At 40.2% G+C, this 72,089-nt stretch overlaps 2 protein-coding genes and 2 long non-coding RNA genes across 9 annotated transcripts; 2 read left to right on the forward strand and 2 right to left on the reverse strand.

The window, feature by feature from the left end:
- The first annotated feature begins 15,533 nt into the window (after positions 1-15,533).
- Positions 15,534-18,081, forward strand: LOC103450985 (protein SOSEKI 2). Its single transcript, XM_008390401.4, has 5 exons — positions 15,534-15,818; positions 15,932-16,001; positions 16,108-16,223; positions 16,331-17,165; positions 17,313-18,081. The coding sequence occupies exons 1-5, from the start codon at positions 15,620-15,622 to the stop codon at positions 17,437-17,439; spliced, it is 1,347 nt and encodes a 448-aa protein (XP_008388623.2). The 5' UTR covers positions 15,534-15,619; the 3' UTR covers positions 17,440-18,081.
- Positions 18,082-18,332: 251 nt separating this feature from the next.
- LOC139196575 (uncharacterized) lies at positions 18,333-24,764 on the reverse strand. Its single transcript, XR_011581639.1, has 2 exons — positions 18,712-24,764; positions 18,333-18,542 (listed from the first exon to the last, which is right to left on the reverse strand). It is a non-coding gene; the product is annotated as an uncharacterized lncRNA (long non-coding RNA).
- Positions 24,765-34,675: 9,911 nt separating this feature from the next.
- On the reverse strand, positions 34,676-43,892 carry LOC103411761 (uncharacterized). Of its 3 annotated transcripts, none has more exons than XR_011581646.1 (10): positions 43,639-43,892; positions 43,452-43,523; positions 43,296-43,362; positions 43,057-43,101; positions 37,047-37,112; positions 36,313-36,412; positions 36,134-36,206; positions 36,006-36,052; positions 35,658-35,685; positions 34,676-34,857 (listed from the first exon to the last, which is right to left on the reverse strand). It is a non-coding gene; the product is annotated as an uncharacterized lncRNA (long non-coding RNA). The 3 variants fall into 3 exon arrangements; XR_011581653.1 differs by having other exon boundaries at positions 35,627-35,685; XR_011581651.1 differs by having other exon boundaries at positions 43,057-43,133.
- A 9,471-nt stretch (positions 43,893-53,363) lies between these two features.
- LOC103408571 (2,3-bisphosphoglycerate-dependent phosphoglycerate mutase 1-like) lies at positions 53,364-59,128 on the forward strand. 4 transcript variants are annotated; one of them, XM_070822847.1, is made up of 10 exons: positions 53,364-53,606; positions 54,062-54,306; positions 54,427-54,650; positions 55,577-55,695; positions 55,788-55,944; positions 56,068-56,169; positions 56,255-56,374; positions 56,473-56,528; positions 58,338-58,397; positions 58,670-59,128. In XM_070822847.1, exons 2-9 carry the CDS (start codon positions 54,066-54,068, stop codon positions 58,342-58,344), a joined length of 1,026 nt encoding a protein of 341 aa, XP_070678948.1. In that variant the 5' UTR covers positions 53,364-53,606; positions 54,062-54,065; the 3' UTR covers positions 58,345-58,397; positions 58,670-59,128. The 4 variants fall into 4 exon arrangements, with proteins under 4 accessions (XP_070678948.1, XP_070678942.1, XP_070678936.1 ...); XM_070822833.1 differs by having other exon boundaries at positions 53,415-53,606; positions 54,065-54,306; XM_070822841.1 differs by lacking the exon at positions 56,473-56,528 and having other exon boundaries at positions 53,365-53,606.
- Positions 59,129-72,089: the final 12,961 nt, after the last annotated feature.

The following is a 72,089-nucleotide window of genomic DNA, read 5'->3' on the forward strand; positions in this document are numbered from 1 at the left end:
CATAAGATTTTGTGGTATCCACTAGTGTAAATATTTTAAATTGAAGATCGAGTTCATTCATTGTATTCATATAGGGTCAAGAAGTGTAGTTGTAAAAAATCATCAAAATCAGAGTTAAAATAACCTTTAAATCGTGATTTTTCGTTGATAACTGTCGAAAAGTTTTGTCCCATTACTTAATCTTTGAATGTTTGGTTTTTGCTATTTTTGGCATATGCGATCTTGAAGCATATACAAACAAGTTTGACAGTTGGATCGTTGAAATTAGTTTCGTAAAATGTGTATCCCATCAAAACGATAGATTCACTAACACTTGGAGTTTATTTATACTTTCATTAAGTATATCATAAGATTTTGTGGTATCCACTACTGTAAATATTTTAAATTGAAGATCGAATTCATTCATTGTATTCATATAGGGTCAAGGAGTGTAGTTGCAAAAAATCATAAAAATCGGAGTTAAAATAACCTTTAAATCATGATTTTTCGTTGATAACCGACAAAAAGTTTTGTTCCGTTACTTAATCTTTGACTGTTTGTTTTTTCAAAATTTTGGCGTATACCACGAGTGAAAATTCCAATATCCAAGGAATGGGACCACGGCGATCCATGAAGTTAAATGCGACAATAAGTGGAGCGACACCACCCCAATGAGTTTCCACCATAGGAACCACTATGGTAGTTACTGAGGTAGCCAACCGTGGTGAGGTCCATGGCACCTTCACCACGACCAGAACCGTGCCATCCAAGGCTAACGGCACCAAGGCCACGGCCCAAGCCATGTCACTCCAAGCCCAACGCGAACTCAACGCGTTGCCAAGCTGAGCCCAAGCCTCCTACCCATGTGTATCACACTCTGAGCCGCCTGCTCCCGACGAGCAGCTCACTCCCGTGGCCCAGCCTGCTCCCGAGCAACCCAATCTCGTGGCCCAGCCTGCTCCCGACGAGCAGCCCACTCCTATGGCTCAGCCTACTCTCACAGCCCAGTCTGCTCTCGTGGTCTAGCCTGCTCTTGTAGCCCAGTCTGCTCTCGTGGCCTTCCAAGCAGCCAAAATCGGTCCAAGATTAGTTCAACCATTTCGACTTCAAATTTCTAGGCCTACGATCAAACCGGGGACATTCCGACCACATTTCTCTACGAATTTGACCTTTCCAACTCAAATCTCGCGCCCGGAGTGTACCACCCTTCCACTGCTTAAAGAGGCACATTCCTTCCAAGCTATTCCAACCCAAATGGAGAACAACACTTGTCTCGACAAGTCATAGAGTGACAAGCACCCTCGCACAGCAGACGACCTTGGTGAACCAGCTCTTGCAGCGCATCGACATGCAACGTGCCCCAGACGAGGTGTCCCGAAGTAAGACAAGAGCAGACAAAGAATCTTTCCAGCAGTGTCCCGATAAGCAGCCATTCAACCAGCCACGAACTAACCGTTTAGGTAGTTTACACTTCCGATTGGACCTCCGAGATAGCGTATACTCCCGTTTTAGCACGTAGAGGAGCATGCACTCTAGACTAGGCCCACGGATAAGCATACATTCGTGGTTGGGGTCACACTCCGATAGTCAACATGAGCAACCTTCCAGGTGAAATGTTCATTCGTGGCTAAGCCCCGTAAGGAGCATCCTCCACCTCACATCAGAGTAAGCAGCACGATGGACAAAGAGAAGTAGGCACTCAATCCGGCTCAAGTTCAACAGGTAACCTACGAAGAATTCGCTCGTTTATTAGAAACACACCACACACATCACATCCACGGCATAGACGAGCCAAACACATGGAAGAGCAGCCTAGACCAGTAAGTCACGGCTAAGGGTAGCCAAGAGCTTCGCTACCCCAACAAAGGCAAATTCAAGAAGAAGTAGTGAGACTCTTAACCAAGCGATTGCGTAATTTCCAACGCAATGAGGCACTACGACGGAACATGACCAATATAAGCAGGTCACCCTTCATGGACGAGATCGAACAGGTAGAGCCTTCACGCGAGTTCAGCATGCCACATTTCACATCTTTCAGAGGGGATGAAGACCCGAAGTGACACTTAAAGAACTACCAAAGCGCAATGATCCTCTATCGAAACAATGATGATTTCATGTGTAAGATATTCGCCACCACTTTACAAGGCGAGGCATAAGATTGGTTCTACACCCTGCCGCCACAATCCATCCAGAGTTTCGACAAACTTTCTTTAGTTTTCACCAAAGAATATTCATCATATTGCTCGATAAAAAGGAAGTCTGACCATTTGTTCAACATCAAGAAGAACCCAAAGGAGTCGCTTCGCTACTATGTGAAGAGGTTCAAAGCAGAAAAGGCAAGGATAGTGGGATGCAACAACTCGATTGCTAGAGTAGCCTTCCAAAAAGGACTTCGAAAAATTGATCATGAAAGAAGATCTTACTCTGGCAGACTCTTTCGCTTTGGCAGAGAAGCATGCACTTTGGGACGAGGCTCACCAATGCACATTCAAAGACTTGAAAAAGTACCCGACATCACCTCCCAACTATCTAAACTGGAAGTAGCGGAAGACTTATTCGGATGTTTGACGGTATCTAAAGCAGCAATAATCTTAATCATCCTGCGATAAGAGCTGAAGGCCCGACTACCTGTATTCTACAGTTCAAAAGCTCTCCTCGATGCTATTAGAAATTCAAAAGCTAACTTTGGCGATAGTTGTTGTAACCTAGAAGCTCAAGTTTTACCTTCAAACACACGCAGTCATCATCATGACGCACTATTCCGTCAAATCTAGACGCACGACGATAAAGGCGTAGACCTTGGCGGATGCAAAGTTTTCTAACAAACGCAACAACTCGACCCAAAAGACACGCCAAGGGCAGACGAACACTGGAAGGAACATTCAGAAGCAAGTTTTGCCCTCGTTGCCCTAGAAGATTCTACATAAAAGCAACATGTACCGGCAGTTGAGCACTACCTTCTGCTGCGCGTCACACGGCCCTAGCCGACCCTTGCTCCATTATTCAGCTCTAGAGTGGCCTAATATCAGCAGTTAAGCATCTCCTGCTACATGTAACATGGCCCTAGCTCCACGGCTCCCTACCGAGCCTTCACACCTAGCCTTGACAACACAATAGAGCGGCCCAACGACGCCCCAAAGGTAGCCGAGCACACTTTAGCCGTACTTGCTCCCTCAATGGAGATTTCTGGTATTTGCATGTCGACGGCGCATCCAACTACAAAGGCTCGCGCAGCAGCCATGGTTCTTGTCACCCCAGACGGCTCAATGCTCGAGCAGGGGATCACTTTAAGCTTCAAAGCATTTAACAACAAAACAGAGTACGAGGCCCTACTAGCAGGCTTCCGAATGGCAAAAGACTTGGCAGTGAAGAAGCTCGCAATTCATTCTGATTCCTAACTAATTACCAGCCAGACTACTGAGGAGTACACGGCAAAACATCTGAGGATGGCGCAATACCTAGAGAAAGTACGCAAGCAGCTTGAGGCATTTTAGACTTACACTCTCACTCAAGTTCTCTGGGAAGACAACACCCATGTAGATGTGCTAGCCGACTTAAGACTCCGCTATCGACCACTAATTCAAATGCTCTATTCCGGTGGAATATCTAGACAAGCTAAGCATAGAGACGGAGCCGGCAGCCAAAGTGTCACAGGTTAGTGTGACTCCCAACTGGTAAAGTTCTATTATAGACTACCTAATCAATGGCACACTCCCCACCGAAAGATTAGAGTCTAGGAAACTCAAAATCAAGGCGACATGCTACTACGTGTGGAACAGCATTCTCATTCGAAGATCCTGCACTGGACCACATCTCCGCTGCTTAGTGCCTCCCAATGACTTAAAGGTTCTAAGCACAATCCATGAAAGCATTTGTGGAAATCACTTTGGAGGTTAATCCTTGACACAGAGGGCTCTTAACACAGGCTACTATTGCCCTACCATGCACCAAAATGCTAAGGAGTTAGTACAAAAGTGTGACCACTGCTAACGCTACAAGACGGTACCAACACTGCTTGCCAGTGAACTATACCCGTAAACGAGTCATTGGTCGTTTATGCAGTGGGCAATCGACCTGGTAGGACCTATGCCACTTGCTACTAGGGGCAAAGGCATGATGATCGTGGCAACTGACTACTTCACCAAATGGGTAGAAGCAGAGCCCACGACGACCACGATTCAGACGGACATAGCAAATGGAGGAACATCATTTACCGATTTGGCATCCCTCAGTCCATCATCGCCCACAACGGCCAACAATTCATGGGCAGATATTTGGCGAAGTTCTTCCAAAAGTATGGCATTAAGCAGCACATGTCCATGCCAATATATCCTCAAGGCAATGAGCAAGCCGAAGCATCCAAAAAAATGATCTTCAGTTGCCTTAAGAAATCCCTCACCAACAAAAAGGGAAAATGGCTAGATGAACTCCTCGGATGTCTATAAGTATATCGCACCACCAAAGACAAGTAACCAGTGAGACTCATTTCTCTTTGGCATTTGGCTTAGAAGCAATCATTCATCCCAATGTCATCAGGCTAAGTATCATCACACTACTACTAAGCATTGAGCAGAACAGTAAGGAGATGACCACAAGCTTAAATCTGGTAGAGGACAAACGCGAGCAGGCTATCACCTGCATCGCAGCCGACCAGCAACAACTCATTTCCAACTACAACAAAAGGGCCAAGATCCGGCAGTTCCAGCCTGAAGATCTAGTCCTAAGAAAAGCCTTCATCACTGCTCGCAGAAAAGGCTCCAAAAAGATGGATCCCATATAGGAAGATCCGTACAAGATCAACATAGTAGGTGGCAAGAGTAATTACACCCTCGCCACCATGAAACGATAAAAAGATCGAAAAGCAGTGGAGTGCCTACAATCTGAAGAAGTACCATGTGTGACCTCCCGCTACATCAAAGCCCGAAGACTCAAAAAGCTCGATGAGCACCACCTCACAAGTCGATAACTATCTAGTTGTTATGAAGTTCCTACCTTACAGCTAAGTTCTCGTTCGTTTCACTCGTTTTTCAATGAGGAATTCAGAAGTAATCACAACTTGGCTCAGCTGCATGCTTACAACAACTGATCACTTCTGCACTTCAAAAGAAGACTGTGCCATTCTTAGGGATTCATCGCAAGAATTGCGTCCCCTGAGGGACCAACCATGCTCTCCAGTGCAAGAGGGTAAACTAATTGCTCTCCAGTGCGAGAGGGTAAACTAATTCCCCGACGCCCACATGGGTCAGCTCTCCAAGACGGGAGGATAAACTTTACACTCTGAATATGCCTGGCTACCCTAGTATAACTAGATGCACGATGGCTTGCATTGGGATTCCTAGAAGTAGCCATAATGGTCTTATTCAAGGCTTAGCTAACTGAAGGATTTTGGGTCTCTTGGCCTAATCCGTGAGGAATCGGGCCTTAGAGACAGAGGGGGCACATTACACAGTACGCCCTACAGACGGCTGTTTCAGAACCCTAAAGCTGCTACCGAGTGCACTAAGGTAGCCTACGATTTTCGAAACATTGCCTATGGCTTGCCCTTCGAGCAGTAAAGCCGCGCTAGACTTATACAACCACATATTCTTGTGAAAGGTTAAACAAGCTAGCGCGCATATACGAAGTTTTATCCACTGCCGACATGCTACATAGTCGATAAGCTTCACCTCTACCAAGTGCGAAACAACCTACACCAAGTCCTAAAGTGTTGTGATACTTGCTACGCAACCTACAAAATTGGAGAAAGCCAAGGTTAACATCTTATTGGTTACCCGGACTTGTCTGCTTCTATAAGTAAGGCATCCGACTACCAACCCTATGGCTAACAACTTTGCAAAGTTTTACACCAACACCTATGGCTGCATAGGCTACGCAAGCTTGTCTGCTTATAAAAAAGTAGCATGTCTGCCACTGGTCTATCAAGTATAAAGGTTAGTGCATGAACAAAAGAAGTGTAAATGAAGAAAAGCGAATGAAGCATGTTTATAAACAATTAGCAAAGGTCGAAGGAGTTCAAGCAAAACAAGAGCTACAAGGAAAAATAAATAAAATCCTAAAGGCTACCTAGAAGACTACAACAGCTTAGACATCCCACGACTACTCAGTCGCCACACCTTCAGTAGCCGCGACGTTCTTAGCAGCGGCACTATTCGGCGTTTCTCCCCCGGTTGCCCCAACCTGGGCACTAACTTTTCCAACTACTTCACCAATGGAAGCCTCAAAAGTAAAAGCAAGTAAGTCTTCCGGAGAAATAGAGAAGGTCTCGAAATCTCAAGCCCATCATTCTCACTCTTTAGCTGCTCATTCTTCTCAAGCAGACCAACACGGACGCGCTGCAGCTCATCCACTTCCTCTTCAAACTTTCGTTGATCTTCAGTACACCTTGAAGTTCTAACATTTGGGGTTCAAGCCTATTGACGATTCTCTTGAAGTGGATCACTTAATTATAAGCAGTAATCAACTCTTCATCCTTTGCATAAGCAGCGAAACGAAGCTCATAAACTACAAACTTAAGATCTTGAATCTAAGGTATGTAACATCCAATCTCCTTCTCTGCACTTTCATACTTAACTTTGATCGCATCAAGCCTAGTCTTCAAGTCAACGATCTCGTGGCAATCGGTCTTAAGCTGCAGAGAAGTGAGGGCAGAAATATTAGACCCCTTCAAAGTAACAAGCTCAGAATCCAACCTCTTGATCTCCTCAGCTGGGGAATAAGCTTCAGCTGCCATAGTCTTCACCACCTCCTTGGCAGCCTTGCTATATATGCATCATAATAAACAGAGCAGTCATTCTATATTGGGTCGTATGCTTCACAAATGAACTTGGGCAAACAACCTTTCTACCACCATCAACAAACTTGGCACAAGCGTCCATGTTTTCAAGCAGATCTAGTTTCAAAAGCACACAGATCTCAGTAGTCTCCTCTGAAGCAGGCTTAGTGGATTTCTCACAGCTGCCCACGGGAGCAGTCTTTTCTTTCCTAGCAGGCGAATTAGTCTCAGCAACAAAGGGAGTGGGCCTTGGTGCCACTTTAGCAGCAGAGTCCACCTTATCGCTATTCATAGTAGCAAGCTTCTCCAAAGGTGAACCGAACTTAGCTCCCAACAGATATCTTGGTACACACTTCGGCACTGGGGGCATAACAGGACCTTTACACTGAGCAATCCTATCAACAATCGTACTAGCCATTCTTGACATGGCAAGCGCCAAAGGCTCAGATCTAGCAGACTCATTTTTTCTTCCCATTGGAATAAGTTATGTCAATCATAGGCATCTCGGCAGCAAGCAGGCCCTCATGAGCAACGGAAGAAGTCTTCAGTTTTTCTCAACTTACATCTCTTGAGTAGGCGAGGAAGATCTCTTCTTTCCACCTTCATTCATAGTAGGCTCCACGACAGCGATCAGACGAGCCAATGCATCCGCCTTGATCCTCTTTACCTTATCTTTCGAGAGCAACCCACATTTCTCCCGGCGAAAAGAACTAAGCAGCCAACGCTATTCACGATACTCAGCAATGGAGCTTAACCCAGCATTCTAATAGGCAGGAGGCCTGCATGCCCAGCATTCCAGCAATCCATGAGGCCCGCGACCTCTTCATTTCTCTTAATTGTCGGTCTGGCCTGCATCAGGTCCAAGAGCCCAAAGGACATGAGCCATGCAGCTTACCTAGCATTACATCTTAGTGCTTCAATATGTAGTCCCAATCGCACAAGTTGTCCATGGCTCTAGCCAAGTTGAGCAGCCTAAAGTAGTGGTCCCTGCCACAACACCTCTTCGGCCAATGCCGAGCAGACTCCTGGCCCCTGCCAGCTGACGTGCTGCACCACCCGACGACTGCCCCATGACAACACTATCCAAGAAGAAGACAAGAAAAATTAAAATTTTCTTACATCGGTGCGGCATGGAGAAGACGAAGAAATCAAAGAAAACGGTCCTTTGCACGGGCAAGATGTAAAAGATTGCTAGAGGAGGGGGAACAAATATCCTCTAAGCTCTCTCTCTCTCTCTCTTGTAGGGTAGAATAAATCACTCTTCAAAATTGATTTAATAACCCACTTAAGGTGGACTTAAATAGGCTTTGAGAGGAATTTATTTCCTTTTCCTAAAAGGATCTAATTTCCTATTAAAGAGGGAACCTACATCAAAAAAGGAAGTAGTCCTATGTTTCATAAAGCAAGAAGATCTCTACACTTGCTACCCTTTCCTGCGAGCAGCCCAACATGTGTGGGGGCATTTGTGGAGCCAAAAATAATCACAAGGCGACACGTGGATTTTTGGGTAAAAGAAGACAAAAATACCCTTGAGGCATACCGGGATTCGTACGCACAAGCAGCGGACAATCATTCGTCAATCAAGTCAAAAGTGTCCAAAATATGTAACAAATTCAAAGATATTATCATCCATCCTCATCTTAGGTAATTATTTTATAACCTATATAACATTCCATTTAAGTGGAGGTTAATTGGCTAATTAATGGATTAATTCCTAATTAATCCATTAATCACCAATTAAATCATCCATTACACCCCCCAAAAACACCCAAGGGCTGGCCACTCTTTCTTCCAAAGAGGGTCGGTCATGCTCTATAAATAGGACTCCATTTTCTCTAAAAAGCTAGGTCCACACTCTTGCAAAGCTCCAAAAAACTCTCAAAACATTTTTTCTCTCTAAATTCTAACTTTGGCATCGGAGGTTCTTCGGCCAAAGTCCCCCCATTCATCGTAGGCACGTGAGGCTTTTGGCCTTAACCAAAGGTGTTAATTGTTTTGTAGGTGCAATTTTGTCCAAGATCAAGGAGGAAGAAATTTACATCCACACTGCTTGATGCCATATTTCTGGAAGAACCTTTCTAAGTCTTTGCCCACGAATTACGGACCATTGTCGGTGATGATAGATTGAGGGTTACTGAACTAACAGATGATGTTCCTCTGAACCAACAGATGATGTTCCTCCATATGAAACGCTATATGTCTGATTAAGTAGTAATGGTCAAGGGCTCGGCTTCTAGCCACTTGGTGAAGTATTCGATAGCTACGATCATCCTGCCCCTACCCTTAGTAGCCGACGACATGGGCCCTACTAGGTCGATTGCCCACTACATGAATGGTCATGGGCTTGTCTGTGGGTGGAGCTCGCTAGTAGGTAATACGGGTACAGGCTTGAAGCGTCGGTAGCTGTCACATTTTTGAACAAATTCCTTAGTGTCTTGATGCACAGTGGGCCAATGGTAACTAGCATTGAAGATTTATATGCTAAGGATCGAGCTCATAACTTTTAAGTTGTTAGGAGGCGCTAGGCAGCAGAGATGTGGGCCTGAAAATGACTTTCGAAAGAGAATGTCGTTCCACATGTAGTAACGTGCCGCCTTTATTTGGACTTTCCCAAATTCCAATCTTTCTTCTTAGAGTGTCACATTGACTAGGTAGTCGATGATGGGATATTGCCAGCTTGGGATTGTATTGACTTGTAACATTTTGGCTGTTAGTTCTTCTTCTATACTTGATTTTCCCAGATACTCGATTGGGATGGAGTGTTTGAACTGGTAGTCCAAAACAGAGCCTAAGGTATCATGGCATATGTATAAGCGTTGTCTGCCTGTGGCACCTGTGTGAGGGTGTAAGTCTGATATGCCCCAAGTTGCTTTTGTACCTTCTCGAGGTGTAGTGCCATCTTTGGAGGCTTTGCTGCATACTCCTCAGTAGTTTGGCTAGTGATAAGTTAAGAATCAGAATGGATTGCGAAGTTCTTGATTGCCAGATCTTGTCTCATTTAAAGGCCTACCAATAATTCCTCGTACTCTACTTTGTTGTTTGATGCCTTGAAGCCTAGAGTGATTGCCTTTTCAAGCATCAAGTCGTCTGGGGTGATAAGAACCAAGCCTACTCTAGAACCCTTGTAGTTGGATGAATCATCGACGTGCAGGCGCCAAAAGTCTTTGTCTAAAAAGGTTGGTTAAGCCAAGGCGTGCTTGAGGGTGTCTTTGAGCTGTATCGTTACGTCTTCCAGGCCGAGATTGAACTCTGCTATGAAATTTATGAAGTCCTATGCTTTTATCGCCGTGTAGGGTCGATAAACCAAGCCATATTGACTAATTTTCAACGCATACTTCATTACTCGTTGAGAAGCGTCTAGACCATGTAGGATAGATCGTATGGGATATTGAGTCATGACGACGACCGTATATGCCTGAAAGTATGGTCTGAGCTTCCGAGCTGTAACAATTAGTGCTACAATTAGCTTTTCGATCCTTAGGTATCTTGTTTTCATATCGATAAGAGCTTTAGAAGTGTAGAATACTGGCAGTTGGGCCCCCAACTTTTCTCGTATGAGGGCAGAACTTTCTGCTACGTCTAAGACTGCTAAGTAAATGTATAATTCCTTGGCTAGTTCCGACTTGGATAGTAGCGGAGGGGATGTTGAATATCTCTTCAAGTCTTGAAATGCTTTCTTGCACTCGTCATCCCACTTGTCTCTTTGCACCTTCTTGATGGCCTTGAAAAATGGCTTGCATTAATCGGTTAAGTGCAAGAAAAAATGGTCGAGCACAGCTGCTCGTTTAGTTAGACTTTGGATCTCATTTAAAGTGGTTAGGGATTTCATCTCTAAGATTGCTTTGATCTACTTGGGATGCACCTCGATTCCTCGTTGGGTTACGAGGTTCCCTAAAAATCGCCCTCAGGAGACTACAAAGGTGCATTTGGCAGGGTTAAGCTTCATCTTGTACTCGCTAAGGATACTGAATGTCTCTACCAAGTTTCTGAGGTGGTATGACCACTACTTTTCTTTTACCATGATGTCGTCGAAGTAGACTTACATGGTAACCCCAATCCGCTTCTTGAACATTATGTTTACTAACCTTTAATAGGTAGCTCTTGCGTTCTTAAGGCAAAAAGGCATAACCTTGTAGCAGTAGATGCTTCGCTAGATAACGAACGTAGTTTTCTCTTTGTCGAGCTCAAACATGGTGATCTGATTGTAGCCGGAATATGAGTTCAAAAAGCTGAGCAGCTGGTTCTCTACGGTTGAGTCCATTGGTAAGTCAATTCGCGGGAAAGGGACAGGGAACAGATCTTTCGGGCAAACCTTGTTAAGGTCATTGTAGTCTACACATACTCTTCACTTGCCATTCTCTTTCTTCATTACCAGCACAATGCTGGCTAGCCATACTGAATATGCCACTTCCTCGATGAATCCGACTACTAATCTATTTCTGAATGATCGCTACTTGTTCTGGAGCTAAGTGTCTTCTTTTTTGGATCACCAGGTTGGTAGCAGGGTCGATATGTAGTTTGTGGTAAGTTACCTTGGGATCAATGTCGGGCATACCAGAGGGTGACTATGCAAAAACATCATGGTTTTCCCTAAGAAAAGTCGTGAGCTCTTCTTTTTCCTTTAAGCTCAGTCGTGAGCCGATTCTAGTGGTATTCTCTAGCCACTTGGGATCAAGAATGATGTATTTGACGTCTTCTTCTGGATTTCACCCTTTTTCCTATGTCGGCATGTCCTCCTGAATGCCATCATCTTGATCTGCTTGCTGTAGTTACTGTTTAGTAGTAGGCTCGTCATTCTCAACCTTGGTAGCTCTAACAGTGGTGAAAGACTTTTTCTTTGACTTATTCAGCATTTACACCATGTATTGTCGGGATAGGGCCTAGTCAGACTTGAGTTCTTCGACTCTTCCTCCTAGGATGCGGAATCGAATTTTCTAGTACTCAACGAAGGTTACGGTGCCCAAATTCACTAATCAAGGCCTTCCCAAAATCCCGTTAAAGGGAGACGGGTCGTTGACTATAATGAACATCTGCTTTGAGACTATTGGTGGCGTTCTCACATCGAGTATTATGTTGCCAATAACAGTTGAAGTGTATTTGTTGAATCTGGTGAGTACCTCTGCTCGGTGTATTATTGTGTTTTCTAGACCCATTTTCTGAATGACAGATAGCTGAAGTAGATTTACTATGCTATCATTGTCCACCATCACTTTGTCGACTATAACGTGTACCGGTTGAACGTACACTACCAGAGCATCATCGTGTGGGAAGTCAACTCCTTCAGCATCCTGCTCGGTGAAACCAACGATGGGTCTAGGTTTGGCATCAGCTGGCTGAACTTGGAAGATCGCTATAGCCTATTAGATCTTCCTCTTCTTAGAGTTATTTGTGGCCCCTAAGTATTCAGACTCGACGAAAATGCTGTTGATTCTGATGGTCTTGGCAAACAGCTCATTGTCTACGTCTACATTTTTATTAGGCTGCGCAACTGACTCGTCCAGGTATCTATCACATTATCCTATTTCACCAGCTTCTTTAGGTATTCCCTCTAGGTATAACAAGTGTCGGTCATGTGATCGAGACCCCGTTAGAACCCACAGTACTTGGAGTGATCCAGCTCAGAAGTATCTCCTCTAAATTATCTTGGCAGCTTGAACTAATGCCCACTCTTGCGGTCACAGAGGATCTGGTTGATCGGGATCGAGAACTTAGTATAGTTTTTGGTGGCTTGACCTCCTCTTGTCGGGGACCGGTCTCTGCACTTGGCCCCCTGCTTACTTCAATCTTGGGACTACTTCTTGTCTACTTTCTTCTAGGCTGCCTCGGACTCTTTCTAAGGTTGCTCAGGTGCCTTGATTACTCGTTAGGCGCCATCCCAAAGCACATGCTTCTCTGCCATAGCGAATAAGTTTGCTCAAGTCAAGCATTATTTCATGATCAATTCTCCAAAAAAGGAATGATCTGCTGGGAGTCCATTTTGGAAGGCTGCGCTGGCGATCGAGTCGTTGCAACCGATTATCTTTGCCTTCTCTGCCTTGAACTTCTTAACATAGTCACAGAGCGACTCCTTTAGATCTTTCTTGATGTTGAGGAGATGATCATACTTCTTCTTTATCTCGGGGGCCCATGCGGGAGTGTACACTGCCAGAACACTCGATTCTTGGTTGATCGAGGGGTTGCTTACCGGGATATCGTTGGAGAGAAACATCATTGCATGTCCTTGTCCTGCCTTGGGACACCTCATCTAGGGCATGCTACATCTCAGTCTTTGCCAAAGCTGATTCACCAAGGTAATTTGCTGCACAAGGGCGCTTGTCCGTTCGACGACCTGTTGGGATAGGTGTTGTTTGCTATTTGAAATGGAAGAGCGGGACGGTAAACGTCTGCTTGAGTTATGGAAATGTAATGGACTCCAGGTGCAAAGCTTGAGCCAGGATAGGTCAGATCTGTAGTAATGTGGGGTGAAAATATCCTTGGGCACATGGGTGTTGGGCCACCTTGGTTAGCGTTGCTTGGGCTGCCTCAGTCTAGGCTGCTCACGTCCAAGTGAAGGTGGTAGGCATCAAAGGCTACTGCCAAGGGCCAACAGCAGTCTGCACCTACTAGCTGCTTGCATTGTGGGCTTCATGCCCTAAGGTTTCCTCGCGTTGAGTGAAGGCTGCCCCGTAGGCCACTATAACGACATTTGCCGATGCTGGCATGGCCATGGTATGTCATGGTGGCAAAGGTACAGTCTTTACCGTGGTAAGCCTCGAGGAACGACAGCGTGGAGCCACGTCGCGATCTCCATTGGTTGGTCCATGTCCTTCAACATAAGAGGTCCCATTGGTTGTGGTTTCTAAATTTTCTGCCATCGTAGTCGTGGATCTACAAACAAAGGAAGTTGAAAGTGAGAGTTTTCTTCGAGGCTTCGGATCAGAGCTCTTAATGAAAGCACTAATTTATGGATGCAAATTTTCACCTTTCCTTGATTGACGAATCTGCACCTGCAAAATAATAACACCTAAGATTAAGGTTAAAAGCCTCACGCGCCCACGATGAATTTTGGGGGGGGGCTTTGGCAGAAGAATCTCAGATGCCAAAGTTAGAATTCTGAAAAGAATGTGTTTGAGTGTTTGTGGGAAGCAAAAAGCCTCTTTAAGGGTAGCTAAAACTTACTGAATTTTGGAGATAAATAGAGTATTTGTAGGAGAGGAGAAGAGCATGGGCAGGCCCTCTAGGGTTTAGGGGTGGCCGGCCCTAGGTGGTATTTTGGGTGGAATATTCTAAGATATTTGTAAATAAATATCTTAAAATAAATAGGTAAATATCCTAAATAAATGGAACTAGGATAACTTACTTGAAAGAGATCTTCTCCGATTAGGAATATACGTATGATAAGAATAAGAAATTATTTTATCATAAATACCTTTGACTTTTCCTATGGGCAGGGATGCCTTGAGCAGTCGTTAATCTCTGTTTGCTCTACCTTAGTTGCGCGTGGTGAATGAGGCTGCTCCTCACTATTTAATAGGGGCAGTCTTGTCCTTCTGGGAAAATAATCCATGTATGATTTTTGGCTCCACAATAAACACACAGTAGTAGGATTCTCTATCCTCTTATTTCCAATCTCTTCTCTCCCCTCCTCTCACATTTTGCTTTTTATTCTTTGTCTTAATAGAAAAATCAATATAAAATGTTGATGTGATTTGATCGTAATAGTTCAAGTAGGAGGAGAGAATAAGAAAGAGATTAGAAGGGGAAAGATATTAGAAGGGGAGATGATCCTTTTCCAAACACACAGCATGCACAGTTGAAATTGCAAGAGCCTATTGTTCGGCCCGTGATCTTACTCAATTACTGTTTGATTAATCATTATTAAAGGTATCAAGTAACTAATTAAAGGAATTGATGTCAATCTGACTAATTATCACCTAAATTAATTTACAAAAGGTTCATGTGTGCATGTTATGATCTAATAATGTTGTTCTTAATTTTTCACACTACTTATAACATATCATATTGTCCAATTTATGCGACATGGTCAAATAAAGAGTCACTTTTACTTGATTATCACCTAAATTAATTTACAAAAAGGTTCATGTGTGCATCTTTTTCTTCATAATACATACTATTTTGTAATCCAAAAAACTAATGGTTAGATCTTGCATATAAAAAATTAATAGATTTTAACAATAATACTTAATCCAAAGATAAACACACACACACATGTATATCTTGGTTAGAGGATCATGGAATGCAGTGGTAAAACAAAAAGCTCACCAAATTGTGGTTGCAAAAGCGATCTCATCTCATGATCCCTTTACTTTGTCTCTTTTTGGGATCAGAGCAAACCCAAAGTCAAAATTAAAGCATCCAAAGTAGGTCAGTGTCATTCTGCAATTGTACCTAACGAATTTTATATTGACGGAAGAGAGAATTTACATATATTTATAAATAAATTTTTCGTACGGTCAATTTAGGTTATTATGAAATTTTTTTATTTTTTATTATGATATCAGAGAATATTATCTCATAGGTAAAATCTAATGGCTACATATGCTTCACATCACCTATTGTACATGTTGTTTATGTATTAGATTTGAAAATTTGTCACACATCATGTTGAGAATGAATTTAACAATAATAGAAGGAAAGACATTTCATGAATTTATAATTAAATTAGATTATTTTTTGTAATATTAATTAATTTTATAGTAAAAATTCAACTTTGTTCACGACTTTTTAGGAGCTGCCCGATCTACTGCCCTGTTATAAAGGGTGGTGTTCGATTCGTAAACTTCTCAACCACCAAGGACGAGAAATTTAAATTACGGAGCCAGCCACCGCCCAGCAGAGTAGAAGAAGAAGAATATCTGAATATATAACATGGATGTTCGTTTCAGAAGACCTACCACCACCAGAGAATTGAGAGAAAGCAGCACAGACAGAGCCGAAGTTATGCAGCAGCCACCAAGAGCCATAAAAAAACTTCAAGTTGTCTACTATCTCTCAAGAAATGGCCATCTCGAGCATCCTCATTACATGGAAATCACCCACTTGGCCAATCACCCGCTTCGTTTGAGAGGTTAAATTAAATAATCAATTTCTTTACCAGCTACAAATCTCTCTTCTTCGTTTTTTGTCTCTTATTTTCCTTGGTTATTGCTAATATATTTCCATGCGACTATGCAAATGTAGATGTAATGGATCGGCTGACTGCTCTTAGAGGCAAAGGCATGCCCGCCTTGTACTCTTGGTCTTGCAAAAGGTGTGCACTGCTGATTAACTGCAGTAGTAGCTACTACCTGGAGTACGTAGATTTTTCGTTATATTTTTATCTTTTGAGGCTAATCTAACGTATTTTATCTTTTTAGGAGCTACAAAAGTGGTTATGTGTGGAACGATTTAGCCGAAAACGATATAATTTATCCAGCAGAAGGAGCTGAGTATGTACTCAAGGGATCAGAGCTAGTTGAAGGCTGCTCTGCAGGTCCCTCTCTGTCTGTTTCCGTTTAACTACCTACATTATTAACATTTAAAACAATTGTACTCTTTTAGATAATGTACTAAAAGTTCCCTAATAATTCTTGTATGTAGAAAGATTAGATCAACTGCAAATGAGTAGCAACCAACAGATGATGCAGCAGCAAGACTCAAACTTTGGGTCCAAAAGGAGATCTCCACTCGCTCCGACTCGAAGCAGAGGACATGATCATCATCATCGAGAAGCAGACAAGTATCGGGAGGAGGAGGGTCAAGACCAAGACTCTGAGGACGAACAAGAAGAACAAGAACTGGTGGACTATGAGGATGAGAAAACAAGCTACACCAGCTCCACCACCCCCCATTCTCGCTGCTCCAGAGGGGTCTCCACAGACGAACTCGAAGACCCTCCACAAACCCGCAAAAGCCCGACTGTGTCAACTCACCCCGAGTCATCACCGCCTCCTCCTCCAACTCCAACCCCATCAGTTAATAATATAGCATCAAATCAGCCCAGCCAGCGCACCAATCTGTCCACATGGTTCGAGGACGGCGACCCAGTTGTGGTTTCGGATTCCAAGTCCTCAGCACTGCAGAGCAAGAACTCTGTTTTGCTTCAGCTCATAGCTTGCGGGAGCTCAGCAGTATCCAAAGCAAAAAATGCACCATGTGTGAGTCTGAAGCAACACACAACAGCGACAGATCATGTGAAGAAGAGCAGCGAGAGCTTCCGGAAAGAGGTTGTGTATAAGGCTGCAGTGAAGGTGGCGGTGGCCGCGGAGGAGGACATGATTAAATGCATGTCTGAGAATCCAAGGTTTGGGAATTTACAGGCAGAGGAGAAAGAGTATTTTAGTGGGAGTATTGTGGACGCCATGAAAGACCAAGATCGAGTTTTGGCTGAACCTAGGCCTGGGCTTAAAAGATCAAATTCCTACAACGAAGAAAGGTAAGTGACAACGATTTTCATGCATATGGGTCAAGTGATTAATTAAATAATGTAGTCCCGAATTTGCATAATATATATATAATTAGCACGTTCTCGATACCTTTAATGTGTTAACTAACTTTGGTGTTCGATTAATATATTGACTAGGAGCACCAAGGCTGGGTTTGTTTCAGAAAGTGTAGAAGAAGAGAAGAAAGAGAAAGCAGCGGTGAAAGGGAAGTGCATTCCTCGTAAACTATATTCTTCTGCTGCATCAAAACAAAGCAAAAAATGATTGTTAAGCCTTATAATTTGTATGACCCAACAAATATGTAATTACCAGCACTGGTCAGGGGTTTTACTTTTACTTTGGCTTCCTATAGTTATGAAGAATTATGGCAACGGTTGGGTGGAAAGTAAAAGCTGTTGGGAAAGGTGAAATCTTTCCTTCGAATTAATTTGAAAACGACGGGTGGTGTGGTTCCCTCTGCGACTCTCCTTATATCCATGGGTTTGTTGCGGTACGTAATCAGAACAAGAAGTATGCATGCAACCGGGTATACCATCCTCTTCATATATAAAAATTAGTACAGAAAGAATATTTACTTGTTTCTCCTTTTCGGCCAAATGGTTGGCCGACGAGGATATTTTTGCCCTTCTTGTGAACGTTGCGTAGACGTGCCACCACCAAGCCACAGATTGGGTTGGATACTCATCCTCGGGTATAGTAAAGTTAAGATCGCGATTCTTCTGGGTTATGAATGTAAGATCAATATATATCTTTTGTGCGTAATTAGTGTGAGAGCAGGGACCCTATTGTATCCTAAATGGTGGTGTTTGATAAGAATACTTCCCATCATGTAATCCTTATCACCACGAAACCATATTATTCATATCTTTATAGATATATCTACTCAAATCAGAATTACTTTAGCTATATATCAGTCCACATACATTCCTTGATAGCTTACAACTACAGTCAATCCTAATCTCATATGATCTCGATCCCTTAAGCACGTGTTAAACAAATGAGAAGCTCTAACAAGGCTTACATTCTCCCACTAGAGCCAACACTTGTTTATCACAGTACCACCTAAAAAGAAATCATACATGAATGGCCATGAGAATATGATTAACAAAACCCCAATAACAACAAGTTTCTGTCATAAGTTAGTATTCATGAAGAACTAAAGGGAAGTCATGCTCCAATATATAAACATTATCCCCAAAATTACTATCATGAAACCATCAAACACATGAAACTCCATTAAGACATGAAAAATAATACAAGATGCAAATACGAATGCTTCTGTAATACACCTGCATTATGGTCCTCCTTCCAAGACCAGTAAACTAGTCCACATTATTCTCTCGCACTGAGACCCTTAAGTTGCTTTTCTGTTGCAACAATTCAAACAAATTGTCACCCAAAATACACTTTCATAATGTATCTGTATCATAACTATAACACTGCAATTTCTAGGAAACCTTTGCAACTAGCAACATAATACTTTATTAGTTAAGATGATCTAAACATAAATACTTTAATTCATATTCCAAAAAGTACCTGAATCAACCAATGTCCAAGAACAAATATCTTAAACATGATCAAAGCTCCCACTGTTCTGCAGTACCAAAAATTTCCAGCACTTCCATTTTCCTTGTATGTTTCTTCAATACTGCCACTGGAATGGCCTTGTTCAACGGATCTGCAATCATAGAACCTGTCTCCAAATAATCAATTTTAACCAAACCATCCATCACCTTTTCACGAGCAACAAGAAACTTAATCTCCAAGTTCCTTGTAGCATTGGATCTCTTATTGTTTATCACAGTAAAGCTGAATGAGTCTTGAGATTGAGTCAACAATACAAAGCCCAGTGATAAAATTCTTTAACCAAAGTGCCTAATTCACAGTTTCACAGTAAGACAAGTACTCAACCACCATTGTTAAAGAATGCAACGATGTCTTGCTTGGTACTCTTCCAAGAGAGCTCCATTAGCCATCATAAACACATGGCCTGAAGTTGATTTCAAATCATATAGGCAATCAACGAAGTCTGCGTCATTGTATCCTTCTAAGACCAAGTTTTCAGTCTTCTTATAAACCAACATATGGGACTTAGTTTTCTACATGTACCTTAGAACTCTCTTCCCAGCATTCCAGTGTGATTTTCCTGCATTAGACTGAAATCTCCCTAAAACACTGATGGTAAAAGCTAGGTTTGGCCTAGTGCAAACCTGAGCATTAATTAAGCTCCCTACTAATGATGTGTAAAGCTTATCCTTCATCGCCAAGACTGGTCAATTTAGTCGGTGGTTGCTACCATCGGCAGTTGCTTCCTCCACCTGTGCTTTCTGATTTCCTGCATGTTGTTCATCATTCAACAACACCCCAACTTCAGTGCCATGCTCCAGTCGGTGGTCATTGTCACTTGGAGCTGCCATCTCCACGTACCCTGCATGATCGTTAGTTTACTGCTCACAATGCAACAACACATCAATATTTCAATTGCCATGTTGAATGACATAATCATCATTACAATTACCCTCACTTTCTTCCACTTGATTTGGAAATTCAATCATTGGTGCTGCATTCGGTGATTATTCTACATTATTCCCCATTTCCCCATCTTCCTCAAATATGAATTTATTAGTTCTAGTGCTTTCATGATTGTCCATCACCAATTCGATAAAAGCACTTGGTAGATTAATACTACAAGTCATACTCCTTACCATGTCCATTAGGGTTCTATTTCTTCTCTCAAGCCATTTCGTTTTTTTCAGGTGTACCAGGTTGGTATATTGAGCTACAATTCCATATTCTTGAAAATAAAGCAAAGAGTCCAGGGTGTCAGCCAATTTGTATGTATCTTCCATAGTATAAATCTTGAAAACTTCTAAGGCTTTTGATTTTTCAGAAATCAAATAAATGTAACAATAGCGTGAAAAGTCATCTATGAAAGTTATGAAATATTTATTTTCTTCAATTATTTGTGTGGGAAAAGGACCACAAATATCTCTATGGATTTTTTCTAAAAGTTGTTTGCTCCTAGTTGAACCCTCTTTTTTTTTGTTTGTCATTTTTCCCTTGACACAATCAATACAAAATTCAAATGGTTGAAATTCAATGGAGGCAAGATTTGGTTTTTAATCAAAAGTTCCATTCTGGGTTTTGAAATATGACCAAGTCTCATGTCCCAAAAATTTGAAGATTTCTTTGGTCGTGTGGTTTTCTTTCTCAACATTGAAAATATTTTCAGTTTTATTTAATTGAAATTTGAATATACCATCACATAAAGAACTGGTGCATATATGACAAAAATTGTAAAATAAAAAATGTTGAAGCCTTTATTATTCAAAGTAAAATAAAAAACCTAGCAAATCCAACCTCGAAACTGAAACTAATTTCATTCTAATAGAAGATACATAAACCATGTTATCAAGTTCTAAGCAAAAACCAAATATAAATTTAGCCTAACAGTTACTATTGCCATGACTTTGATTGCTAACTAAGACTTTGATTTCGAATCAAGCCACCAAGGTCTGCTAGGCATTTCAGTTAAATTTGATTAAAACAAGAAAAAACATTTGAAAAAAAAAATAACATTTGAAAACTGTAGAATTGTTAAGTTTGAAAGTCCTTTTAGAGAGGGGAATATTTCTAGCATTTTCTTTCCTGGCACCCTCGGACCTGTTGTTTTTGGTATGACCTTCGACATAGTTCACATACTCACCCTTTTCAATTCTCTCCTTTTTAATTCTCACTTCCTCCCCAACGGAAATAGAGATTACATTGACCACTTTTCTTGCAAAGCATTGTAAGAAACTTTCAACTGAGTATAGGAATCTGGGAGTGAATTCATAATTACATTGACCAAAAAGGTTTGAGAAGTTTGTACACATTTTTGAGTTTTCCAGCAATGTCGATGACTCTGAGAATATATTCACGTACACTTCCTTCACCATCATACCTGATTGAAGTGAGTGAATTCATGAAGTTGCCAGTTTTAGTTTTCTCGTACTCTTTGTACTTCTCCTTAATGGATTTCATGAACTCTTTTGCATTTGTTGCCTCTGGGAATCCTCCACGAACAACATCAGTCACTGTTCTTTTGATTATCATCAGCAAGATTTGATTCGATTTTTGCCACTTTCCATTCTTTGATGTGTAGCTGGAAGTGCTTCCATTGACAGGTAGTGGGGGTTCCTCAATTCTCAATGCTAAATCCATATCCATGACACCCAGAATGATTTCCAATTCTTGTTTCCATTTCTTATAGTTGACACCAGTGAGTGGTTCAACAGTGTTGAGATTCATGGAACTAGGGTTCATGGCTGCAACTTGAAAAATATTAATCTTTAATCCCCATTCTTTATATCATAGACTCAAGAACCTTTGGATTAATGATAGGAGTATATTTATGCGACTTAGTTAGCTTGTTTTCTTGCACTTTTATAGTTAGTTTGTGGTTATTATAGTGTTTTAAGCTATTTTCGTGTGTTTGTAGGTCCAAATGACAAAGTATGCAAGAATGTGCAATTTGGAGCCTTTTGGAGCAGTTTTGAGCATAAAATGGATATCACATGCTTGGAGTCAAATGGATGGTCGAAATTGAAGATCAAAGGAGGCAAGAAATGAAGAAATGAACATGAAGAACAAAGAGTTCAGAATTGGAAGCCAAAGTTTCTAAAGTTGGAGGTTTCCATTCTTGAAAGTTTCTATTCTTGGATTGGAAGTTTTCTAATTTTTTTCACCTGGGTTCCAACCCTTGCCGCACCTCTCAAGCTTCTTCCCTCTTGGATTCTGAATTGTTAGGCCCTTTTCCTTGTGGATTTGGGTTCTACAAATCCTTTTCAGAAACTAAGTGGGCCAAAAATCCTTTTCTTTGTTGATTTAAACCCTAAACCGAATCCTTAGGCTCTAAGCCTTAAAATCTGCTAAGTTTAAACCCTAATCTATCTCCCCTAGGGTTGTGCCGCACCTAACACTTCTAGAAGCCTAAAAATCTGCACAAACCCTAGTTCTTTTCTCCCTTGGATGGGCCAAGCCTTTTATCTCCAAAACCCTAACCTTTTCCCATCAGATTTTGTGAAAACCCTAGCTTTGCCGTGCCTATATATATGTGTTTTTAAAGCCTAAATTCGTCACCACCCTTCACACCATTCAAAAACACCTTGCCGCAACCCTAATCACCATTCTACATCACAAAACACCATCCTACATCCATATACTTCTCTGCCGCACCTTTTGGAGAAGAAGGAGAGCTTTGTCGTGCATTCCATTGATGAAGGAGGGCCTTGTGCGCAAGCCATCTGCATCCTTGGGAGTTTTCATAGATCTTTCTTCCCTCGTTTCAATTTCGATGTTTATTTCAATTTGCTTTTCAATTGATATGAACATGTGGAACTAAACTCTTATTAGTTAGTGGTGAATTTGAAGCCATGGACATATGTTAATATGAATTGATTCCTTTCAGTTATTGTTTCGTAAAACATGAATGCGATTTACTTATCTATTTGATTGATAACTTATTCTTGTGTGTTGATTAAGGAGGCCTACTTAGTTTGCATGCTTGAATCTGATGCTAAATTATAAGGGACTTTCACCTAATCGTTAGAAACTTATAATTACAAGTAGTGGAGATTGCTAGTCACAATCGTGTTAAGTAGATTCTTGGCAAAAGTATCATGCAGTTCATAGTTATAATTGTCTTGTCAATGCTTATGATTTCCATGGAATTTAATGATCTTTGAATGTATCTCTATCATGCTGTTCATATAGGGAACTTGAGAAGAATAATTTGGGTTGTTGCATGCATTCATCCAATTAAATGAATTTAGGGAAATCTGATAGTTAATTTGTGCATTCACGATAAATTTGGGGCATTGTCGTTCATGGTTTAAAGAAACAATACTGGAAATTGATTTATGTTGCATATGTTCATGTGTGGAGAAGGATCCTCTAACTATCTTTTCACTCTTGAATTCATCTCAATTTCGTTTTAGTTTACTTTGATTTGCAATCTGTTTAGTTTTAATTCAATTTCGTCATAAATCAAACACTCTTTTTTGTTTTATGTTATTAGGTCAGAATCTGTCCTAATTAGGTTCTTTAGAGTGTTTTGAGTCAATATAGGTTAGGTTTAGTCCATAAACATTGTTTGGGTCTTAGTTTAGTCTTAAATTCGTCCAATTTCATCTCTAGAATCTGTTTTGAGTCTAATTGTTAGTATTGTGCTGTTTTGAGTCTTTTAAGTGTTTTCTGAGTTAGTTAAGTTACAATCTGTTTTCTTTTAATCTTTTGAGTCAAAGTAGGTTTTAATTTCGTCCAAATCACTTGTTAGGTTTAGAATTGAGTCAATTTCACTTAGTTTTGCAGATTTGAGTGTCTTAGGTCAGTTTAGAGTCTATAGAGTCTATTCTTGTGTTTTTAATTCTAGTTTAGTGTTTTAGAGTTTAATTTGAGTAGATTAGCAGCCCTAGTTAATCCCCAATTTAGAACAATCCCTACTTACATCTTTGCTACAATTGTCATCAATAGGGTTTAATTTGTGTGTCAAGTAATTTTCACATCAAATTTTGGCGCCGTTGCCGGGGATTAGCAAACTTGCTAATCCCTTGTTTGTGTCGTGTCTTTTGTATTTTCTTTTATGTTTATCCATGAGTTTGTGTGTGTGTTTTTTTGTGTTTCTACCATGCCTTAATACTTGGTTGCTGATTGTGTTTATTTCCTTGTTTCAGGTATTAGTTTATGACTCGTAGTTCTCAACACATTAGTGCAAATATCTTGGAGTTCGACGACGATTTTGAAAGAACTTTGAGAAGAAAGAGGAAGCAACCAGAACCTAATCCACCTAGTTCAAGTTCAGAGGCCGAATTTGAATTTGAAGAAGAAGAAGAAGTCATGGCAGCAGATAATCGTACAATAAAAGAACTCTTGGCCTCAGGGTTGGCCAATGCCGCACCCCTTTGCATTCAATACCCCTTGGCTGCTCAAGGCAAGACCAACGAGTTCGAATTGAAGTCAAGCTTGTTACATCACATTCCCAAATACCATGGGTTGTCCATGGAAGATCCAAACAAGCATCTCAAGGAGTTCGAAGTTGTTTGTTCGAGCATGACACCCATCAATGTCGATGGGAACATTTTGATGATGAAGGCCTTTCCATTCTCTCTTGTGGAAAAGGCTAAAGATTGGCTTTATGAATTAGCACTCGGGACGGTCACTTCTTGGGAAAGCATGAAGAGGGTGTTTTTAGAGAAGTTCTTCCCCACTTCGAGAGTCATTCTCTTGAGGAAGAAGATTAGTGGCATTCAACAAAGCCAAGGAAAGTCCTTTCCAGCATACTATGAGCGTTTTAAAGCTCTTGTCGCCTCATGTCCTCAGTACCAAATGAAAGAAGAACTTCTACTTCAATACTTTTATGAAGGACTTCTTCCAATTGAGCTACAAATGCTAGATGCTTCAGCAGGAGGTGCATTGGTTGACAAAACACCAATGGCTGCAAAAACCTTAATTGCCAACCAAGCGCTAAATGCACAACAATACGAAGGGCTTGGACAAAGAGACCCCCCACGGCATCAAGTTAATGAGGTAAGTTCTATGTCTGACATTCAATCACAATTAACTAACCTCACTTCTATTATATCTCAGATGGCCAAATGGATGAAGATACAAGGACCAAGTGTTTGTGGCGTGTGTTCTATGCAAGGACATCTTAATGACTAATGCCCTCAATTGATTGAGAATGGAGGGTGGGAATCTGCCAATGTCGTGGGTTTTGGGAGCCAAAGTCAGCCACGAAACGATCCATACTCCAACACTTACAATCCGGGGTGGAGATATCATCCCAATTTCAAGTGGAGAGAGCCACAACAACCTGCCCAACAATGGGGATTTCGGCAAACACCACCCGGGGTGTTTCAAAGGCCATATGCACCACCACAAGTCCCACCACAATCTGCCCAAATTAACTCAAGTTCGTCACTAGATAATGATACACTTCTTCAATTACTAAATTCTTTAACGCAGGGCCAACAAAATCAAGCCAAGAAGATAAGTGAAGTAAAGAGGCAAATAGGGTAGATTTCAGAGTTCATGGGGCAGTTTCGAGAAGAAGGAAAACTCCCTAGTTCAACCATTGTGAATCCGAATGGAGGGTTCAAAACTGCTAAAGCCATCACGTTGAGAAGTGGAAAAGAAGTTGGAACGGACTCCCAACTATCCAAACCTGCCCAAACAGAGGACGAAAAGCTGCAACAAGAGGAGGATGTCCAAAACACACCCACGGCAAGGAAGGAAACAACCTTGCCGTGCACTCCTACACTTCCCAAACCATCCAATTCGACCAAGGTAAGTCCTAATTCGAATTTTTCAAGTTCTATTCCACTAAATGCTCTTTTTCCTAGCAGATTCATGCAATCTAAGAACGAAGAGGATGAAAAAGACATTCTGGAGACGTTTAGGAAGGTGCACGTCAATATCCCACTCCTTGATGCAATTAAACAAGTTCCAAGGTATGCAAAGTTTTTTAAGGAACTTTGTACAACAAGAAAGAGGATTTCAAACAAAGAAGTGGTAAAGGTAAGTGAGAATGTTTCAGCCGTTTTACAAAGAAAACTACCACCAAAATGCAAAGATCCAGGTAGTTTTACAATTCCTTGTGTTATTGGAAATACCAAGTTTGAGCATGCTATGTTAGATCTAGGTGCATCCATTAACGCCATGTCATACTCTATTTATGCATCTATGAACCTAGGAGAACTTAAAAACAATGGCGTTATAATTCAATTAGCCGATCGTTCTAATGCATACCCAAAAGGGGTTTTGGAAGATGTTTTGGTGCAGGTTAATGACTTAGTAGTTCCAGCGGACTTCTATGTGCTTGAGATGGAAGATTCGAGCCATTCCACATCCTTGCCGATCCTCCTTGGAAGACCCTTCATGAAAACAGCCCGCACCAAGATAGATGTGTTTAAAGGAACACTCACAATGGAATTTGACGGGGATGTTATTGATTTCAATATTTCTGAATCTATTAAATACCCTAAGGATGATCATTCTTGTTTCGCTATTGATGTATTTGATGTTTTGGCGCAGGACTACCTTGACTCATTGGAGAGGGATCCTCTTGAAACCACCATAGTACATGGAGTGGGACTTAACAGACCAAAGGCAGCAATTGAGCATACTCACGGCAAGAATGATGATGCCTATGCCGTGCCTCCTAGTGCAGAAATAGAAGAGATGGTTGCTACCCTTGAGTCATTACCACAACATCTTGGTAAGCCTCCTAACCCAATTCCAATTCCCGTTTCTACTAACAAGTTGTTACCTTCTGTGATTCAGGCACCCGTTCATTGCCCATCATTGTTTCCTCATCACTCACGACATTGGAGGAGGAAAAGTTGATTCAGGCGTTGAAAGAGCATAAAACGGCAATTGGATGGACATTGGCCGACATTAAGGGAATTAGCCCTACAACTTGCATGCATCGCATACTTCTAGAGGAGGGGGCTAAACCAACTTGAGAGGCTCAACGTCGACTTAACCCTCCAATGATGGAAGTTGTGAAGAAGGAGATTATCAAGCTTATTGATTGTAGAGTCATTTACCCCATCTCAGATAGTCGTTGGGTTTCACCGGTTCAAGTTGTACCAAAGAAATCAGGAGTCACCGTGGTGAAGAATGCAAAGAATGAGCTTGTGCCTACATGTATCCAAACCGGTTGGTGAGTGTGCATTGACTATAGGAAGCTAAACACCACCACAAGGAACGACCACTTCCCCTTGCCGTTCATTGATCAAATGCTTGAAAGGTTAGCCGGTCATTCTTTTTATTGCTTTCTAGATGGTTATTTGGGATATAATCAAATTGTTATACCTCTAGATGATCAAGAAAAAACTACTTTTACTTGTCCATTTGGCACTTTTGCTTATCGTCGAATGCCATTCAGGTTGTGTAATGCACCAGCCACATTCCAACGATGCATGATAAGTATATTTTCAGATTTTGTGGAAAAGATTATTGAGGTTTTCATGGATGACTTTAGTGTCTTTGGTGATTCGTTTGATGGTTGTTTAGATAATCTCACTTTAATCTTAAACCGGTGCATTGAAACTAACCTTGTTTTGAATTGGAAAAAATGTCACTTTATGGTTAAACAAGACATAGTTTTAGGTCACATAGTTTCTGAAAAGGGAATAGAGGTTGATAAATCAAAAATAGATCTTGTGCGTTACTTACCCTCTCCCACTACGGTGAGAGAGGTTCGTTCTTTTCTTGGACATGCAGGATTCTATAGGCGATTCATCAAAGATTTTTCCAAGATTTCCCAACCCCTTTGCCGACTTCTTCAAAAGGATGTGACATTCAAGTTCGATGATGAGTGTGAGAAGGCATTCAATCACCTAAAGGAGAAGCTAACTTCGGCCCCTATCATAGTCCCACCAGATTGAAGCCTTCCCTTTGAGCTTATGTGTGATGCTTCAGATTATGCATTAGGGGCTGTTTTGGGACAAATGAGGGACAAGAAGCCACACGTCATCTACTATGCATCCCGGACTTTGAATGATGCACAATTGAATTATTCCACCACTGAAAAAAAACTTCTTGCTATTGTATTTGCTTTAGATAAGTTTCATTCATATCTACTTGGAACTAAAGTTATTGTTTACACTGATCATGCAGCTTTGAAGTATTTGCTCACAAATAAGGAGGCCAAGCCAATGCTTATTCGTTGGATGCTACTTCTCCAAGAGTTTGACGTGGAAATCTGGGACAAGAAAGGAAGTGAAAACGTGGTGGCTAACCATTTGAGCCGAATGGTGCATGAAGAAGATGCCAATGTTGTGCCCATCCCAGAGACATTCCCAAATGAGCAGTTGTTGTCCATTAAGGTAAGTGAGCCATGATATGCCGATTTAGTTAATTATTTGATCACTAAGCATGTCCCAAGCACCCTAAATAAGCACCAACGTGATAAACTCAAGAAGGATGCACGATTTTATGTTTAGGATGACCCTTTTTTGTGGAAACATTGCCCTGACCAGATTCTACGTAGGTGTGTGCATGATTCCGAGTTTCATTCGATTTAACTTTCTGTCACACTTATGCATGTGGGGGTCATTTTGCCACACAACGCACAGCACATAAGGTTTTAGAATGTGGATTTTATTGGCCTACGATCTTTAGAGATGCTAGAACCTTTTGAATAACCTGTGATCGTTGTCAAAGAATGGGTACTATAACATCAAAAGACCAAATGCCGCAACATCCTATATATTCTGTTGAGATTTTTGATGTTTAGGGTATAGATTTCATGGGTCCATTTCCTTCCTCCCATGGTTTTCTTTATATATTACTTGCTGTGGATTATGCTTCGAAATGGGTGGAAGCAAAAGCCACCCGTACTAATGATTCTAAAGTGGTTGCAGATTTTATTAGAACTAACATATTTGCAAGGTTTGGAATGCCAAGAGTGCTCATTAGTGATGGAGGATCCCATTTTTGTAATCGAACCATTGAGGCGTTGCTCAAGAAGTACAATGTCACGCATACGGTTTCCACACCTTATCATCCTCAAACAAGTGGGCAAGCCGAGGTTTCAAATAAGGAAATCAAGCAAATTTTGGAGAAGACAGTGGGACCAACTCGAAAATATTGGAGCTTGCGCTTAAATGATGCATTGTGGGCATATAGAACGGCCTACAAAACACCAATTGGGATGTCCCCATTTCGGCTGATCTATAGGAAACTATGTCATCTTCCGGTTGAATTGGAGTATCGTGCACATTGGGCCGTCAAAACATTCAATATGGACATTGATGCCGCTGGGGATCCATAGGAAATTGCAATTGAATGAGCTTGAGGAGATTAGGAATGAAGCTTATGAGAACGCTCTCATTTACAAGGAGAAAGCAAAGGCCACCCATAACAAGATGATTCGTGGCAAGACATTCTCTATAGGGCAGAAAGTGTTACTTTTCAATTCCCGTCTTCGGTTGTTTCTGGGTAAGATGCGTTCTAAATGGATTGGACCTTTTGTCATTACTAATGTTTTTCCTCATAGTGCAATCCAAATTCAAAGTTTGAAGACGGGACATGAATTCAAGGTCAATGGACACCGTTTGAAGCCCTACTATGCGACATTTGATGAGCATGTCGTGGAGGACATACCCCTCCATGCCGTGGGCCCTATTCAAGCTTAAATGGAGGTATCGTCCGGCTGGAAGACGTTAAAGCAAGCGCTTCTTGGGAGGCAACCCATGTGTTCAAACGAGGGATTGAAGGAATTCGAGCTCCATAACCAGATTTGCGTTCTTAAACTCTACCCTTTCTTGTTTTTACTTTGCCATGTTTGTCGTGTTTGTTAGTTGTGTTGTTTGCTTGCATATATGTGAGTCTATATTTGAAACATTGAGGACAATGTTTGGTTTAAGTGTGGGGGGTAACCAAGTGTTTTTATTTCAAATTCGTGGGATTTTATCACCCATAACTTCCAAAGTTGTTCCTTGCTGTTTTTAAGTCTTTTTAAGCTGTTTTGGTGCATTTTAGTGTGTTTTGACATAAAAATCCAAAAATCTCATAAAAATTTGAAAAATTGTTTTGAAAAACCCAAAAATAGTTGTTTTTGTATGTTTGTTTGTGTCTTAGGGTACCTTCCAACACAAGGATGAGGATTTGATTTTTAATTGCATGACTGTTAAAGAAAGTTATAAACATGGATGGAAGTTTGATATACTCTTTGTTTTATGCTTGGTTGTAGTTAACGTTTACGAATTCACATGTAATCACAAAAACAAAAAATAATAAGTTTTTGTAACATGCTTGAAGGAAGGAACTCAAACTAACGCTACAACCCTAAGAGACTTGAGCCTAAACTTTATTTGAAGAGTTATTAATCTGTGATTTGTTGTTTTCTAAAGTCGTTGCATGATCTCATTATTCTTTGCTTGGTTGCTACTAAGAATGCGTTTTATCACTTTAGTTCCAAATACTAGAACTCATACCCGTTTCATTCAAAACTTGAAATTGAGTGCATAACATATAACAGGATGAAGTTGTTAGTAGTTACCACCAGAGCCAAAAAGCCTTCATTCCATGCATTTGTTTTTGTAGGTTTAACCCTTTTGAGCCTTAATTAGCCTATTTTCTTTGTTAGCCACATTATCCCTACCTAGCCTAGAATAGGACTATCCACACCCTTGTTCTTAAAGTATAGTGGAGCAAGACTTAGAGGGAATTCCTTTTGATCAACATTGTTCTAGAAAACAAGTGAGGGGGAAGGTTTTCAAAAGTGCGTAGGTGCCAAAGTCTTATAAGAGGCACGGGTAGAAAAGAAAAAGAAAAAAAAATTTCGTGGAAAATAGAAAGGAAAAAGAAAAGTTGTGAAAAGAATAAAGAAGAGCTAAAAAATATGTGAAAAGGAGCTCTAAAGTGTTGGTTGTTGAAGAAAGGGTCCAAAAAGCTTGAATTTGACCCTAAGTGTTGCATGAATCTTCCCTTGTGTTTAAAAGTTGATTTCTGAATTCTAAAGGGAATTCTAAGTTAATTTCAGTACTTTGCTTACTCTTGCTTTAAGAACGTTTGTTTTCCTTACCTTTCTTTGTTAGCCAATACCCTTAGCCCCATTACAACCCTTAGACTTTAATCTTGGTTGTTGTGTATTTCAGTATGTGGAGTTTGGGATTGGTATGAGCATATGGTATCCCTAGTTCTCGTGTCTAAGTAGTAGCATTCCGTTCGTGAGATCATATATATATACATGCATTAATAATTCCAGAAAGTGCTTTCTTCGCTTATAACTTATGTGAGTGTTAGTCTATATATTTACATCAATCTTCTCACATATACCTAGTATAGGGAGTGTAGTCAGAAATTCTATGTGAAAATAGAGTGTATATTCGGTGAGGAATTGAGAGAATTCTCTAAGGCATGTTACTACATTCAAAATGTTGTTTTATGTGATTAAATGCGAAATAGTAAGTGGTGACTGTGATTCAGTATGCGCTTAAGGGTAAGGATAACTAAAATCTATGTGCGTAGTGATTTTTAATGTGTCATGTTTCATTGGAATTCCCTGAAGCAAATGTTGGAAGGTTTAGGTTATGTTTTGTTTGTTTTGTTTGCTTTGTTTTGCTTGAGGACTAGCAAAAGCTAAGTGTAGGAGAATTTGATAGGAGCATATTTATGCGACTTAGTTAGCTTGTTTTCTTGCACTTTTATAGTTAGTTTGTGGTTATTATAGTGTTTTAAGCTATTTTCGTGTGTTTGTAGGTCCAAATGACAAAGTATGCAAGAAGGTGCAATTTGGAGCCTTTTGGAGCAGTTTTGAGCATAAAATGGTTATCACATGCTTGGAGTCAAATGGATGGACGAAATTGAAGATCAAAGGAGGCAAGAAATGAAGAAATGAACATGAAGAACAAAGAGTTCAGAATTGGAAGCCAAAGTTTCTAAAGTTGGAGGTTTCCACTTGAAAGTTTCTATTCTTGGATTGGAAGTTTCCTAATTTTTTTCACCTTGGTTCCAACCCTTGCCGCACCTCTCAAGCTTCTTCCCTCTTGGATTCTGAATTGTTAGGCCCTTTTCCTTGTGGATTTGGGTTCTATAAATCCTTTCCAGAAACTAAGTGGGCCAAAAATCCTTTTCTTTGTTGATTTAAACCCTAAACCGAATCCTTAGGCTCTAAGCCTTAAAATCTGCTAAGTTTAAACCCTAATCTATCTCCCCTAGGGTTGTGCCGCACCTAACACTTCTAGAAGCCTAAAAATCTGCACAAACCCTAGTTCTTTTCTCCCTTGGATGGGCCAAGCCTTTTATCTCCAAAACCCTAACCTTTTCCCATCAGATTTTGTGAAAACCCTAGCTTTGTCGTGCCTATATATATGTGTTTTTAAAGCCTAAATTCGTCACCACCCTTCACACCATTCAGAAACACCTTGCCGCAACCCTAATCACCATTCTACATCACAAAACACCATCCTACATCCATATACATCTCTGCCGCACCTTTTTGGAGAAGAATGAGAGCTTTGTCGTGCATTCCATTGATGAAGGAGGGCCTTGTGCACAAGCCATCTGCATCCTTGGGAGTTTTCATAGATCTTTCTTCCCTCGTTTCAGTTTCGATGTTTATTTCAATTTGCTTTTCAATTGATATGAACATGTGAAACTAAACTCTTATTAGTTAGTGGTGAATTTGAAGCCATGGACATATGTTAATATGAATTGATTCCTTTCAGTTATTGTTTCGTAAAACATGAATGCGATTTACTTATCTATTTGATTGATAACTTATTCTTGTGTGTTGATTAAGGAGACCTACTTAGTTTGCATGCTTGAATCTGATGCTAAATTATAAGGGACTTTCACCTAATCGTTAGAAACTTATAATTACAAGTAGTGGAGATTGTTAGTCACAATCATGTTAAGTAGATTCTTGGCAAAAATATCATGCAGTTCATATTTATAATTGCCTTGTCAATGCTTATGATTTCCATGGAATTTAATGATCTTTGAATGTATCTCTATCATGCTGTTTATATAGGGAACTTGAGAAGAATAATTTGGGTTGTTGCATGCATTCATCCAATTCAATGAATTTAGGGAAATCTGATAGTTAATTTGTGCATTCACGATTAATTTGGGGCATTGTCGTTCATGGTTTAAAGAAACAATACTGGAAATTGATTTATGTTGCATATGTTCATGTGTGGAGAATGATCCTCTAACTATCTTTTCACCCTTGAATTCATCTCAATTTCGTTTTAGTTTACTTTGATTTGCAATCTGTTTAGTTTTAATTCAATTTCGTCAGAAATCAAACACCCTTTTCTGTTTTATGTTATTAGGTCAGAATCTGTCCTAATTAGGTTCTTTAGAGTGTTTTGAGTCAATATAGGTTAGGTTTAGTCCATAAACATTGTTTGGGTCTTAGTTTAGTCTTAAATTCGTCCAATTTCATCTCTAGAATCTGTTTTGAGTCTAATTGTTAGTATTGTGCTGTTTTAAGTCTTTTAAGTGTTTTCTGAGTTAGTTAAGTTACAAAATGTTTTCTTTTAATCTTTTAAGTCAAAGTAGGTTTTAATTTCGTCCAAATCACTTGTTAGGTTTAGAATTGAGTCAATTTTATTTAGTTTTGCATATTTGTGTGTCTTAGGTCAGTTTAGAGTCTATAGTCTATTCTTGTGTTTTTAAGTCTAGTTTAGTGTTTTAGAGTTTAATTTGAGTAGATTAGCAGCCCTAGTTAATCCCCGGTTTAGAACGATCCCTACTTACATCTTTGCTACAATTGTCATCAATAGGATTTAATTTGTGTGTCAAGTAATTTTCACATCAATTAACGAGTTATATGAAGGTTTTTCTTTAATCATAGCACCTTCACAGCCAACATACGTTTTTTCTGTAGTCATTGTTACAATCCTTTATGGATTGCAAGAAGTAACTGTGTTCATACCTTGGATTGTAGAGTGCCATGCCACTTGAGATCAAAACATAGGCTATTGAACATCTTTAGATGATCAGTGATGATGCTTCAATCCCAGTGCCAATACTAATTTCGTATTCTTAATGACAATCATATATATTGCACAGATAGCTTTAGCTATCATATGCATACACATGTTCTCCCCGTATAATACGTAATTAGATTTTAACCTAAAAGTTAAAAAAAAAAAAAAAAAAAACAATTCTTTATGCTTTCCTCTTTAGGGTTAATTGCTATGTGAAAGCTCTAATACCAAATGTAAGATCAATATATGCAGAACAAGTAAATCACGATACCAAATTAACCACTAACCTTGTGACGCCATTGCTGCAATGAACTATACTCTCAACACAGACCGAATGCACTGCTACAACCAATGGGGCTTGATATCTTTTGTGTGTAATTAGTGTGAGAGCAGGGGACCCTATTATATCCTAAATGGTGGTGTTTGATAAGGATACTTCCCATCATGTAATCCTTATCAAACTATCAAACTGATAACCCTTATCACCACGAAACCATATTATTTATCAATATAGATATATCTACTCATAGCAGAATTACTTTAGCTATATATCAGTCCACATACATTCCTTAATAGCTTACAAGTATAGTCAATCCAAATTTCTTATGATCTCAATCTCTTAAGCATGTATTAAACAAGTGAGCAGCTCTAACAAAGCTTACAATGGATACTTCAACAAGTTGAGGCTCATCTTCCTCGGCCACATACTTGGCCTTTCCCATGTTTTAGACCATCTTATGGTCCTCCTCGATATTCTTTACTTCTTCTAGCCGAGTTCAATAGACGGAGCCTTCATAGGCCTACAGAGGCGGATATGCCCGTGTGTGGCAAAAACTTACATGTGATGGAAATCAATTAGAAGAAAAGGCTCAATTGACAGGCTCACTTACAATAAATAAAATACGCTCATGCCCCTCAGTGACCTGACTTTCCCTACTCAAAATCTACTCTTAAAATTTGGCTTTTAGACCATACTAGAAATTTATCCCCGCGCGTTGCTGCGGGATTGAAAATTGTATGAAAGTTTATGAAACTTCATTGTTTTAATAACCAAAGTTTATGAAAATTGTTGAAATAACAAAGATACAGTAGCTCTAGGTAGCTATTGTTACCCCTTCGCAGCAGCCTCCTTGTGTAGTACTCTCATTTTTTTTTTCTCCAAGCATTTCGAGCGTATGGCAAGCATTTATCAAAACTGATTTAGAGAGCAATTTAATCGTATCAATACAAAGAATACATAAAGCATTATACAATGAAGAAACATTCCATGTTCCACCACCACCTCTCAAACTAAATTCTAAACTACGCACAAAACATTCCATGCTGTCAAATTTCCAACTATAGCAAAATCTATAGCCTTTGCATGTACACAAATCGGGTGAGCACATGCGGAAGACTATATTTCAATTAAGTTATCTATATGGTGCAAAACAAAACAACTGTACATGTAACTTATGAACAACCGTACATGTAGCTTATAAACAACCGTACATGTAGCTTATAAACAACCGTATATGCAGCTTATCAAAATCCTTTAAAATTGCTAACTGCATAAGTGCATGCATAATATTCAAGTGAGAAAGATATGCCCCACTTTTCAAATAAGAGCAATGAAGTAGGTTCAAATGAAGCACAGAGACTAAAAACATGAGATTCTATGACCCACAAAATCGTTTTTATATCAATTAACCAGTCCTTGTTGTACTATAGTTAATGAAGAACAACTGATACTTGAAGATAACTGTCTTAGAATTAATAAATAATACTACAAATAATAGATTTTTCTATATATTAAACAACCACACTGACATTAACTGGTTTTTGTTTATTGATCAATATAAACTGAATTTTCCAGTAAAAAAAATTGATTGAGAAAATGACCAAAATGGAATGATTAGGTAACGATACTTAAAACCTGATCAACATTCAAGAAAAAGGGGTGTGAGAGAGTGAGAAAGTCCAACCGTAATAGTGTGCATGAGATTCCCATAGTACCTTTGTAATCGTATCACCCATAGAGCTACTGCAATGAAACCAACAAATGTGAAATTAAAATATGAACTTGATAAATTTAATAGATATATATACAATCTGATATTTCTGGTCAAGAGTATAGAAGATAAAAGCCTACTGTAAAATGAAAACAATTGTAATCTACAAACTTAAGGGTGCAATTGTAAAACCAAAACAATTGTCAGCCATTAAAAGGTGCAACCAAAGCATATAATCTCATTAAGCTTGAATTTACGTAACAATACGTGGATTGGATCACAATCAAAATTCAAAACCCATTAATAAAAAGAAAGAAGAGAACACAAATAATAAATATAGCAATCTATTAACCTTTAGTGACTCTCAACATGTGCCTGGAAGAAGGCTCTTCCAACATCCTGAAATCATGTCAAGAGTTAAAAAGCAGCAAGAAAAAAATCAATGGAAAAGCTCTGTAAATTTGACGCAGAGCATATTGCCTGATGGAGCCCTTTTATAATCAAGTGGATTAAGTTTTGCTCTTATGGTTCCATCATCCAATCTGTCAACTGTCTGAAAGAATGAAGAGTCAGTATCTACATGAGTAAAATCTGAAAAATAATAGCAACAAAATGAGTCAGTTGTTTAAAACAGTGATATACTAAGACAACACCAATACCTGTATATAAACCACAGCTTCTGAGACAGAGAAGAGTGTATTAAGGAATTCCCACCACGTTTCCCTTCAGAGGTCCACCAGTTCCCTCCTGTATGTCTCACTTCAATGAAAACAAAGGCCACACTATAAAATATACTACTCCAGCATTTTCCAAAAATGATATTCCAAGAAGTTAAATGCTTGAAGAACCTAAGAAGAAGATAATACATAAATTTATACTAAATTGTAATATATAGATCTTTATATACTAAAGTAAACATATTGGACATGTCCAGAAATAAATCTAACCAAAAACTGAAAAATGAAAACCAAATGGTTATCAAACGCACCCCAAAGGAATTACACATTTTTGGATTCATTAAATGGAGTCTTTCAAGACCTCCAACCAAGTGAAACTGGTATCCAAATACAATGCATATAAAGGGATTGTCGATCACTGAAAACTATATGCTTAACAATCATTTTAAGGACCATAGTATCAGTCATTTTATCAAACAGTTAGTAGGCATATTTGTCAAACGGAGCCATCAAACATGCTTACTTCGACCTTAAGCTGGTTCCATTCACATATAAGATGGAAAATTATACCATTCCCTGGAACGATTACAACCAGAGCTGATTTATAGTTGCATATGCAATACTCGCTCACACTTCCTTGTAGTACACTGACGAAATCCCAGTAATAAAGTGAGTAAAAGAATTGTGTGTGTAAGAGAGAGAGAGAGTAGGAATACCTTTGAATGAAGCCTCTGCCTTTGGTACCTAGGATCACATCTGATGGATTGACTCGTTCTGCTTCACTGCAAATTATATACACAGAAATTAAAAAACTGAAATATATACAACAACAACAACAACAACAACAAAGCCTTTTCCCACTAAGTGGGGTCGGCTATATGAATCCTAGAACGCCATTGCGCTCGGTTTTGTGTCATGCCCTCCGTTAGATCCAAGTACTCTAAGTCTTTTCTTAGAGTCTCTTCCAAAGTTTTCCTAAGTCTTCCTCTACCCCTTCGGCCCTGAACCTCTGTCCCGTAGTCACATCTTCGAACCGGAGCGTCAGTCGGCCTTCTTTGCACATGTCCAAATCACCAGAGCCGATTTTCTCTCATCTTTCCTACAATTTCGGCTACTCCTACTTTACCTCGGATATCCTCATTCCCAATCTTATCCTTTCTCGTGTGCCCACACATCCCACGAAGCATCCTCATCTCCGCTACACCCATTTTGTGTACGTGTTGATGCTTCACCACCCAACATTCTCTGCCATACAACATCGCTGGCCTTATTGCCGTCCTATAAAATTTTCCCTTGAGCTTCAGTGGCCTACGACGGTCACACAACACGCCGGATGCACTCTTTCCATCCAGCTCGTATTCTATGGTTGAGATCTCCATCTAATTCTCCGTTCTCTTGCAAGATAGATCCTAGGTAACGAAAACGGTCGCTTTTTGTGATCTTCGCTAGATTGCTCCGGTCATTAGTGTGGATAAGTATATAAATGGATAGAGATAGGAAAGCAAACACAAGATGTACGTGGTTCACCCAGATTGGCTACGCCCACGGAATAGAAGAGTTCTCATTAATTGTGAAGGGTTTACACAAGTACATAGGTTCAAGCTCTCCTTTAGTGAGTACGAGTGAATGATTTAGTACAAATGACATTAGGAAATATTGTGGGATAATGATCTCGTAATCACGAAACTTCTAAGTATCGGAGTGTGGTGTCGTCTTGACTTGCCTTATCTGTCTCATAGGTAGATGTGGCATCTTCTCTGGAAGTACTCTTCCTCCATCCAGGGGTGGTATCTTTAACTGGTGGAGATGCACAAGGTAATGTATCAATTTCACTTGAAGCTTACTTGTAGTTTCAGGCTTGGTCAAGCGCGATACAAACCATGTAGTAGGAGTCCCCCAAGTCGCCGAGCTAGGGGGTCTGCTGAAAGAGGTGACAGACAAGGTAAGCAATCAGAGCTCCGACTGATTGTTCACCTTCTCCCCATCTTGCAGCAGCATGAAGGATAAAGAGAAGAAAAATGAGAAGAGATGATATGAGATACTTTTGCTTTTGAAGAAGTAACTTTCCACAGGCTTATTCTTGAACTGAGCTGGAGGGTTTTCTGGTTTCCTCCAGAGTATAAGGCCGACTGAAGAATTTGAGGGTCAAAACAAGTCCATCAAATCTAGAGTACGTTCCACCCTGCTGATATGGGATACTTTTGCTTTTGACAAAGTAATGGATGTATCGGCACGTGTGCTGTTACGCTTGTCTCCACATGCTTCCTTGTATCCTTCGCACTTGCCCTATCTGTTCCTCAAGCAGATGCGGAATCTTCCCTGGAAACATAAGATGATGAAGATGAGTACTCGAGAGCAATGCCAGGTAAGTAATCAGGTAAGGGGTTCCAGGCAGTCAATTCCTGGCTGGAAGCTTGATTCCAAGTACTGACTGATTGCTCTCTTTCTCCTTGTCTTGCAGGTAAAAACAAGGCCAAAAGAAAAAACAGGGAAAAAGCATGATATGAGATACTCTTGCTTTTAACCCTGATGATATGAGATATTCTTGCTCTAGTATAGCTTGTTTGCAGAGGTATTATCGGGGGGAAAGAAAGCTGAATATTTCGAAAGGCTTTGTTGGGAGTGCCCTCTCAGATATGATGAAGGGTTGAGCATTTTTGCAGGTCTGCCTGTCCGTTGGGGATGGAGGTCGACATATATAGGAGTCTCCCTAACAACAAGTAGTAATGCTATTCCTTTACCCTGCTTGGTCATAGCACGGTAGTGGGAGCTGCCAGTTTCACATGTTTTAACTCTGTCAGAGCACTTTGAAAAAGTGGTCTGTGGTATCTGGCTCTCGAGATTCGGAGAACGATGCCTCTTCGATTTTTGAGAAAGCAATCATGCTGGGGGTCTGACTCTCGAGATTCGGAGAGCAGTGTCTCTTCGATTTTTGAGGAAGTAATCATGTTGGGAGTCTGGCTCTCGAGATTCGGAAGGCGGTGCCTCTTCGATTTTGGAGCAAGCAATCTTGTTGGGAGTGTTGTCTCGAATGTGAGTAAAGGTTGGACATGTTTGCTAGTCTACCTTGCCACGAAGCACAAAGGTTGACACACAGGGACTTTCCAATTATCCAGCAATGGTACTGTTCCTTTACCCTCTCTTCGATTTTGAGAAAGTAGTCATGTTGGGAGTCTGGCTCTCGAGATTCGGAAGACGGTGCCTCTTCGATTTTGGAGCAAGCAATCTTGTTGGGACTGTTTTCTCGAATGTGAGTAAAGGTTGGGCATGTTTGCTAGTCTACCTTGCCACGAAGCACAAAGGTTGACACACAGGGACTTTCCAATTATCCAGCAGTGGTACTGTTCCTTTACCCTTGTGGGTAATAATATGGTAGCTAGACCTTCAAAATTTATGTGTCTAAACTTTGTTAGTGCTGTTTCTTTGCTATTCTTTTACCTTTCTTGGTCAGAGCGATGTAGTGGGAGCTGCAAGCTTCACGTGCTCAACTTTGGCAGAGAACTTTGGCAAAGTGATCTGTGGTACCCATGAGTTATTGTTGCGTGTGGGAAGTGGGTGATTGAACAGTAAGATTCATGTGCTTTCTACTTCACCAGAAGTCTTCGACAAAATGCCCATAATTTCTGCAAAGCTGAGTGTGCGTGTGACAGGTGCTGACAAGGCTAGAAAGTAGGTGCCTCTTCGATTTCTGAGATCGGCCCTCGTGGTCTCTGAGCAGCCCAGCTTTTGAGAAAGCGAGCGCCTCTTCGATTGATTCGGAGAACGGTGCCTCACCGATTTTTGAGAAAGCAATCATGCTGGGGGTCTGGCTCTCGAGATTCGGGGAGCAGTGTCTCTTCGATTTTTGAGAAAGTAATCATGTTGGGAGAGTGGCTCTTGAGATTCGGAGGGTGGTGCCTCTTCGATTTTGGAGCAAGCAATCTTGTTGGGAGTGTTTTCTCGAATGTGAGTAAAGGTTGGGCATGTTTGCTAGTCTACCTTGCCACGAAGCACAGAGGTTGACACACAGGGACTTTCCAATTATCCAGCAATGGTACTGTTCCTTTACCCGCTCTTCGATTTTTAAGAAAGTAGTCATGTTAGGAGTCTGGCTCTTTAGATTCGGAGGACGGTGCCTCTTCGATTTTGGAGCAAGCAATCTTATTGGGAGTGTTTTCTCGAATGTGAGTAAAGGTTGGGCATGTTTGCTAGTCTACCTTGCCACGAAGCACAGAGGTTGACATACATGGACTTTCCAATTATCCAGCAGTGGTACTGTTCCTTTACCCTTGTGGGTAATAATATGGTAGCTAGACCTTCAAAATTTATGGGTCTAAACTTTGTTAGTGCTGTTTCTTTGCTATTCTTTTACCCTTCTTGGTCAGAGCGATGTAGTGGGAGCTGCAAGCTTCACGTGCTCAACTTTGGCAGAGAACTTTGGCAAAGTTATCTGTGGTACCCATGAGCTATTGTTGCGTGTGGGAAGTGGGTGATTGAACAGTAAGATTCATGTGTTTTCTACTTCCCCAGAAGTCTTTGACAGAATGCCCATAATTTCCGCAAAGCTGAGTGTGCGTGTGACAGGTGCTGACAAGGCTGGAAAAGTAGGTGCCTCTTCGATTTCTGAGATCGGCCCTCGTGGTCTCTAGGGAGCCCAGCTTTTGAGAAAGCGAGCGCCTCTTCGATTTCTGAGATCGGCCTTCGTGGTCTTTGAGCAGCCCAACTTTTGAGAAAGCAAACGGCTCTTCGATTTCTGAGATCAACCCTCGTGATCTCTAAGCAGCCCAACTTTTGAGAAAGCAAACGCCTCTTCGATTTCTGAGCAGGCGCCTCTTTGATTTCTGAAGCTCCGTCGAGTGCAGATTTTTATAGAGGCTGGCATTAAGTTCCAAAGCACACTTGAATCTCCACCAGTAGAAGCTTCATTCTTGCACTTCTAATATCTTGATTTGTCCGACCTCTTCTCTCTTCAACACCTTTGAAAATGTCTGGCCCCTCCGACCGTCGTTTTGACTTGAACCTTGTTGAAGAGGCAGCCCCGCCTTCTCCAGACAACATATGGCGCCCATCCTTCGTCTCCCAAACTGGTCCTCTTACCGTTGGGGATTCCGTGATGAAGAATGATATGACCGCTGCGGTGGTGGCCAGGAACCTTCTCACTCCCAAAGATAACAGACTACTTTCCAAACGGTCTGATGAGTTAGCTGTTAAGGATTCGCTGGCTCTCAGTGTTCAGTGTGCAGGTTCTGTGTCTAATATGGCCCAACGCCTATTTGCTCGAACCCGCCAAGTTGAATCATTGGCGGCTGAAGTGATGAGTCTCAAACAGGAGATTAGAGGGCTCAAGCATGAGAATAAACAGTTGCACCGGCTCGCACATGACTATGCTACAAACATGAAGAGGAAGCTTGACCAGATGAAGGAAACTGATGGTCAGGTTTTACTTGATCATCAGAGATTTGTGGGTTTGTTCCAAAGGCATTTATTGCCTTCGTCTTCTGGAACTGTACCGCGTAATGAAGCTCCAAATGATCAACCTCTGATGCCTCCTCCTCCTAGGGTTCTGTCCAGTACTGAGGCTCCAAATGATCCCCCTCCGGTGCCTTCTCTTTCTGGGGCTCTACCGACTGCTGAGACTTCTCCTAAGCAACCTTTGTGAAGGCTCCCTCTTGTGTGTTTATTTTGACTCATGTATATGTACATATTTGTAGCTTATCGGGGATATCAATAAATAAGCTTTCCTTCATTTCAACGTATTGTGTTAAATACACCAAAGCCTTCTTCGCTAAGTTCTTTGAATTTTCTTTTGTTGAAGCTTGTATGTTGAAGCTTTCTGAGTGGAGCATGTAGGTTGGGGTAGTGTTCCCTTAATTTCCCGAGTGAGGAAAACTTCTTGGTTGGAGACTTGGAAAATCCAAGTCACTGAGTGGGATCGGCTATATGAATCTTAGAACGCCATTGTGCTCGATCCTGTGTCATGTCCTTCGTTAGATCCAAGTACTCTAAGTCTTTTCTTAGAGTCTCTTCCAAAGTTTTCCTAGGTCTTCCTCTACCCCTTCGGCCCTGAACCTCTGTCCCATAGTCGCATCTTCTAATCGGAGCGTCAGTAGGCCTTCTTTGCACATGTCCAAACCACCGTAACCGATTTTCTCTCATCTTTCCTTCAATTTCGGCTACTCCTACTTTACCCCGGATATCCTCATTCCTAATCTTATCCTTTCTCGTGTGCCCACACATCCAACGAAGCATCCTCATCTCCGCTACACCCATTTTGTGTACGTGTTGATGTTTCACCACCCAACATTCTGTGCCATACAGCATCGCCGGCCTTATTGCCGTCCTATATATCAAATTCCACATAATTTCAAATTGGTAAAATGGAACCAGCACGAACCACTTTGGGAAAAGTGATTCATGTTCATCATTTTCCAAATAAATAAGCAACCATTGTAAAATATTGACATGATACAGCAACAAACTTTCTAGGTGACGTTGTATGGAAAATGATGCACATGCAAAGCCATAAGACAAAATCATTCAATAAGATACATAATATTCGTCAATACATGAGGAGTGGATCTACCCACAGTCATTCTAGTTCGTACAGCCTCAAATCATCATCACCAGACGAATGTTAAACATTTAACATGAAAAGGAATCAATTTCCTAAAATTTCAAAAACCAAATACCCAAAAATTAAGAAACAAAAACAAAGAAAAAAAAAACAGAAGAATTAGGTGAAAATACCTTATGTAGGATCTTGAGCACCTCACACGCGTTCCACTTCATCTTCTGGATAGCAAAGAAATCTCCATTCATGAAACCTTTATAAACAGACCCTTCAATCAAGCTATTTTCTCTAAACCCATCTGTGGCCTCTCTCAACTTTTCAATCCCAAACTCTCTTGGTACTTGTCCAAGCAAACCATAATAAACTCATTCGAAAACAGAACATCAATTCCACGAAAAATTAAAAAACTTTCTACCTTCAAACATAAAATCTTTCTTTATCTTTCCCAATTGTATTTCTACCTCCATTCTCTCCAACCTAACCTGAGCAATCCATGTTACCAAACAAACAAAACCCAATTCGGTTAATGCTTTATGGGTCATGAAAATTGGCATAAACAGAGATAACCCACCTTTTAATACGCATTTTGGAACCGGAGTCGGAGAATGTGGAGGCTGACGGAGCGATACGGTGAAGGCCGTAGCTGAGATCACATATTCTCAGGTACGATACGAAACAAAAAATTACAAATCCAAAACTAAAAAAATAAATAAATAAATAAGAAACAAACTAAAACATGGGATTGGTGAAGGCCATACCTTCGGAAGGATGGACGCAGAAAGCTCTTAGAGACGGATCCCAACTCAGGGGATGGAGACGGAAACACAGGCCAATATTTTCAAGGTTTTGCGCCGAAGATTGTGAGTTGGGATAGAATGGTCGAAACCAAACTTGCAGGTTTTGAGAAAGCGTTGAGGAATCAGGTTTTCTATGAAGATGGAGAGCGAGAGAGAGCGAGTTGAATGTAGACTGAAGCCCAGAAGCCCAGATTTGCGAGGGAGAAATGGAAACCAAAGGAAAAGTCGAGAAGGTGCAAGCTGGTATGACGATGACCGACGCGTGGCCAAGATGGGTAAAAGCGTCATCTCGCTGTACCAAACGGGCAAGACAAAGGGCAGCAAAGAAGATATCAAAGGGCATTTTAGCCATTACACTGCTCGTGAACAGTGCCTTTCTACCGGGTTTTAGTATATAGATAATATGAAGAGTGTAGTTATTGGGTTCAGACTACACTCCTCATGCACAAGGGCACAAGGTATCGTATATTTTCTTCATTAATTCGTTTTAGGCACATGTATTTGCTAGTTAAATTAGAATTTAGCATTCTAATTTGATGCATTCTCATTCTTTTCTTTATTCGAGCAATAGCATTAGTAAGTTAAATGTTAGATTAGCCACCAACTGAGTTTGAACCACGTCATCATACAAGAGCATAACACCTTTCCACCACTGGTAAATAGCCACTTGTGACGCTTTCTCATTCTAAATATTGCTTTCCAGCCACTTGCAACGCTTTCTCATTCTAATTGATTGCTTTTCATTCTAATAACTTGATAGTATTGATGAAGCTATCATCCAATGGTTTATGATGCAGCACAACCGTGAAGGATTACAAACGTAAGACACTAAAACAAAGGTTTTCTAGAATCTATCAAGGATTGGGATAAAAACCGAAAGGTTGTTTGATAATTTCTGAATTAGTCCATTACATTGGGAGGCAAACCGCTGAAAAAGACATAAGCATAGCCCCTGAGGAAGCTCAGGGATCTTAGGAAATTAAACGACATAAATACGATCGGATATTGAAAAGTCGAAACTATTACAAATTTATAACAGCAATACCACTCCAAACACATTTGAAATGACAAGCTAAACATGTTCAAATCATCATATGGGTGAAGAAATTGATATTATTAAACTTGGAACATAAAAAACCTTAGCTTTTGACCTTAAAAAATAGCAATTCAAATAACTCAACCTAACAACTAACAAAAAAAAAACAACTATTAAAAATCTACTCTTCACCCAATGCTAAACTAAACATTGTCCTCAAAGTAAAACCATAACAAAAAGATGCAATGAGTAGTATGGGCAAGAAAGGAAGAAAATGCAAAAATAATAAACAAGAAAAATAATGAATGGACTTGGCATTGCAATCACTCGGGAGAAGCAAGGGTTACAATATTCTTTGGTCGCTCAAAATTGGCAGAAAGATATGGCTTCAATTGTTGTCCTTTAACTTTGAATGTAGTATCCGTTGCATAGTCACAAATTTCAACCATTTCGTAAGGGAAAACTTGAACAACTATAAAAGGACCAGACCATCATGTTCACAACTTCTCAGGGAAGAGTTTCAACCGAGAATTAAACAAGGGGTGTGATATCCACACACCCTTTTTACTTCTCACACACCCTTTTTGGCCGTCAGATCAGATGAATTGAAGAAGATCAACAGACAGAAATTAACAAAGGGTGTGTGAGAAGTAAAAAGGGGTGTGTGGATAGCACACCCCTTAAACAAAAGAACTTGTTCACCAATATAGAATTCATGATGAAGAATGTGTTGATCATGCCACTTTTTTGTACATTCCTTGTAGATCTTAGTATTTTCATATGCATCATTCCGAAATTCTTCCATCTCATTCAATTAAAAAGCTGTCTTTTCTCCCACTACTCTATCTCAAAATTAAGCTTCTTCATTACCCAATAAGATTTATGCTCCAATTCCATAGGTAGATGACACATTTTCCCAAATTCCAATCGGTACGGAGACATGCCAATTGGAGCCTTGTATGCAGTCCGATATGCCCACAACACATCATCTAACTTTGCAACCTAATCTTTGCGTGAAAGTCCCACAGTCTTCTCCAAAATCCACTTGATCTCTCAATTAGAAATCTCAACCTGCTCACTAGTTTGTGCATGATAAGGTGTAGCAACGTTATGCGTGATTCCAATTTCACCAAGGGAGCATTAAAGTGACGATTACAAAAGTGCTTGCCTCCATCACTAATAATGGCACGCAGGGTGGCAAAGCGAGTGAAAATATGCTTCCGAATAAACTGAACAACAACCTTGGTGCCATTAGTGGGTAAAGCGATTGTTTCTATCCATTTAGAAACATAATCCACAACTACCAAGATGTATTGGTCGCCATAAGATGATGGAAATAGTCCCATGAAGTCAATACCTTATACATCAAAAAGTTCAACTTCTAGAATATTATTCAATAGCATTGATGTCTACTTGAGACATTACCAGATTGTAGTACCTTGGCAGCAGTCTTTGTAGCACCAAAATGACCACCACATGCTAGAGAATGGCAATGTCGCAAGATTTCCTCCATCTCATCGTCAGGCACACATAGTCTTTTATATTGGTCTAGACAATGCTTCCACAAATATGGCTCATCCCAATAGTAATGTCTGACTAAAGAAATGAATCTTTTCTTCTATTGCCAAGTCAAACTAGGAGGCATGATATCACTAAACTAAATAATTGACATAATATGCATACCAATGAGTGACTGAAGATTTAACGGTAAAGAACTACTCATCAGGGAATGTTTTGGAAATAAGGACCTACTCATTGTCACCTTCATGATGTACAATTCGAGAAAGATGATCTGCCACCACATTTTTAGACCCCCTTTTTTTTATCCCGTATCTCTAAATCAAACTCTTGTAGCAACAACACCCATCGAATCAACCGAGGCTTTGCATCTTTTTTGGATAATAAATACTTCAAAGTTGAATGATCGATGTAGACAATTACCTTATAACCAGTGAGATAAGAACGGAATTTGTCTGAAGCAAAGACAACGGTTAGAAGCTCTTTCTTAGTAGTGGCATAATTCAATTGTGCATCATTGAGAGTTCGACTAGCATAATAAATCACATGCAGCTCCTTGTAGAGGTGGTTCAACAAACTGAAAACCAAAAAAAAAAAACCGGACCGAACATCGAACCAACACCGAAAAATAAAAAAACCAAAAAAAATTGAACCGAAAAAGGAAATACCAAACCGAACTGAATTGAACCTTATTGGTTTGGTTTCGATTTTGGAGGTTCAAAAACTGAACCGAACCAAACCAAACCGAATCCCGTTACACTTTATGAATGTATGCCCATGATGTTTCTTTTGTGAAAATTTGTTGCCATATTTGAAACTAAGCCTAGGGCTTTTTCAAAGAGCATACTTGATTCAATTAGTGAGGATATTACATTAGTTATAGAAAAAGTTTTGCTAGGCTTTGGAACTTGGAAGAGCTTCGCTATTTGTTTGCTTTTGAAATAGATACGGTGATCATATGTCTTTGCAATTGAGGTTAGTGATAGAATAAGATTGGTTTATACAATCTTGTATATGTACAACTACCTTCTCACTTTTCCCATTTTCTTATTATCAGTCTACCAATTCAAGCCTATTTTCTAAATTCCATATTAAAAAAAGATCAAGTTTATAACATAAAAAATAAAAATAAAAAATAAACCGAAATTGAACCGAACAGAAGCCAAAAAAAAAAAAAAAACGAACCGAAAAAAACTGAAAGAAAATCGAACCAAACCGAAGTTTCGGTTCAGTTTTGGTTTTGGCAAATTTGAGAAAGAACTAGTGTAGTTTATCCCTTTCCCTAGCAAGCCAACCCCTTTAGTATCAAATGTATGTTAAGCCGAGAAAGTCAGGCATTTAATGCTAACTTTCCCATCCCAGCATGCATAGACAACCAACACGCAAAAGCCATGAAGTGCACTATGACACCAGATAACGAAGATCAAAGAGAAACCACAAGTGAGTACTCAAAGATAAATAACTCGCCACTCTAAGGAATCCACCAAAGAGATAAGAGTTTACAGATAGGAAGAAAAACACTCTTCACTAAACCAAGTTTAAAAGTAATTCTTAATTTCTGAATGATTTTCATACATGAGTAGTGGTTTTAAATAGCTAGGCATGGAACAACTTTCTACCTTCCATGAAGAGGTTACTAAGCATAAACTTAATGACAACATGAACCTAACTTAATGAGAACATGAACCATCTTTGAATTGAATTACTAAGCAACAACCTTTAACCTTCCAAATTCTATTCAGTGTCATACGCTTTTGCTGCGCGATAACTCGTCCTTGAGTTTTGTTTGGTCTTCCTCAATCTTTCGGATATCCAACTAACATTTTCCATAATAGCCAATTTAGCACCAATAAATTTGAAGACCTTGAAAAATTCCTAGTAGCAAAACAGTCCAAATTAATTTTGATTTTCCATATTCTCATAAACCATGCATGAACCAATTGTTTCCTCTTAAAAACAATCACATTGGGATAGTGCTTCCGAATTACTTCATACTCATAACTTTTGAGAAGAAATAATTCAAATCATTTTGAAAACCTCTATCCAAGGGTTTCCTTCTCATATCTCGAACAATGAAATCTTCCCAAAAAGTGTCATGAATTCTATGGATGTCAACAACTTTTGCCTCATTATGTAGTTGTTCTTGGAACTCTTCAACCATTGTAATCACATCTTCATCACCATTGTAATAAAAATTTGACAAAGACTGAAAAACTTTTTGATCAACCACATCAATTGTACCCTCATCATCACCATCATTATACACAAAATTATAACGACATATAACACAACAAATTTCACAAGAACCACTTGGACAAAGATCAAACTTTGGAGGAAGATTAAGATTTAGAAATTGGTCACCTATAAAAGGATTCTCCTCCTCATCATTCTCTGTTTCATGACGGGGATCATCATGTTCTAGAGGTTCATAGCGCTCAAGACGCTGCTAAAGCTGCTGCACTTGTCTCCTTAGGTTGTCCATCTCAATTTCACGCATATGTGGTGAGTCCTGGCGAGCTTATCGGCCTCCACGACCCCTACGCTTCCCAACCATGATCGAATAGAGCTCTGATAACCAATTTGACACCGGATAACGGAGATCAAAGAGAAACCACAAGTGAGTACTCAAAGATAAACAACTCGCCACTCTAAGGAATCCACCAAAGAGATAAAAGTTTACGGATAGGAAGAAAAACACTTTTCACTAAACCAAGTTTAAAAGTAATTTTTAATTTCTGAATGATTTTCATACATGGGTAGTGGTTTTAAATAGTTAGGCATGGAACAACTTTCTACCTTCCATGAAGAGGTTACTAAGCATAAACTTAATGAGAACATGAACCATCTTTGAATTAAATTACTAAGCAACAACCTTCAACCTTCCAAATTCTATTTGGTGTCACGCTACTAGATTTAGAGCATGTAGAAGGTCGCCCTGGGAAAGCCGTGTCTCGGGAAGGGGAATCTGCAGGTCTCAACAGTGTAGCTAGTTTACACCAAAAGGGGAATAATAAGATAACTATGGAGAAAGGAAGGGAAGACTAATCCACAAAGAGAGATTCCTTTGAAACTTAGAGAAGAACCCTTCACTTATATAAGGAGGGAGACGCCATTACAGAGGGGGGATTGGAAGAACACTGAGGAGAAATAGAGAAAACGTAGTAAGAGAGAACCACCCGGGAAGAAGCCCAGAAGCATACTCCAAGCCCTAAGCATCACCATCCATGCAACCTTAGTAATTTCCATAGCTTTGCATCAAACATCCCAGCCATTAGAAATTTTACTATCACTTTAGGAAAGCCTAGAATATCCAGTAAAGAATGTCATGCAACCATGCAAATCCCTTCTCTCTCATGTAAATTGATAATCTTCTAGATTCCACACCACGTTTCGATCGGCCATGCCAGTAACTCCGAGAACCATCTCATGGCTGGTCTCTTCAAGGTGGAGGGGAACATCTTGTATATTGATAAGGATTTTTACTACTCATGTGAACGGGCTTAAATCTCCTATTTTACTTGCAAGAATCACAAGGTATTGTAGTATAAACGGATTTCGTAAGGTCATCTCCACAGGGATTATTAAATAATTCGAACTAATCAGATTCCATTTAATTATTGTAAAATAGAAATTGAAGTGATTGATTTTATAACCTAATTAAAATAAAAACGAATTTAATGAATTAAAATAAACAATCTGCAATATTAGGACTAGAGAGAAGAAAACAGTTATGAGAAAATCAAATTAAGAAAGCACTAGGGTTCCACCATCACCTAGCAATCCTATGAATTTTTACCCATTACTTATGATCCATACATGCTACTTTGAAGGTTAGATTTTCCTAATTCATATTCTACTTGGAACCTCCAACATAGAACGTATATCTAACATGCAACCCGTCCGGACGTTCGGATCAAATCTGAACATGAAAGACTCATTATGCTTTATGAAAATCCTTTGAAAAACCATGCAATCCTTAAGACGTGATATTCATCCTAAGAGAAATTACAATTATTAATCATAAGAAGCCAGCGTCAATTTCAGGGAACCTTCCGACCAAAATTGCATCAAATTACTTTTCTAAAGATCCTAATGGTGATCAGACATTAAGACAATTAGATAGTTTTTATCCCGGTGATTAACAATTCAAAATATGCATGCAATCATCATAAGCAATTAAATAAAAATCACATATTCATGCTAAGGCTCAAGGCTTCGCCCTAGCAAAAGAAATTAGTTCCGCATATTTATAATTGAAATCATAGAAATATCTCTTAAGAAAAGGATTGAAAACACCTTCAAGTAGAAAATCTTCAAAACCCTAGCACTTCTCTCTGTCTCAAATATTGCATAAAATAAAGCGTCCTCAAACTGTAGACGGCCAAGCAATATATTTGCTAAGCCACCACACAAACCCTAGTCAACTAAAATTAATAAAAACCCTAAATGAAAATAGTAAAATTCGTCTAAAATCTGAACAGCCATGTTTTGGCCCATAAGCTGCTCCAAAACTGGCCCAATATAGCTGGATTTGATGTTTGGAATATTCTGAACACTTTTCCAGAAGGCCACGAACCCATCCGAGGTCATCTTGGGCTCCAAAAACGTCATTTAAGCCCAAAAACGTCATTTTCCAGCACTGCGCACTGCTTCTTTATTTCATCGCCAGAAAATAACCGCTTGGTGGAAAAATCCCAAATTTTGATACGATTAAGCTAAGTGACTCACGAACGTCCTCCAACTGGAATTACTCCAAAATTCGTCCATTTGGTCCTGTTTTGCTCCAGAGGAAGTCGAAAGTCCTATATTGAAAATATAATTCAAAGTATCAAAATTCTTCCAATATATTAACTAAAATATACTAAGATTAGGGTAAAATATATAATATAAAATCTACTCATCATATATCTACCCATCGTTGTTACTATACATCGTCATGGCATTCTTGTAATGCATGATATGGTAGTCCAAAGTCATTTATGAAATATTTGAATATGGGCTAAGAGAACTGGTATGGTGGAGGAGCATACTCGATTGTTGAAGTGAGTGGGCTTCTGATTTTCATGACAACCTTTTCAGGTATATGCGGCTAAGTATCCCTTAGATCATCTACGACTATTCCATGATTAGTGATTCGGCGTCTCTTGAGCTCTTCGAAAGTCAATTGTCAAGGCTGCATTAGGTGAGCCCTGGTATCACTTGAGGGTCTTTGATTCTGTAAAGCTTGCATCTTGGCCGTGCCAACACGGCGGACGATTTGACCATCATGAGGCAAGCTCGTACTTGTATCAAAGACATCTGTTAGGGTTCGAGTAGAAGTTAGCTCGATGGGTTGTCCACTTGGGGTTATGGTGCTTATATTGCCATAGCCAAAGATAGGGATCTGAGATTTTAGGGTAGTCACGCTGGAGTTTTGCAAAGCCTTCATCATTTTCTCCACATCCACAAAGTTCGCCTGGTTCTCCATGCAGGAGGCAGCATATGTTTGCTCCATAATAGAGTTGATCTTTAGTTAAGTATGTCATACATGTTCCATGGCAGGAGAGGGCCTTTCACAACAATCCTTACCACTCTTTTAGGGTGGTTGTTGCCTTAGGAGTTTGATTGCTTGCTCCTTGAGTAGTGGTGGCATCGGGGTAGCGTTACCATCGACTTGTGCAACAGAGACATTTAAGGTCGGACCATCGTTAGATGCCTAGTTGACGCTAGTGTTGACAAAGCTTTCTTCAACATTTGTGGTTGTGGTAGAGTGATCTGGTTAGGAGAATCTTGAGTTTAACTTTCAACGAGAGCACCAATTGTTGGAACCAAATTTGCCATCGTTGTGAGAGCCAAAGACCGGATGGGTGTGTATTGGTTAAAGGCTCTCCAACGATCAAGTTAGTAAGCAATATTAAGACCCAAGCAGTGGGCAAAAGAATAAGTATGCAGAGACTGCGTTACCAAACACGAACCTTAGAACGATGTATTTATACCAGTTGAGGATAATAGAATCCTTATTAAACTAGGATAATCCTAGAGGAAAACTAGGAAGTAGATATTGCATCCTCTCAGGAATGTGATTACTTTCGGCACACACCATTCCTTTGATTGTAAGGACTCTAAGATTATAGGAAACCTTTTGATTTATTGTGCAATTAGGTTCCCGAATCTTACCAAACAAGCATGGTCTATCTCAGCGAAGTCAAAGGACTTCGCCCATTGATTCCAGAATAGGATGCTGGTGGCATCACTGATTTATTCAATCAGCTCCGCAATGGAGTTAGTTGAGTCCATGACCGGACTTCTAAAGTAGGCATATTTCTATCCATCTTACTCTTACTCTGGAAAAATCACAATCCCATATCTTAGATCTTTTGCGAGATGTTCTGGGAGTGGGGCGACCACGCTTCCCACATGGGTTGAAATCAACAATCCTCGCTGAAGTCTGAATGGGCATTCCCCCAACTAGTGCCTCCTCAAAACCGTAGAGAATATCTTCAAAGGCTCTCACACACCTTTCAATGTCAATAAGTTTTGATTGTTCCTTCATTTGTGAAGCCATTTGAAGCTTGTTAAATAAATAAAATATTAATTTATATTATTCGATTCAGTTTGGTTTTTGAAACACCAAAACCGAAATCAAACCAATTCGGTTTTCAGTTACTTTTTTTTATTTTTTTTGTTTCGATCCGGTATTTGGTCCGACTTTTTTGGTTTTCAATTTTTCTAGCCTACCCCTACTTATAATTGATCACGAATACCACTATAGACCTAATACTATGTGACAAAAAACACATTAAATGCACAAAAAGACACAATTGTATCACTTGTGTCTTTTTTATCCTTCCACACATTTTTTATTTATTTTTATCAGGTGATTTTTTTTTTTATTTATACAAATCGGCTTTCCAAAGAAAACATAAGTTTTTGTGTGTAAAAATCATTTCCCTTTGATTAGATTCAAGAGAACTTTAACAAAAAATCATATTTTTATACTAAAAAGTCAATTATGATACTATTCACTTTATCTTTTATTTTGTCCTCGTTAAAACTCAAAATTTTCAAACCCTTTCATTAGTTTTCTTAGATTTTTTCAAAGGATTCTACGGCGTCGTTAAGGTGGGGTTGGTGAAATGTTAGTTTTTGCCGTGGGAAAAGTGAACAAGAAATTCGCCACCTCTTTCTTATTCTGTGTTTCCCCTTCCCCACTTCCCCCGCTAATTTGTAAAAACCTCCATATCTCTCTCCATCTCTCTCCATCTCTCTCTCTCTCTCTCTCTCTCTCTCTCTCTCTCTCTCTCTCTCTTTCTCTCTCTCTTAAGGCATCGTTCCCTCCAAATCTTTGCAGATCGAGTCCACTCGCAGATTCCCCACAGACCCATCTTCTATTCATGTGAGTAACTTTTCCTGTTTCTTTCTTCTTTAACTTCTTGACTGTTCCAAAGCATGATCCTTCATTTTTTTTTTTCTGTATTTCCTTCTTTTCTTGTGGCCTTTTTTTTTTTATTGAGAAGGTATATTAACTCGTATTCGGAATGAAACTTCGATCTGGGTTTTTTCTTCATTCGAGCTGACTTGTGTCCTGTGTCGTTAAATCTAAACTCTGCAGCTTTTATTTTCATGAATTCGATGCTTTTTTTTTTCAGTGATTTCAACTTTGGGAAATTTTATATAAAGACCCGATTGAATGATGATTATTGGGTATCAGCTTGATGGTGGAATTAGATTCCATTCTCTTACTTTTAGTAACTCTGCATTGTCAAAAGGGAATGAAATTGTTGTTTCAATGTGGTTTTCGACGTCCTTTTTAACTTTGGTTTTGATTTTGGGTTTTTCTTTGGATGTTAGCAGAATGGTTGCGACAGCTTTTCGCCATCCTGTTGGAATTTTTCACCTCCATTGTTCAGTTGGTGAGACTGGCTCTGCCAGAAATTGTAGGCAGTCATCTTTCAGATTTATCTCTAAAAATTTTGAGGTCGATGTTCGCCTGCTTAGAAAAGAACATTGTAGCTCTAGACAGTGTAAGCTGCACGTAGTTTGTTCATCGTCTTCCCAAGCTTCGACAACTGATCCAATTTTGTCTACCTCGCAAGGTATTGCCAACAATGCTCAAAAGATATCAAGTGTGTTCATTTCTTTGTCAATACACTAATTATTCGTTTGTGAATCAGCGAGTCCTCTGCTAATTGTTTTGTCTATACTCTTCTTTGTAGGTGAAAGTTCTTTGGTCTTAATTCGTCATGGCGAATCTTTGTGGAATGAGAAGAACTTGTTCACCGGTTGTGTTGATGTGCCTTTAACCAAGAGAGGTGTTGATGAAGCAATAGAAGCTGGTAAGAGAATTAGCAACATCCCTGTAGATATGATTTACACATCTTCGCTAATTCGTGCACAGATGACGGCTATGCTTGCCATGACTCAACACCGCCGGAAGAAGGTATCTTGCTCAAGTTTTGAGATTTTTTTTTGCACAAATTTTACTTTTGAAATACTGAATCGTTACTATAAATGTAGTAATTTGTTAAGTACATTATTGGTTCATTTATCAGCAACACATGTGGAGGGTGTGAAGCATCAATATGTGAGCGGTCTAGGAATTTCATATTTATGGCAAGGATTTTGACTTAGAACCTACCCATAACTTTCCACCTAAGCCAAAGCAATGCATCATTGCTCCTCCAATTTAATTTCAGAGATAATGTGAATTCTCCATCCACTGATTTATCACGTTTATGTATAGAACAAAGTCAACTGTTGATTTTGAGAATGGAAAATGTAGTTGAACCTTTTCAACAAGATCTTTAAGATTTTGACGTTCATATGAAGAAATGTCCAATTATATTTTGTATCCGGACTTTTGGTTGAAGTTGTTAGAGATATCCACCCAAATGTTCTTGTTTCATACTTTTATCAACCACTCAGGGACTTTTAGAACCCTCTGTTGCCTGTTTGGTGTAGATCATAAAAAAACCAATATAATGCACATTCTGGAAAATGGTGGTTCTTTTTGTTCTGGTTCCTTCACTCATTAATTTATACTTTTCACAATATTAATCGTTAAGGTTTTAACAACAAAACAAACCATCGGGGGAAGTTCAAAAGTCTTTGCAGCACTCACAGGCCTTGTTACCATGATTAGCATCTAGCAGGTTGACTGTACTTGTGATTGCAACACAATATTGTTAAACAGCGTTACAAGACAGGTCCGAAGGAGAGAGAAAGCAAGCTGATTTTGACCTTACCATTTAATATCTAGATATTCTAACTTTATGGTTGACTTATTAATTAGACTTTTTTTAGAGAAATACATTAATCATTACTTGAATATCGATTTCACATAAACATTTTTGTTATGCTTTTCAGGTGCCAATCATTGTGCATAACGAGAGTAGACAGGCGGAAACATGGAGTCAAATTTACAGTGGAGATACTAAAAAGCAATCAATTCCAGTTATAACTGCTTGGCAATTAAACGAAAGAATGTACGTTCTTATTTGCTTTTTCTTTAACTTGTAATCATCTTAGATTTAACAGAAATTGAGTAGCTAGCATTACCAGCTGTTGTATTCTACAGGTATGGTGAATTACAAGGTCTTAATAAGCTGGAGACATCTGAGAGATATGGAAAAGAGAAAGTGCATGAGTGGCGTCGGAGTTATGATATTCCTCCTCCCAGTGGTGAGAGTTTGGAAATGTGTTCTCAAAGAGCTGTAGCCTATTTTAGAGAACAGGTTAGCAGATAAGTTCTAGTATTTGATATTAACATACATTTCCCATTAAAAGCTGGGTGTATGTTCTAGAGGTTCAACTCATGTTGATGTGTAAGTACCTGAAGAGAAAAGATTACATTGCAGATTGAACCACAACTACAATCTGGAAAGAACGTTCTGGTTGCTGCCCACGGAAATTCATTGAGGTCTATTATTATGTATCTCGAGAGACTAACTTCTCAAGAGGTAACAACCGTACCTTCAAAATTTCGTACCACCTATGAGTATTTTCTATTAGTAAAAATAATCTTCAGTATTTCATGTCAATCAGGTTATTAGGTTAGAGTTATCAACCGGAGTACCACTGCTCTATATCTATAAGGAGGGAGAGTTTATGAGGAGGGGAAGTCCAGTTGGACCTACAGAACCTGGTGTGTATGCACATACTAAGGTATGGACTCTCTGCTCTTCTAGGTTGTTGCAATCTTGAAACATTGCATCTTGCTGTGTGTGGTTTTCAATTACCCTCAAATTCATTTCAATTATTAGGGGCCTTCGAGGAATTGGAGTAGTGTGTTCATTCAAACAATCCCGAACAATCAGAGGTTTGGAGACTGTTCAGACTATATATTTTGAAACATTTAGGGTTTAGGCTATTTTATCAAAAGAACCAGGGTTAAGCTTTACTTGAAAGGGCTAAAGTATCAACGCTGGTTTCAATTCAAAATTTGAAACTTTTATAGGCAACATATTCTTAAAACTAATTGAAAATTCACACTAGTTTTTCCTCTGGTTATAAGAGTCATTGGCTTAAGCTGCGACCAATTGAATTTGATTATGATATTTTTCTTTATCTTTAATAGTATTAAATGAGTTGTGCCTAGTTGGGTTCTCTTTGTGTTCATGAATTCCCCCTAGAGCTGCACAAATGCTCATGTCCCCAACCTGTTTCCTTCCTCTACTATACTGTGCCTATTTCAATTGTGCTCATTCCTGAAAAAAAGAGGCATATAGTTTTCATGTTTACAATTTCACGAAGTTGCTTTAAATTAATATGTTACTTTAGTCTTGTCATGATATTTGAACAACATGGCTCAATGCTGTTTAGCCAAGGCAGTAAAGGGTCTCACATGTCCTTCAGAATTTGTTGTCATTGAGAGTATGGGAAGTGATCTGTGCACTCTCTTTTTACTTTATGCACATCCCTCTTAATTTTGGCCCTTGCTCCTCCTTTGATTTATTCAACCGAATGGCTAGAAAAATGGACGGGTGTGCAGGAGGGGAAAAATGGATTGCAGAGGTCATTTCCCTAAGACTATAAGGCGAATAATCAATGATATTGGTTTTTTATGAGTTTGGGATGGATCCAGGGAGTCTGAGGTGGCTATAGCCCATCCTAGTTCTAAGAATTAGAAATAAAGCTAGGTTAGTTCCAGCCAACCCAACTCATATCTATCCAACCATCCCACTTGCACATACTTCTTCAAACCCAAAAGAAAAGAACTTAGCCTATTCATTGGGATTAGTCTCGATAGTTCACTGTCCATTCTCTATGATTAACTTGTTTCTTTTTCAGCATTGATCGTATCCTTCTTCTTAATACTCCAATTTGTCTTCTACGATTATTCTTCTTCTAATTTGGTTTATAATTTTGTTTCTAAACTCTAATTTCGATAGTTTATCCTGGTACTATTCATCTTACCCTTTATTTTGTCTTTATCGTTAAAACTCAAGTTTTCAAGACCTTTTCATTAGTTTTCCTATAAAAAGGAAAAAAAACTCTAATTTAGATATTTTTCAGTCAATACCTAATTTTAGGCTTTTATTAGGTTAAGTTTTGTTTTGGCTAATGAATTTAGTCTATATAAAAAAATTTAGTTCAGCTGAGGAAAATTGGGCCCACCTTATTTTTAAATCTTGGACCCATTCCTTGGTTTTTTTTTTTTTTGAACAAACGATATTATCTACACAAAAGGGGAGGGAAATGGGCTTAGCCTTACAATGTGCTAGCAATAACGTGGTTCAAATTCACAGTTGGTGAGAATCGAACCTAAGACCTCTCACTTACGAGTGAGGAGGAATACCAATGGACCCGTCCCTTGTTGGGAGAGCAAGATAATAATTCATTTGAAATAAAATTGCCTCAAATACTCTGATCTATATTTAGTTGGCACATGAAACCATATTCCCTTAACTCTGGTAGTTAGATATAAAAAATAGGTCTTTTATGGGTCAATCTACGAGGGTGATGAACGTGGAAAAATACTCTTTTATATTTTTTTGTTCCTTTCTGTTTTTCTCTATGCACTTATCTGTTATTTTGTTGCTTAATCCTAGTAGTCCAATTTTTCTCTTTCTCTAGTCATCGTTCCTAGATGTTTTATTTTGCTGCTTGCTATACTTTTTGCATGCAGAGTTTAGCACTTTACAGGCAAGAATTGGATAAAAGGTTGCCTTGAACTCTATAAAAGCAGGTAACTTCTATACCTAACATCTGCACTTCATATTTTTACCTGTTGAAAGAGTGGAGTTATCAAACTGAATTTTTACTATTTTGGATTAGCTATACCTATCTCATATGGACCTATGTACAGTATAACTGTGTTTTCCGTTGAATGTCAACCTTCAGTTACGCAAGAATTGGTTCCGTGGTCCAATATTCATGAGATGCTGATCTATGTTGTATTTATTCACTTACGTTTTTATTAGCCAACGTATATAACTCATATATTCTTCGTTTTTGCAGGGGACGACCATTTTTTACCTGTTCGGGCTTTTCCGGAGTTTATTTCTAAGCTGCAGATCTGCGGCCGCTAACTAAAATGCAACACAGAGTTGTAGAACACAGGCCTAACATTGAAAATTTTTAGACAAACCAGATAAACAGATCATATGTATACCATTGAAGCTTGAAACTTATATACTCGAATGTCGCGTGTTGAAAAGGGTCACAAGGGACATGTAATTGCTAGTATTTCTGAAGTTTTAGGCAGTGGTTGACAACTTGGGCATACATGAATTTGAATCGCCTCTGAACCTTGGTTGAATAGCATGATTATCCACCTTGGCCTCACTGGGCTGACGGTTGGACGGGGTAACCTATATTTTTGAGTTCTTACGTTTAATTTCCAGAAGTGGAAGAGGAGCAATTTTCGTTTTATGTATATTTTATTTTTGAGTAAATTACAAAAAACTATCTCAACTATAGATGGCAGCACAATCTTATACGTTATGTTTTAAACATTGTAATGTCATACCTCAACTTATGAAATCGTTGCAATGCTAGACCTCCATTAATTAATCCGTTAAATTGGACATTAAGTGATGATGTGGCAAATATAAGGTTTATATTTTTTTTGACATGGAAGGCCATGTAGATGAAAAAAATAAAATTATAAAAATAAATTAATTTTTAAAAAGTAATTTTTGTCAAAAAATTAAATAAGAGGAGTGGGGCCCACCCTAACCAAGCCCTCCATTCTTTCTTCCCCATCCATCCACCTAGGGGTGGGCAAACGGGTTTGAGATTATAGTAATATGTGCTATTGTGCACAATCTCTACTTCAAGCCTTCAATGCTCCTATAAGTGTAAGTGTAATCTGTGCTGTTATTGTGCACTGCAGTGCAGCAACTGCAGCTCCATTTGATAAAAATGTATTTTTGAAAAAAAATAAAGTTAGACCTGTGGAACCTCCCAAAACCAGCCCGTTTGAAATGGGTCAAGTAGGGTCCGGTTCCTTTAAAATTGGGCCCAGCCCGACCTGTGTCGTTATAGTTTAAAGCGGGTAGGGTCCGGTTCCTTTAAAATTGGGCCCAGCCCGACCCGTGCCTACCCTTACATCCACCCGTTTTCCTTTCATCACAACCAAAACCACAGCCGCGCCTGCACCTCTTTCGACACCCCTCCTCTTCCTGACGCCCCACGAAGCCTCGGAATCAACGACTTAGCTGCAGCCTCACATTTTTCTTCAAAAATCAGCAGCCACGTTGTCGTTCACAATTTCTCCCACAAGCCCCTGTCAAGACATCGTCCATAATTGCTTTTGCTACGACCCAGATGAACATGACCTTCGTGGTCTTTGGACCTAAAGTTGCCGGCAAGAAAACTTCCGTTGTTCACCAGCCGACGATGAACATGAACCAGATAAAACAATTGTTCTTATGTTCAGAACAACCCAAAAAAAAGTGAGGTATGACATTACAATGTTTAAAACATAAGGTAAGAGATTGTGGTGTGACCTATAGTTGAGGTGGTTTTGTGTAATTTACCCTTTATTTTTTGTAACATCAAAATGGTAGCAGTAATTTATAATTCAGTGTTAGGGCCCAAAAAAGTCACACACCAATCCAACCAAGTCCTAAGGCCCAATTGTCATGCAAAGTCTACATTCCAGCCCAAGTACATGCCAAGGCACGAGATCAACGAGGAATATATTTACAAGCATGCCATGGCACGGTGATTAAGCCGGATATTCACGCCATGTTCAAGCCTATTCATCACGCCATGCTTCCTTAGCCACAATTCATGCTAAGCCCAAGTCACATATTCGGGACTTGCCAAGTGGATTGTGGTGTGGATGGTTACGGAAAGTTATCGGGCCTACGTGAAATTGGGGTCATGGAAGACTAGGGTTGGAAAAAATTCCCAAAAATTCCAAACCAAACCAAAAAAAATCCCAAAACCGAAACTATCTCAAAGTTTGGTAATCTTGTACCGAAAAATACCGAGATATTCTGTATGGGATTGGTTTCTAGATTTCATTTGTTCGGTAATCTTGAAATCCTGAAATCTTCTTTTCCTTTTGCTTTTGGTTCCTACTTCCTAGCGCTACCAAAGAACAAAGAATAAAAAGCAGGAGCCTTTTGAGGTACAAAAATAAAATAAAAAGGAAAAAGGCATGTGATGGGGATGCCTTGTCGGTTTGGGAGAAAAACACAAAACTTTTGTTTTGGTTTTGATTCTTGAGGCAAAGAGAAGCAGTCTTCGTGTTGGGAAGCAGAGATACGAAGGAGCTATAGCCGAGAGCCTCATTTTGTAAGAAGCTCTCTCTCTCAAACTTTCGAAGCTCTCTCGTCTCTGGCCTTGATCCATTTCCTTCTCTATCCTTTATGAAGCTCTCTCTGAATGAGGTTTCGAATGAGGATTTACAAATTGGGGATTAATTTTATATTTAGGATGCATGCTGAATTAGGGATTTACCATTTTAGGGCTTTTGATTATTTCTAGATTTGGATTTCTAGATTAATTTTCTCTTGGTTTTTTGATTAATTTTATGTGGATTGTTGGTTGGATTTATGGATTTGCTTGGTCAATTTCTCCTATTTTAATTCTAGATTTGTATGTTCAATATCTATAGGTTTGAATTGAATTAATCAGGGCCTTCCATTAACAAGAAGGGAAATTCCTATTGAATTGAAATCCCGAAACCGTACCAAAATCACCAAAATATTTCGGGAATCCCGAAATTTGAGAATATTGAAATTTCAGTTTGGGATCGGTCTTCGGATTCTCATCCTAAAAATGTTCGGTTTGGGATTCAAGATCTCATTTTTTGGTTTGGAATCCCATACTGAACCAGTCCTATGGAAGACTTTGGGATGCTTGGGAGCTCAAAGATCCAAGCTCATACCTTTTGCATTTCACGTGGGCAACATTGAGAGAGAACTAGCCTAGTTTATCCCTTTCCTTAGTAGGCGAACTCCCTTAGTTAGAATTAAACCAGATTCTTGCATTAAATGCATGTTAAGCCTAACAAGTCAAGCATTTAATGCTAACTTTCCCTTCCCAGCTTGCACATACAGCCAACACGCAAAAGCCACGAGGCACGCTACCATAATTAGCGTCTATGGAAGGCCGCCTTGGGGAAGCTGCGTCTCAGGAAGAAGCGATCTGCATGTCTCAACAGTGTAGCTAGTTTACACCAAAATGGGAATAATAAGAGAGTTAGGGAGAAAGGAAGGTAAGACCAAGCTACAAAGGGATATTCCTTGAACCCTCTAGAAAGGAACCCTTCATTTACATAAGGACTAGGAGAAGCCCTTAGAGGGATTTAGAAAAACATAAAATGAGAGATAGAGAAAACATGGTGAGAGGGGACCACCCAGGAAGAAGCCCATAGAGTTCCATTTAGTCCAGAAGTATACTCCAAGCCTCAAGCATCACCTTCTATGCAACCTTAGTAATTCCTACAGCCTTCCATCAAACATCTCAATCGTTAGAAGCCTTACTATCACCTTAAAAAAGCCCAAATCATATAGCTAAGAATGCCATACAACCATGCGAACCTTCTTTCTCATGTAAATCTTCTAGTTTCCACACCACGCTTCACTTGAGCAAGTCATTATCTTGATCTTTCATGCTATCTCCGAGCTGTTGATGTTACAGGGGCATTTCCTGAGACAAGCTATCTCTTTCGAGATATCCCGAGACTTGTTGCGAACCCGCACTAAGGGAGACAAAAGGACATTCTCAAAGCCCAAGTCCACCTCGACCTAAAAGTCCCCCATATAAATTGGAGACTCTGCTGGGGACAGGTCGCAATCTTCATTCAATGGTTTTAAGATCCAGAAGGAACACTACCAGGAGTGGTAATGCCTCAGACGCAGGCGAAGCTGCTTCCCGACTTAACGAGTCTCAACATGAAGGCCAACGCCAAGAAAGACCGGAAAACTTGGACGAATATGACATGTTGGACATCATCGCAGCCATTCATGCCTTGGGTGAAGCCCAAAAAGAACTTGTTGTGTCATGGAAAGAGTTGAAAAATTGAATCCCGAAGCCAAGTGAAAAGGCCAGTGACAAGGACTGCATGCCCAGGAAAAAGGCTTCTCAAGAGGAATCAGCTGCTGCTGCTGGCAAAGGTCCTGAGAAAACACTATCCTTTATCACTCAAGTAGATGTCATAGCCCTGCTAAAAAATGAGCTGTATAGGAGCTTTGATGACTGGAAATATGTTCCTGAGCCACCATATCCAACAAGCATTTTCCACATGCCTTATCCTAAAGGATATGAGCTCTAAGGAACATATCAGCCATTTCATTAACGCTTTGGGTCTTCATAATTGCAACCTACGTCTCAGGGAGTTCTTGAAAAGCCTAACTGATTGTGCTTATACTTGGTACACCACCCTCACACCAGGTTTCATCTAGACTTGGGAAGAGCTGGTAGGCAAGTTCTGTACAAAGTACTTTTAGTATGAGGAAAGGGTCATAACAACTCAGCTCAACAATACGTGTCAAAGGCATGGGGAAGATGTGGTGACTTTTGGTAAACGTTTCCAAGACCTCGCCCTTGACTACTATGACGAGAAGGACAAGGAAGCTCTTATAGAGATATGCATCAACAACATTATAGCTGACTACAGGGTGTATTTGGAGAATATCGGTATCAGCCAATTCTCGAGGCTCTTAGAAGCATTAAGGAAGACCATCTTGTCAATCAAGCCTTCCATGAGGAGATCCTAGAAAACTAACAAGAAAGAAGCTCATCATGCTCTAGCTGTGGATGACAGATCTGACTACAACCCATAGAAAAAGATGGAAAGGGAGAGTGATAGGGAAACCTATCCTCCACTAGCATGCAACGATGAGGAATTCCAAGCCATCCTCGATACCATGCTCGCAAATGGGGCCATCAAGCTGCTCGTCCATAAAAAAACCTCTTCCAAGGAAGATATGAAGGATCCCAAGTATTTTCGCTACCATCAGTATGTGGGATATCCCTTTATTGTATGCCAAACTTTGTGAAAAATTATCTATGCAAAAATCCCTGAAGGAACGCTAGAGCTGCCTTGCAAGACGCAAGCCATAGACATTGACCCTTTGCCGAAGCGTCTAGGGAATGAGATGACAGCCGTCATCACATGCTCCAGAGATGATGATGACTACCACCTTTGGATCAACAACCCCAAGCCATCGGAAGCCATTTGGGAACTTTCCTAGAACATGGAGAAGGCTTACTGGTGCAAAAAATCAAAGCCACAGAGCTATGATACTTCGTGGCCTCAAGTTGAATGATGGGGAAATGAGGATGCAAATCTTATGAATTTTGCCTCAAGCTTAAGTGACGAAGTTTTCACCATCAATATGCCAGAAGAATACAATGAGGAAGCCTTGGAAGGGCAATTGTTTAGCCAGGAAATGACGGTTGTGACTTTGTATAGCCTTCCCAACATGGAAGCTGACGCGGTTGAGCGTTACCTTTCCTAAGGGTAAAGGCCTACTGCAGCGCAGGTCTTCCAGGAAAACCCGAAGTTTAAATCCCTATTCAACCAGCTTAAATACGGTCTGGAAGTAAGGACTACTGCTGCTGAAGCTCTCATGCATGTTTTCAAGGACTATGGCCTTCAATGTTATGTTGCCCAACTGCAAAGGGCCTTCTTTGAGAGCAACAACGCCAACATCTTCATTGACGAAGACATGTAAGTGGCTTTCCCTGACCATCGATGGCCACTGTACTTGGAAGGACAGATCAATAACGTCTTCATCAAGCAAAGCTTTGGTTGACACTGGTTCATTCATCAACATTCTGCCCTTGGCAATGCTTACTGTAGCAGGCGTCCCAACGTCAAAGGTGGTAAGGTCTCAAATCTCTATCAATGGGTTTGGGAATAACAGCGAGGAAACTATTGGATATATCAAGATTGTCTTGAAGATCGGCCATATTAGATCATTTACTAAGTTTTATATGATGGACTTCAACGTGGCTTACCATGCTTTGCTCGGAAGGCCATGGATAAACAAGCACAGACTCGTAGTTCCCACCTTCCACCAGTGCGTCAAGGGAAGGATTGGTCTGAGGCCTATTCGCATCCCAGGAAACCAGATGTTGTTCAACCTAAATGAAGTTCATTATCCTGATGTTGAGTTATGCAATGATTTCTACAAAAAAGTGGGATATCACAGGCTTTAGGGATAACTTTACCCCCTTAGGAAGAAGTTCGAGACCTCAATGACCAAGAATTCCTAGCAAAAAGAGAACGCATACAGCCAGAGGCCAATGTTCTTGTCTACATTCCACCTCAATGCTCCAAGGTCGTGCTTTCCGACAGTCGCGTCGTCTACCTCTTATGACAGGTTGGGGGGCCTGACCACATTGTGTGGGAATGCCCCCGAGTATGGAGGTGCTGCACGCTAAGCAGGTGAAATTTCCAATGAAACTGAAGACATGCATACACCTGTTGCCGAAGATGAATCACTGCAGAAAATTATGCATGCAAGATGGATCCACTACAGTGGCGGAAAAGCTTGAAGAGGTAAACCTAAGTGATGACCCCTCTGTGCAAAAAAATTGATTTCTATTAGTGTTTACTTAACTATTAAGGAAAAGAAAGAACTAGTCAGCTTGCTAAAAGAGTTCAAAGACATCTTTGCTTGGGGCTATGAAGAGATGCCAGGCCTTGATCCGAATTTAATATGCCATACGCTAAATACACAGCCTGGAATCAAGCTTGTTATGTAGCAAATGAGGAATTTTCATCCGAAAACAGAGGCTAAAATCAAAGTCGAGGTAGAAAGGCTTCTGGTTGCCGGATTTATCAAGCATATCAAGCACCCCATTTGGCTAGCCAACATCGTCCTAGTAAAGAAAAAACACACTGTCAAAATCTGGATATGCATTGACTAATGAGATCTCAATGTAGCATGCCCAAAAAATGAGTTCCCACTGCCTAACATGGATATCATGATCGATTTAATCTCAGAGCAAGGCTTAATGTTGTTCATGGATGGCTTCAACATGTACAATAAAATCAAGAGATCTGCCAAAGATGCAGAGAAGACGACTTTCCTCACGTCGTTTGGAAACTTTTACTACACCGTCATGGCATTTGGACTTAAAAATGCCGGTGCCACATATCAACGAGCAATGACGGCAGTCTTTCATGACATGATAGGGAAGGAAGTGGAAGACTATATGGACGATCTTGTCGTGAAATCCAAGACCAGGGAAGACACTGGGAAGTGCTAAGGGAAGATACTAGGAAATGTTAAGGAAAATGTTGGGAAGATGCCGAATATATGGGTTGAAGATGAACCCCAAGAAATGCGCATTCGGTGTTTCCTTAGGCAAGTTCCTGGGCTTCTTGGTGCATCAGTGCAACATCAATGTAGATCTAGACAAGGTGTGCATCATTAGAATTCTCATACCCTTAACAAATGCAAATAAGTTGAAAAGCTTGATGCGGAAGCTATCCTACATTCGGCGTTTCATCCCAAGATTAACAGCAGCAACATGAGCCTTCACCCCACTGCTTAAGAAATAGAAGGAATTCGTGTAAACCAAAGAATGTAGTGAAGCCTATCAATGGGTCTAGCAACTAGTCCCTAACCTTCCTACCATGAAGGCATCAATCCCGGGCATTCCACTCAAGCTCTACCTAGCCTCAACAAGCACTGAAGTAAAAGCCCTACTTGCCTAGGACAGTCCAACGGAGGAAGAAGCACCAATCTACTATGTCATCAGATAACCAAGAGACGCTGAAACCCGCTATGAGAAGACATAACGCACCTGCCTAGCTCCTGTCTACGCATTATGACGACTGCCCCATTATTTCCTAGCCCACAAACTACACCTTATGGTAAAGTCTGACTTGGTAAAGTATTTGCTTACTAGACCTATACTATCTGGCATTTTGGCTCGTTGGTTGCTCCAACTCTTTGTTCGATATTATATGTGTAGCGCCTAAGGCTATCAAAGGCCAAGCTGTGATAGACATGCTAGCATTATTCCTCAAGGAAGAAGAGGCCATCATTGCTAAGGAAGTCCCTGGTTCGCTGCTTGAGATAGAAGATGAGCCATGGGTCATGCATTTCGATGGTTCTTCCATAACCATGGGAGGAGGAGTTAGTGTTGTACTCATCAATCTAGAAAGCTAAGTCATTGCCTTATCCTTCAAGCTAAGCTTTCCATGTACAAACAACGTTGTTGAGTATGAGGCTTTCATCATATGCATTTCCACAGCCAAGGAAATGGGCTCAAGGAAGATACAAGTCATAGAGGAATTGAATTTAGTCTTGAGCCAGGTCTAGGGAAGCTTCGAGGTGAAGGAAATAACCTTGGCACCATACTGCACTATAGCCATAAAACTCATGGCAAGCTTCAAGCAGGTGGTGTTGGAACACATTCCCGGCACAATCAACAGGTTTACGGATACCCTAGCTATACTTGGCTCCAAGCTTACCTTCGTCGAAGAACAACCCAACATTGCTATAATTAGAAGAGAGACCCTAACCATTAATGCACCATTCCAGGAGGAAGCTCCAAAAGGTGACGACTAAAGGGAAACTTTTAGAAGGGAACTTTCTAAGCCAAGTAGAGAGTTCAACATCAAATGCCTTAAGAAGTACATCAATGTTACTAGGACACTCTACAAGTTTCTGCCCGGAGTAGTGCTAACCTGATGCCTTGAACCAAAGGAATCACAAAGGCGGTCGCACAACATCCATGAGACCACATGTAGAGTCGACCAAGTTGTGAGTCTTTATTGTTGACTACAAAGAAAAGGGTACTACTGGCCATAGATGAAGCAACAAGCCATATGCATCCAAGCTGACTGTCCAAAATGCAGCATAACTTTTTCCCTAGACGAGGCACTTGCAGTTTCCATCACTGATGATTGGAGGTCCCCATACCTAACCTTCTTTATTGATGTAACACTACCAAGCAATGTCAGGGATGCAAGCAAGTTAAAAGGGACAGCTAAGAAGTACTTCGTGGATAGCGTAACTCTATATCAGAAGAGATTCAATAGGGAACCATTGAAATGCCTTGGGCTAGCTGAGTCATCACAAATCATGCAACAGATACATGCTTGATGCTATTGGCCAACCATGAGGGAAGACACACACAACATGGTCAAGCGATGCCATGCATGCCAAGTTCATGGAAACTTAATCCACAAGCTTCCAACGTTACTGCAAGACATGGGCACTCCATGGCCATTCCATACTTGGGGGCTTGATTTGATAGAACAATTAATCCAGCTTCCGAAGGCCATATATGGATCCTTCATAAAATGGGTAGAGGCAATCCCTCTCAGGAAAGTAACGGGAGCAGCAGTATCCAATTTCATTAGGGAATGCATCGTTTGCCGATTTGGTATACCTTACAAAATAGTGAGCAACAATGGCACACCTTTTGTGAACAAACAAGTAAGTGCCACACTTGATGTTTACGAGATCAAGCACTGTTGCTCCACACCGTACTATCCTCAGAGAAACGGTCAAGCTGAAGCCACAAACAAGACATTGCTAAGAATCCTAAACAAGATGGTGCACAATTACGCTAGGGGATGGAACACTCATCTTCCAAACGTCCTATGGGCGTATCGTACATCTCTAAGGAAAGCTACGAGTTTCTCTCCCTACTCCTTGGTGTACAGGTCCAAAGTTATTTCCCCTGTGGAAATGATGATGCCCAAAACAAGAGTTTTAGCATTCAACGATGTGCAATGGGATGTTGTAGCATACACAAACTAGAGGTGGAAAGACCTTGAGTTACTCAAGGAAAAGATAGCAGAATCAACTAGGAAAGTGGCCCTATACCACCAACAAGTTACCAAAGCCTACAACCGCACAGTCAAGCCACGTAACTTCAAGGAAGGAGATCTCATCCTCAAGACAGCCAAGCACATAAGGAGGTAGATCTCTAGACCTTCAAATTTCGCCCCACACTGGGAAAGACCTTTTGTGATCAAGGAAGCCCATCAGAGTGGCTACTACTACTTGACCTCAGTCAAAAAAGGTACACTAATGGAGCATGTCAATGCAAAGTGGCTAAATCCGTATTACCGCTAAAATGGTCATGCTTATTTAAGAAAAGCAAGCTCTTTCTAGGCAATGATCATTTTATTATGAGGTCTTGTAAAGCCATGCAACAATTGATGTACCCCAAATTTTAATGAAATGAAGGAGCATTTTGTCAAAATCTTTGGTACATTCGTTTCTTTACATTGGCAAGGGTACTAGAAGGATTTCTTTTAAACAAGCTATAGCAGTAATCATGCCAAGGCTATAATAAAAGCCCACACTAAGCCTATCAATGCCATGCAAGCTACTCATAAGTCCAATGCTCATGCAACATGCTAAGCCAACATACCTTGCAAAATCATTGAGTCAAGTAACTAAAGCTTTTTCAAAAGCTATACTTATGCAATATGCCAAAGCCTATCGATGCAAAGCAAGCTGCTCATTGGTTCAATGCTTATGCAATATGCCAAGTCAACACGCCATGCAAAACCATTGAGTCAAGCAACTAAAGCTTTTCCAAAAGCTATGCTTACACAATATGCCAAAGCCTATCAATGCAAATCAATGCTAAGCCTATCGATGCAAAGCAGTGCTAAGCCTAAGCTTACCAATGCAAATCAGTGCTTAGAAAGTCAAGCTTTCCTGACATGCTCTGCTTCCCTATGGAACTTGCAACATCTTTTCCATCTTTCCTCAGGACTCACTGGCAAAGTGCCAAGCAACATGAGCAGCTATTTCCCCCAGGAAAGCAAGTAAAAGTTCAAGCCTATGTCTCAAAGACTAAATAGAATTGCATCCAGCAAATTCTCATGCACTCGAAGTAGGAGAAAGCCAATGTCATTGCAAGATTAAATGCACCATGCTAAATTCAATGTCAGCAGCTAAAGTCAAAGGTAAATAAGCAAAATACAAAGCAAAGCGGCCCCATGGTCATTATTTGAAAAGCAATAAGCTAGTTGTTCAAATGGAAATTACAACTAAAAGTAAAGGTGGAGAGAGGAAAATGACTTTCTTTATGGTACTCTACTTTGACATCTCAAGGTTCATGCTCTGTTAAGAAAAAGAAGCCGATGGATAGAAAAATGCAAACAGTCATGCAAAGCACGCAGCTGAGGGAAGGTGAAGAGTTAAGCTCAGAACACCACCTTTCGAATGAACTGCTAGAGGTATTAGCGTGCAATTGATTTGCCGCAAGTTGAAGACAAGCTATTATTTCCCTAGAACTCATGCGAACCAACTTCTTCAACTTCAGCTTCTCGACCTCTAGTTCCTTACACTGCAATTCGAGAGCACGCGTCAATTTGCTAACTTTAACAAATTGACCCAGGACAACTTTCTCCTTCTTATACCCGAAGCCCAAACATGGTATCACGTAACTCTCCCAATTTCTTGATTAAGGAACCCACTGGCACACCCAAAGCTGCCCCATCGTTAATCATATCCCACCAACATAGCAGCTTATGCTCTGTGATTTCCAATGGGGAAGTATGCTCCATGCATAAAGCAGGGTCCCCAACTCCTTAAAAATTATTCCACACATGAAGGGAGATAGACCTATCAAGCTCACATCTGCATCACCGGCATGCAAAAAGAACTTACCCAACACCTGAAGGGATCAGTTCCTCAATCAAATTTAACACCATGGCTTCATTAGCAATGTTATGCTTGAGCTTCCTGAGAGCCTCATGCCACGAGGCCCACTCTTCGATCGAAGCCTGCTCCTTAGGGGAAATAACCTCTCCAGAAAAGTTGTAGGCTCAAGAAGAACGCCACCAGGGGCTTGAACATCTTCTGTAGTCCCTGCAACACAATCATTCACCTACATGGAAAGCAAAGAAAACATGCACAAGTAAGGAAACATATCAACAAGGCGAGACACAAAGTAGCCCGGCTCACAGGAAGTATCCAAGGCATAATTCCAACCGATCGACATGCTTATTATACACACACATTCAAAAACATGAGTAAAACATTCTAGGCGAAGTTTAGTTACCTTCTACATGCACATGTAAGCCTAAGAAAAATTCCAAGACTTAAGGAGAAGGTTGATAGTAGCAAATTCATATGAGGGCAAGCATCAACGAAGAATAGGGAGACATACCTCTATATTTTTCGCTTCTGCCTGAACGTCATCATTCAAAAAATCATCAGCTTGGTCAATATCAACATCCTCTGCTGCTTTACTATCATCCTTGCAGCTTGGCTCATTACCATTGTCTTCATCTTCTGTGTCCTTCCCTAGGGAAGCCTGAGGATGTTCTCCGCTTCCAAGGTTAGAGTCGGCACTTGTATTACTGTATTCCTCAACGACCAAGCCTCCTTTAGCTGCCTCATCATTGTCAGCTTCCCTAGTGCTTAGCTCTTCCTCATATGCTTCAGTGATATTAAGAAACTCAGGAGGTTTGGGAGTGCCGGAAGAAGCAGACGCTTGGGCACCCTAGTCTTACGGGCAAGGCCAGCATGAGCAACTTCCTTGGCATGAGTCTTAAATGTAACAAAGTTATAATTAGCATGCAGCCATAAAGCGAGAGGAGCGAGAAACAATGGAACAAAGTCTATTACCAGTCTTTAGCTTTGCTGCGGAACATTCACTATTCGATTTCTTCAAAGTAAGGGAAGAGTTAGGCTTATTGCTAGGTGGACCGTCCTTCACCACCCGAGGCCTGAAGTGTTTCACTGCGTTATCTGAGGCACAACATGTAAAACACTTAGGAAAAACATGCAAGAGGAAAGTTAACAAGAGAAGTCAAGCTAAGAAAATATACCCAAAGCCACATTCTTCCCTTAACTTGTAGGTTTCCCTTCGTTGACACCAGATGCCCTACTCTTTTTCGTATTCCGGGAAGAATCACTAGAAGGATTGCTTTCCTCAGTTGCAGTAAGGCACTAGCATTTCAAACCAGAAACGATCTTTGCAGGCTTTAGTACCAGTCGAGGATGGCTGACAACATTGGAAGACAACCGCGGTTATTTGTCACCATGAAACTTGGCGATGGCAGCAAAACACTTTAGCTAGTAAGTAGCATAGCCTTTAGAGGTGCCACCTACTCAAGTCCGATTGGTAATGTACTGGAAAGGACGAAAACATGTCAGAGGCTCATACAGAGAACTCTAAAACAGATTGTTGAAAGAGGCCTCAACTTCGACAGGGAAAAATATTAACACACCTTTATCACAACCCAGTTGCCGTCACACCTGAAAATGAGAGTAAACTGCACTTATTTCCTCACTATCTTCCCCTTTGAAAGAGACTGATGGAGCCAACAAAGCCAATGATTTTTTGGTGAGTGAAGGAAAATCTTGATTCTCGAAGAAAGGGACTGAGAGTAAACTGCACTTATCAAGGTCACACACTGGTTCATAAAGTTGAGTTCAGTATTTACCCAATCCGCCCAGCTAGCAACCTCACCATAGGAGAA

Source organism: Malus domestica, chromosome 01, assembly GCF_042453785.1.
Source record: "Malus domestica chromosome 01, GDT2T_hap1".
NCBI classification, from domain to species: domain Eukaryota; kingdom Viridiplantae; phylum Streptophyta; class Magnoliopsida; order Rosales; family Rosaceae; genus Malus; species Malus domestica.

What these genes read in the sequence shown, in the direction of transcription:
- LOC103450985 (XM_008390401.4), top strand. Translation starts at nt 15,620, where the DNA reads ATGGATGTTCGTTTCAGAAGACCTACCACCACCAGAGAATTGAGAGAA. An exon ending in TACTCTTGGTCTTGCAAAAG is followed by an intron (nt 16,002 to 16,107) that starts GTGTGCACTGCT and finishes TTATCTTTTTAG; the next exon opens with GAGCTACAAAAGTGGTTATG. An exon ending in AATTCCTACAACGAAGAAAG is followed by an intron (nt 17,166 to 17,312) that starts GTAAGTGACAAC and finishes TATATTGACTAG; the next exon opens with GAGCACCAAGGCTGGGTTTG.
- LOC103408571 (XM_070822847.1), top strand. Translation starts at nt 54,066, where the DNA reads ATGGTTGCGACAGCTTTTCGCCATCCTGTTGGAATTTTTCACCTCCAT. An exon ending in AATTTTGTCTACCTCGCAAG is followed by an intron (nt 54,307 to 54,426) that starts GTATTGCCAACA and finishes TCTTCTTTGTAG; the next exon opens with GTGAAAGTTCTTTGGTCTTA. An exon ending in TAGCCTATTTTAGAGAACAG is followed by an intron (nt 55,945 to 56,067) that starts GTTAGCAGATAA and finishes ATTACATTGCAG; the next exon opens with ATTGAACCACAACTACAATC.